The sequence below is a fragment of the Peromyscus eremicus genome, chromosome 17 (genome assembly GCF_949786415.1).
Source record: "Peromyscus eremicus chromosome 17, PerEre_H2_v1, whole genome shotgun sequence".
NCBI lineage: Eukaryota > Metazoa > Chordata > Mammalia > Rodentia > Cricetidae > Peromyscus > Peromyscus eremicus.
This window is the reverse complement of record NC_081433.1, coordinates 60099077-60171165: the sequence shown is the minus strand read 5'-3', so window position 1 is coordinate 60171165 and position 72089 is coordinate 60099077. Positions and strand designations below refer to the sequence as shown.

Sequence of the window (72089 nt, the reverse complement as noted above, 5' to 3'; positions counted from 1 at the left end):
TTTTTTTTTACTGAGGTTTCACACTGAAGGAGCTATGGAAAAGCTCTGTTGCAAATGTTTTTGTTTTACTCTGACTGGCTAAGGCAAACACAAGCCCTGAGGGAAGTTGGTAAAAGGAATGCCTGCTTCAATGCCTGCTAACGAGGCAGGAGCAGTTCTGATCCTGGGCCAGTGTCAAATGAAGGAGAGACACCTGTTGAAGCCAGCTCAGAACAGAAATCTCGCAGTGTCCCGTAATTGAAAACTCAAGCTTGGGCTGGAGAGATGGCTCAGAGGTTAAAAGCACTGACTGCTCTTCCAGAGGTCTTGAGTTCAATTTCCAGCAACCACATGATGGCTCACAACCATCTGTAATGAGATCTGGTGCCCTCTTCTGGAGTGCAGGCATACATGCTGTATACATAATAAATAAATCTTAAAAAAAAAAAAAAAAGAAAAAAAAAAAAAGAAAGAAAGAAAAAAAGAAAACTCAAGCTTGGTTCAAACCTCCCCAGAGAAAACTTTGAAGGTAAGCCGAGTAAAAGAGACCCAGAAATTGACTCCTGGACCCAAAAAAGAGCTATGGGAAATGAAGTCCATGAGCTAGGTCATAACAGCGAGCTGATGAAGAGAAATGCATTCTGGGAAATGTAGTTTTTCAGCTAAAGATGGCGATACTGTCCAAAAACTTTTCAGCTCAGAATGTTATTGCTAACAATAACAATATCAGGGTTAAAGTTTCTTCTCAAAGCAATGCTAGAAAGCTTAATCTTACCTCTTGAGAACTCAGATGAGACAAAAAGCTACCTATAAGAGCAAACAAGCCACTCTAAAATCCTTAAAACAAGGGAAAGCAGCTTATACACTGAACGTTGTTTTAGATATGAAGAAACTTATGGGAGATTTAAAAAGTTCTTTACCTCTTGAACAAACAGCCTGCAATGAGTGATTCCTTTGCAAATCTAATAAGGGAGATAAGGAAACAGGCATTCAAAAAGAAATGACTGCTTTATAGATGGAAAACAAATTTCATAAAATCTAGCTATCTTACAAAATAGAGTTGTTTCACCTGAAAGTTCCTTATAAAAAAAAAACCAACGCTAAATATCACAGCTGCAAACAATAACAACATCAGGCTAATGACGTGAAATGATGAAAATGCTTTCTCAGTAAGCTAATGAAGGATATGTTTCATGAAAGAACAATATGTTAACTCCTTTGAATAGTAGCAGTTTGGGTGAAAATATTGGGCTAATAAAAAATCAATCAAACATCATTGTTATAGAAATCATGGCAAATACAGCTTTAAAAATCAAGAAGGGGAAAATTGTATCAGAGTTTGGTGATGATTGTAAAGAGCAACTGCTGTGGGATGGTCTGTATGTCAAGTGTGTTGCTGATTGGTCAATAAATAAATCACTGATTGGCTGGTGGCCAGGCAGGAAGTATAGGTGGGACAAGGAGGAGAATAAAGCTGAGAAGTGGAAGGCTGAGTCAGAGAGACACTGCCAGCCGCCATGATGAGAAACAGCATGTGAAGATGCTGGTAAGCCATGAGCCATGTGGCAAGCTATAGATTAATGGAAATAGATTAATTTAAGCTGTAAGAACAGTTAGCAAGAAGCCAGCCACGGCCATACAGTTTGTAACCAATATAAGTCTCTGTGTTTACTTGGTTGGGTCTGAGTGGCTGTGGGACTGGCGGGTATCAGAGACTTGTCCTGACTGTGGGCCAGGCAGGAAAACTCAAGCTACAAGCAACTAAATTAATTTTCCTGATATTAAGGTTTCATCTTGCAGTCTGGGAATAGTAGGAGAATAAAGAGGCTTCCAGACTGCTGAGGAGTTTGAGACAATTGTAAGTAAGTCTCAGCAATGTCTTCAGACCTGTTGTAAGCTGCAGGTCTGGAACCTCACTCCAATTTAGACCACTATCATCTCCTGTTGGGAAATTGACTGTTATGGAATAACTAGCTAAGCAATTCAGAAACAGAATATTCCTTACAAGGTTTTTCTTTTCTCTTCCTTTTTGGGTTTGCTGTAAACTGACGTAACTCTTAATAGAGTAACAACAATAAAACATCTGAAATGCATAGCAACAAAAGTCACTAAGTCCCAGAGTTAAGAGAAAGCCATTAAACACTCTTGTTTCAAAAGAACTCCCAAAATTATCAAAGCTGTCTATAAGCTCTGAACTTTAGAAATGATTTGCATACTTCCTATCTAGTTAAGAGAATCTTTCTAATAGAGATAGTGATAATAATTATGAATAAGAAGTAGAAAAATATTCTGTCTTGCTAGAAAATGTTAAATCTCTAAGTGTTAAGAAATCTTTAGGTGTTTGCTAAGTTAGATATATGCTAATGGTAGCCCTATATAAGTTTGTAAAATAGATCTATAGAGTTCCTTTAAGAATATAAGCTTGCAAGAAGTATCTAAGGTAGTGTAAGATATGTAGTAATAAGTTTAAGAAGTAAAGATCTAAGGTAGTTCTATAATAAGCTTAAAGGAAGAATATAAGTAAGAAGTAAAGATGCTAGTTGTAAATGTAAGTTTAGATAAGAATATAGAATGAATATAAGAAGTAAATAAGAAATATATATGCTAAAGCAGTTCTATAGTTTCCTTAAGGAGTATAAATAAGGAGATGTTAGTATGTTCTATGTGAGTTTGTAAAACAGTGTAAATGTTGAATGTGAGTCTAAATGCTTTGCAAGATGTGAGTTTGTGAGTTTGTGAAAAAGTGTAAATGTTAATTGTGAGTCAATGCTTAATGTATATGGTGAAAAAACCTGAGACACAGAAGATAGTGTCATAGTAGACTGCAAAGCAGGCAGTCTGAGTGGTTTTCAAAAGCTCCAGAAGCTGCTAAGAAGCTAAGAATCGTGGATGCCAGAACGAGCACAAGGCATTCGCAACTGAGATCCGTGGAAAATCAACACAACACAGAAAAACCTGAGCGAACAGCAAAAAACGGTGCAGTTTAAAATATCACTGTAACTAAGAAGGTCTCTGACTTGAGAATGAAAGTTGCAGAGATGCTTGTTTGAACTAAAATTGTTACCTGCAAAAAATTTTGGTTGTAAAACGTCTCTTCATATTTGGAAGTGAAAGTCTGATACCAGAATTTACTACTTTTGAACTTTTTGAACTTTAAAAAATGAAAAAACTACAAAAAGATTTTTTTATGGATTTCTTCATATTTGGAAGGCTGGTACCAGAATTTATTATTTGAATTTTGGGACTTAATGAAATGAACAATAGTGATTTTATTGCTATGGGACAATTTTGAATTTACTTAGAGTAATGAACTGTTTTCTGAAATTATTTGTGTTAAAAATGGAACTGTTTAAATGAAGAAATTTATTGTTTCTATATAGACTCAAGATGCAGTTTTGTGTATGCATATATGCTTTATTAACTAGTGATTCATGGATTGTTTTGTGTTAAAAATGGAACTGTTTTATGTAACTGTTTATGTAAAAATGGAATTACTTATGGAACTGGTTTTATGTCACAAATGGAACTGTTTAAATGGAAAAATTTGAGTTTTCTAAGTAGGCTTGAGATTTTGTTTAAAAAAATTATAAAGAAAAGGAGTTATGAGTGAATTAAAGTTGAATGTATGTTTGCAAAAATTATGTTAATTTATTGATATTAATGCACCCTAGTTTTGTGAAGTTAAGGAAATATTTGTTTGACGTAAAACATCAGAAGTTTTTCCTATGTTCTGTTAGCAAGTTAATTCAAATGGTTCTGTTAAGAGTTTGCTTTGACTATGCAGGATCGCTTGGCTCAGCCTGGGAGGAGGGGACTGGACCTACCTGGACTGAGTCTACTAGGTTGATCTCAGTCTGCAGGGGAAGGCTTTGCCCTGGAGGAGGTGGGAATGGGGGGTGGGCTGGGGGGAAGATGAGGGGGGGCAGGAGGGGGGAGAACAAGGGAATCCGTGGCTGATATGTAGAACTGAATTGTATTGCAAAATAAAAATTAAATAAATTAAATAAAAAAAAGAGTTTGCTTTGAGATGTAAGATTGAGAGAATTATAACTATGTATAGCAATATTTATGTTAACCTGTTTATGGTAATGATGAAGCTAAGGGATTCTTTAAGCTTGCAATTGCATTAAGTTTTTGGTTTAGAAAGGGCTTGATGCAGCTAAGACTGCTGTAGTCACCTTGGACCTAATCCAAAAGAGAAATGCCATCTTTTCATCCTCCACTCCCACACTGGGAGGTTTAGCAGCTATGAAGATTGCTGTAAGCTATTAATAATGAGCTATTTTTTATATATTAAGAAAGTGGGGCCTGTGGGAGCCCGTTTTCAGGTTCCTCATGGCTTTACCCAGCAGGTCCTCATAGAGAGGATGATTATGATCACGGGCCTGAGTGCAGGTGTCTGAGATGATCTGCACTTGGCTGTGCTGGGGGGAGATCTTTTACTCCACCCCTTGGTGTTTCTATAAATACCCTGGGGCAGAGACAGTCAGGGCCCATTGGAATAGGTTCCAGGCCCTCTCAAGGGGCTAAATCTATTTCCTTCGAATCTAAATCCTTCTTTCTAACATTTTCTGCTGCTCACACTCAAGAAAACTCTGGAGAACTGTGGGGTTGGTGGGTAAACACCTTGTACCTGGTAGAATTTTGGGGTCACTGATGTATAGTATCATATCGTCTGCAAATAGTGAAAGTTTGACTTCTTCCTTTCTAATTTGTACCCCCTTGATCTCCTTTTGTTGTCTTATTGCTCTGGCTAGAACTTCAAGTACTATACTGAATAAATATGGGGAGAGTGGACAGCCTTGTCTTGTTCCTCATTTTAGTGGAATCACTTTGAGTTTCTCTCCATTTAATTTGATGTTGGCTCTTGGCTTGCTGTAAATTGTCTTTATTATGCTTAGGTATGTTCCCTGTATTCCTGGTCTCTCCAAGACCTTTATCATGTAGGGGTGTTGGATTTTGTCAAAGGTCTTTTCAGCATCTAATGAAATGATCATGTGGTTTGTTTCTTTCAGTTTGTTTCTATGGTGGATTACATTGACAGACTTATGTTGAACTAACCTTGCATCTCTGGGATGAAGCCTACTTGATCATGGTGGATAAGAACATCAGGGAATGGGATGGTTGAGCTGGAACAGGGAGGGAGGGGAAATCAATGAAAGAGATACCATGATAGCGACATCGTGGGGATAGGGAGAAACCCAGTGCTAGGGAAGTTGCCAGGAATCCCCAAGGATGACCCCAGCCTGGAAAAAGTGGAGAGGGTGCCTGACCTGAACTGGCTTGCCCCAGAGATCAGACCGGTGAATACCCCAACTGTCATCACAGAGCTTTTCTCCAATCACTGATGGAAACAGATGCAGAGATCCACAGCCAATCACTAGACAGAGCTCCAGGAGTCCAGTCAAAGAGAGAGAAGAGAGAGTCTATGAGCAAGTGCATCAGGATCATGATGGGGAAACATGCAGAGATGACCAAACCAAACTAGAGGGAACCCATGAAAGTTGGATCAAAAGCTGTGGAGCCTACATGGGACCAGACCTTTGCATGGCGAGACAGTTGTGTAGCTTGATCTGCTTGGGGGTCCCCTGGTGGTAGGATTAGAATCCAGCCCTAGTGCATGAGCTGACTTTTTGGAGGCCTCTACCTATGATGGGATACCTCTTGCAGCCTTGAGGTAGGAGGAAGGGCTTAGACTTGCCTCTGCTGGATGTGCCTCCCCATGGGAGGTCTTGCCTTCTTGTGGGAGTGGGGAGATTGGGAGGGGGAGGCTGGGTGGATGCGAGGAGGAAAGAGGGGGAACTTTGGTGTATAAAATGAATGAAAAAAATTTTCTCTTTTTAAATTTTATTTTATTTTTCTTTATTAAGAAATTTTCTACTCACTCCTCATGCTATCCACAAAACCCTTTCCTCCCTCCTCCCACCCCTAGCCCTCTTTCCCAAGCCACCCGGCATCCCCACATCCCCCAAATCGAGGTCTCCTGTGGGGAGTCAGCAGAGCCCAGCTTACTGAGCCTAGGCAGGTCCAAGCCCTTTCCCACTGCACCAAGGCTGTGCAAGGTGTCACACCACAGGCACCGGATTCCCAGAAGCCTGCCCATGCACCAGGGACAGATCCCGATCCCCGTGCCTGGGAGCTCCCAAACAGTTCGAGCCAAACAACCATCTTCCATATCCAGAGGGCCTAGTCCAGTCCCATGGGAGCTCCACAGCCACCAGTCCGCAGTTCATGGGCTTCCACTAGTGTGGCCGGTCATCTCTGCACATCCTCCCATCATGATCTCGATGTCCCTCACCTGCAGTATCTCTCCTCTCTCTCATCAATTGGATTTCCGGAACTCAGCTTGGTGCCTGGCCGTGGATCGCTGTATCTGCCTCCATCTGTCACTGGACAAAGGCTCTGATGACAGCTAGGTTATTTGCTAGGCTGATCACCAGAGTAGACCGGTCCAGGCACCCTCTGGACCATTGCCAGCAGTCCAAGGTGAGGTCATACATGTGGATTCCTGAGAGCGTCCCCAGCACCCTGCCTCTTCCTATTCCCATGATGTCCTCATCTATCATGGTATCTCCCTCCCTGCCCTCCCACTCTGTCCCTATTCTAGCTTGCCTACCCCTCATTCCCAGTTTACTCATGGAGATCTCATCTATTTCCACTTCCCAGGGTGATCCATCAGTCCCTCTTAGGGTCCTCTTTATTAGCTAGCTTCTCTGGAGCTGTATCACACAAATTCTTAAGCTGTCCCCAGGTAGAAGGATCAGCTGCCTGCTCCAGCCTTCTGTGTCTTTTCCCCCGAGAGTCATGTCATTTATCTTAGCAGCTGAACATCCAAAGACTCCTCTTGCTCATGCTGGATTTTTTTTCAAATTTGATGTGATTCACAACCTTTTATCTCCTGTGGAAACATAAGCATACACTTGACCCCATCTTAACACTTTCCCTGGACTCCATTTTTATGTTAAAACATCTTGATAATATACTGGCTGACCCAATTCAGCAGTTTTTTTCCACAATGCCATGTCTTTCATCAGCTGTTGTTCCTATTTCATTAGCATTAAAAAATTAAAGTTAGTAAAGTATTATGCAGTCTATCGCTGGGGATTCTCATATCCCCCTTTGTTTTATAAGCATCTTTTTTATCATGTGATTAGGTCTTTTGATAACTACTTGTCCTGTAGGATTATATGGAATTTTATAATATGTTTTATGCTGTAATGTGTAAAAAAAAATTGTTTCATTCTACTGGAAACATAAGCTGGGGTATTATCAGTTTTCATTTGTATCAGTGTGCCCATTACAGCCATTGTTTCTAATAAATGTATAATTATAGAATCAGCTCTTTCAGAACTTAAGGCAGATACCTGCTAAAATCCAGAGTATGTATCAATGGTATGGTGAATAAATCTTAACTTTCCAAATTTTTTTATGTGAAACACATCTATTAGTCAAATTTTATTTTTCTGTGTATCTTTAGGATTAGTTCCTATAGATAAAGGAACTTGATTATACAAAGAACAAGTAGGACAGTTTTGGGTTTTTTATTATTATTTTCTTAGCTTGTTGCCAGGTAATCGTGAAAGGTTTAAATTCCTATATACTGGGACACCCTAGTGTTTATTAAACTTGATATTCTGGCCACAGTCCAGCAGAGGCAGGGATTCCAGAAGGGGGCAGAGATGCATAAGCTCTCTCAATAGGCCTGGAGGGGCAAGAGTTCCCAGGAGTCTATGCCACAGGTCTGTGTCCATCAGAAATATGTGGTGATGTTTCTCCTTGGAACAGGGATTCTTGATCTTGGGTGCCTATTAGTTCACAGTTAGAACACATAATCTGCATTTCTGCAAATGAAACTGAATGTCAGGGAAGCTTTATAAACTACCCAAGAGATTTCAGTGTTCCTCCAAGGTGAGCACAGAGGTCTAAAGCAATGCTTGCCTAAGCAAAGTTCCAAAACCTCAGCACTGGCATCACCTGGAAAGTGTGAGGCAGGAAAATCCTCAGGCCACACCACAGACACCTGACTCTCGAGTCTGGACACACACACACACACACACACACACACACACACACACACACACACACGGAGAGACAGAAACAGAGAGACAGAGACAGACAGACAGAGACATAGAGAGGCAGAGACAGAGAAACAATGAGGTGCTGAAGAAATGCAAAGAGTGGTTTTATCTCAGACAGGACCAAGAAGAGTAATGATGAGTCCTAGGTTTTACAGCCACAAACTGCAATGTACCAAGTGGGACCAGGGCACTCCACCTGCTACCAGGATCTTTTAGCACACAATCATTTGCCAGGAAAGTAGCAAGACTCACCACAAACTCAGAACAACTAGCATCTCACCTAAACCACCACCTATCAGGGTCTCCCCAAATGCATGCTGGGAACCCATGCACTACTACCTCAATCCCTCAGTTGTGTGACTCAGGCCATAGGCTCTGGATTTCAAATGGAGGAAGCAGAATGGTCTGAGTCCCCATCTCACTCCTGCCCAGGCATCAGGCTTTACCTCTGAGAAGCACTGAGAGACATGCCATTGGAAACAGGGACAACCTGTAGGTGCAGCCTCTTAGATCCCAAGATCTTAGAGGGATGAAGCTGTGGGTGACATTATGGACAGTCATCATGGAGTTTGAAACAATGAATACCTACTGTCCAAGGTTCCTCCTTCAGTGACGAAGATCAGGTGATCTCACGGCTCATTTCACTGGTCATCAACTGCAGCTGTGTGCTCAGCTTCTCCACTTTCTTCTTTGCCTGCTTCTTGCCGAGGCTGACTAGGGTGGATGATGACTCCCCAGAAGTCCCTGTAGGACAATGAACACAGATGAACTTGCATAGTGACAAGGCATAGAGCATGGACAGAGCACCCTTAGTCCTAAAGAGATGTTTGAGAAACCATTCATAGCTGTGACCCAGTGACATCCGAAAGTATTTTATCCTGTTGTGTGATATTTTGTTTGTGTACTGACAAACAAAGCTTCCTTGGAGTCAGAGGGTGGAGTTAGCCACTATTAACCATAGAAGTCTGGAGGACTGTGCAGAGAGGTGACAGGAAGTGATAAAGCAGGGTGGAGACAGTATCTCAGACCTTTTTGGTCAGAGAAACCAGAGAGGTAGGAGGCAACTGTCGCTGCTCCCCTGCTTCTCTGAGCTTTCAGGCTTTTCCCCAATCTCTGACTCCTGTTTTTTATTGATAAGATTAATTAGATTCATGCTTCATCTGGTGTCCAACTTTTGGGGCATGAATCCACAAAAAAGCCACTTGGCAGTAGCTTTGCAGCCACTGGTACATGCCAGAGTTGCACATGGGAATTGCACCTGATGGAGACACTGGGCCACCAGCTGGCTTTTCCTTTACTTCCCCAAGCCCTCTGAACAAGTCTAGGATTTTTCAGTTGCAGCCTCTCTACAGCAAACTCCACAGGTGCTTGGGCTCCAAATGCTGCTAGCGTTAACCCCTCACCACTAGCCAGCTCTGCCTCTGGCAGCTCTGTGCTTTCACTTCCCACTGCTCACACATGATGCTTTAGCACATTCCCCCGTGCAGACAGCTGTCTCTTTGGCTCCTTTTCCCATGTGGGTTATGGGCTTTCCCTGGACCCCCTCCTCAGGCTGCTGATATGCAATCAATGGCAGCTGTCCTCAGCTAGGCTGTGACTGCCTGTGTTATCCACTCAGATAACACAGCAGCAGTCAGCCTCAAACTTCACCATCATCATCAGTAGATTTGGTGAGACAACTGGGAATTCTTAAAGGGTGGAATTAATTTCAAAAAAGAGAGGGGGAGTTTTTTCCCACATTAAAAAAAAATTGGAAACACTATTACAATAGAGGGAGTTAGGACTCTGTATGATTACTCAATGGATGGTTTAAAAATGGAACAATTAAATGAGGGGATAATCAACTTACCTGGGATTGACACATTAATTATCATTTTGATAATTCTTGTGTTATCCCTAAAGAAGTTGATTGATATGAATGCCATGATACAGGCCTTAGAAAATGTTACTAGAGAAAATCTTTCCATTTTGACTGATAAGTTACAAGCCTTAGAAAAAACGTACAAACACAGATAATACAAATATTAAGACAAAGACAGAGGAATTTTAAGGAGAACCAACCTCACCATTACATTATAAAATAAGGTAGGAACAGCCCAAGGTTATCAAATAACCAACCTTAATTTATCCAGTCACCTTACAGGAACAACTGCCAAATGACAGGCATCCCCAAGGCTGTGTAAGAGCTGATTGGAAAAGTTAGATTTGAGGAAATTTAAGGAAACAATAGTCAAATATGGCATGCACTCATTTTTTGTGAAGCAGATGTTAAATTCATGTTCAACTAGTAACAGAATTGTCCCACAAGACTGGAAAGACTTGGTTACAGCAGTATTGGAACCTAGTCAATTACAGTGGAGGACCTAGTGGAAAGATGAAGTGAGGACCATTGAACCATGAAGTTGAGCCAGAGGTATTGAAATTTCCCAAGACCAACTTCTTGGAGAAGGCAATTATGCTGATATACAAAAACAGTCTCTATATGATGACCACACCCTGGCCTTACGCTGTGTAGCAGGTTTGAATGTGTGGGACAGAATTGAAGAAGTCAGAAAAAGAACTGGATCATTAACTAAAGTTATACAGGGCCCAAAAGACACCTAAAATGATTTTTTTTACAGAGATTGACTTCAGCTGTAAATATAATGACACCAAATTCAGAAGCTATACAAATAATAATTGAATCTCTGGCTTTTGAAAACACCAATTCACAATGCAAAAGGATAATTCAGCCTTTAAAGGTAAGATCAGCACCCATAGAGGAATGGATCTGAGATACAGTCAATATTGAAACTTATAACCATTATGATGCTTGGATAGGAGAGGTGATTTCCAGAGGCTTGAAGAAAAATCAAAATGTCAGGTGTTTTAATTGTGGCAAACAAGGTCACCTAAAAAGGGATTGTAGACAGAGCATTCTTAGAAACAATGTTTTTTCTAGGCATAATCTAAACAGAAGGCCCATGCTTCTGGAGTAGGCAGAAGGTGCAGCAAAGGCATACATCACATATAGGAATACAGATCAACAGGGGATGGACAGGGTGACCCTTTGCCATCTGGAAATGACACGGGGGGGGGGACTCTTTTTTTTTCTTTTGATACAGGTGACTTTTTTTCATTTTTCTTTATTAAGAAATTTTCTACTCACACTACATACCACCTAAAAATCCCACCTCCTCCCTCCTCCCAAACCCCAGCCCTCTCTCCCAAGCCACCCCACATCCCCACATCCTCCAAATCAAGGTCTCCCATGGGGAGTCAGCAGAGCCCAGAACACTGAGCATAGGCAGGCCCAAGTCCCTTACCACTGCACTAGGGCTGAGCAAGGCATCATACCACAGGCACCGGATTCCAGAAGCCTACCCATAGACCAGGGACAGATCCTGATCCCCGTGCCTGGGTGCTCCCCAAACAGTTTGAGCCAAACAACCATCTTCCATATGCAGAGGGCCTAGTCCAGTCCCATTGGGGCTCCACAGCCACTAGTCTACAGTTCATGGGCTTCCACTAGTGTAGCTGGTCATCTCTGCACATCTTCCCATCATGATCTCAACATGCACCGCCTGCAAAATCCCTCCCCTCTCATCGATTTACAGAGCTCAGCCTGGTGCCTGACCATGGATCTCTGCATCTGCCTCCATCTGTCACTGGACAAAGGCTCTATCATGACAGGTTATTCACTAGACCTGTTACCAGAGTAGACAAGTCCAGGCACCCTCTGAACCATGGCCAGCAGTCCAAGGTGGGGTCATCCTTGTGGATTCCTGAGAGCCTCCCTGGCATCTTACCTCTTCCCATTCCCATGATGTGCTTGTCTATCCTGGTATCTCCCTCCCTGCCCTTCCACTCTGTCCCTGTTCCATCTCGACCTCCCATTTCCATATGTTCTCATCCCCCTACTACTCACCTTCAGCCACTCCCCACACCCAGTCCACTCATGTAGATTTCATCCACTTCTCCTTCGCTGGGTCAACCATGTGTCCCTCCTAGGGTCTTTCCCTGTTAGCTAGCCTCTCTGGAGCTGTGGGTTGCAGTCTGGCCTTCCCTTCTCTCACAACTAGCATGCACTCATGAGTGAGTACATACTATGTTTGTCCTTCTGAGTCTGGGTTACCTCACTGAGGATGATATTTTCTTGTTCCATTCATTTGCCTGCAAATTTTGTGACATCATTGATTTTTACTGCTGGGTAGTACTCCATTGTGTGTATGTGCCACATTTTCTTTATCCATTATTCAGTTGAGGGGCATCTAGGTTGTTTCCAGGCACTTGCTATTATGAATAATGCTGCTATGAACATAGTTGAGCATGTGTCCTTGTAGTAAGATTGAACATTCTTTAGGTATATGCCCAAGAGTGGTATAGCTGGGTCTTGAGGAAGACTTATTCCCAATTTTCTGAGGAAACTGCCATACTGATTTCCAGAGTAGCTGTACAAGTTTGCATTGCCACCAACAGTGGAGGAGTGTTTCCCTTGCTCCACATCCTCTCTTCATAAGCTGTCTTTAGTGTTTTTGATCTTAGCCATTCTGACATGTGTAAGATGGTATCTCAGAGTTGTTTTGATTTGCATTTCCCTGATGACTAAGGATGCTGAGCAATCCCTTAAAATGTCTTTCAGACAATTGAGATTCTTCTGTTGAAAATTCTCTGTTAAGCTCTGTAGCCCATGTTTTAATTAGGTTGTTCAGTATTTTGAACTCTCGCTTTTTTAGTTCTTTATATATTTTGGAGATCAGCCTTCTGTCAGATGTGGGGTTGGTGAAGAACTTTTCCCATTCTGTAGGCTGTCGTTTTGTCTTGTTGACCATGTCCTTTGCTCTACGAAAGCTTCTCAGTTTCAGGAGGTCCCATTTATTAATGGTTGCTCTCAGTGTCTGTGCTACTGGTTTTATATTTAGGAAGTGCTCTCCTGTGCTGATACGTTCAAGACTACTTCCTACTTTCTCTTCTATCAAGTTCATTGTAACTGGATTTATGTTGAGGTCTTTGATCCACTTGGACTTGAGTTTTGTGCATGGTGACAGATATGAATCTATTTGCATTCTTCTGAGTGTTGACATCCAGTTATGCCAGCACTATTAGTTGAAGATGCTTTTTTTTCCATTGTACAGTTTTGGCTTCTTTGTCAAAAATCAAATGTTCATAGGTGTGTGGTTTAATGTCAGGGTCTTCAGTTCGATTCCATTGGTCCACATGTTGGGTTTTGTGCCAGTACCAAGCTGTTTTTATTACTATAGTTCTATAGTAGAGCTTGAGGTCAGGGATCATGATGGTTGCTTTATTATACGGGGTTCTTTTAGCTATCCTTGGTTTTTTGTTTTTCCATATAAAGTTAAGTATTGTTCTTCCAAATCTGTGAAGAATTATGTTGGGATTTTGATGGGGATTGCATTGAATCTGTAGATTGCTTTTGGTAAGATTGCCATTTTTACTGTGATGGTTCTATCTGTCCATGAGCATGGGAGATCTTTCTATTTTTTGATATCTTCTTCGATTTCTTTCTTCAGATTCTAAAAGTTTTTATCATACAGGTCTTTCACTTGCTTAGTTAAAGTTACTCCAAGGTATTTTATATTATTTGTGGCTATTGTAAAGGGTGATGTTTCTCTAATTTCTTTCTCAGCCCATTTATCATTTGTATATAGGAGGGCTACTGACTTTTTTGAGTTAATCTTGTATCCTGCCACCTTACTGAAGCAGTTTATCACCTGTAGGAGTTTCCGGGTAGAATTTTTGGGGTCACTTATTTATACTATCATATCATCTGCAAATAGTGAAAGTTTGACTTATTCCTTTCCAATTTGTATCCCCTTGTGTAGCATGAATCTTAAAAGTTCTTATTAATAAAGAACAAACTTGAGCCAGGTATTGGGGTGAACACTGGAAGATCAGAGAGACAGAACAAGCCACAGCTAACCTCACCTGGCCAACTTCTCAGCTGATCTTGTTTCCTCAGACTGGAAGCCTCTGTGTCCTCATACCTGAATGGCTCTCAGCTGAACTGTGCTGCTCAAAACCTAAAAGCTTAACCAGCCAAATGCATCTAGTTTCTGGTCCTCATGCCTTATATTCCTTTCTGCTTTCCACCACCACTCCCTGGGAATAAAGGTGTGAGTCACCATGCTTGGCTCTATCCTTGAACAAATGGATTTCTGCCTCTGGAATGCTAGGAATAAAGGCGTGTGCTACTACTGCCTATCCTAAGTATCTAGTGGCTTTTCTGTTCTCTGACCCCAGATAAGTTTATTAGGGTACACAATATTTTGGGGAACACAATACCACCACACCCTTGATCTCCTTTTGTTGTCTTATTGCTCTAGCTAGAACTTGAAGTACTATGTTGAATAAGTATGGGGAGAGTGGACAGCCTTGTCTTGTTCCTGATTTTAGTGGAGTCCCTTTGAGTTTCTCTCCATTTACTTTGATGTTGGTTGTCGGCTTGCTGTAAATTGCCTTTATTATGTTTAGGTATATTCCTTGTATTCCTGATCTCTGTAGAACCTTTATCATAAAGAGGTGTTGGATTTTGTCAAAGGCTTTTTAAACATCCAATGAGATGATCATGTGGTTTTTTTCTTTCAGTTTGTTTATATGGTGTATTACATTGACAGATTTTCATATGTTGAACCATTCTTGCATCCCTGGGATGAAGCCTACTTGGTCATGATGGATAATTCTTTTGATGTGTTCCTGGATTCGGTTAGCCAGTATTTTATTGAGTATTTTTGCATCAATGTTCATGAGGGAGATTGGTCTGTAATTCTCTTTCTTTGTTGGATCTTTTTGTGGTTTGGGTATGAGGGTAACTGTAGCCTCATAAAAGGAATTTGGTAATGTGCCTTCTGTTTCTATTGTGTGGAACAATTAGAAGAGTATTTGTATTAGCTCTTCTTTGAAAATCTGGTAGAATTCTGCCCTGAAACCATCTGGTCCTGGGCTTTTTTTGTTGGGAGACTTTTAATGACCATTTCTATTTCCTTAGGGATTATTGGTCTATTTAAATACTTTATCTGGTCTTGATTTAACTTTGGTATGGGGTACCTATTCAGAAAACCATCCATCTCTTTTAGATTGACCAATTTTGTGGAGTACAGGTTTTTGAAGTATGACCTGATGATTCTCTGGATTTCCTCAGTGTTAGTTGTTACGTCTCCCTTTTTGTTTCTGATTTTGTTAGTTTGGATGTTCTCTCTCTCTCTCTCTCTCTCTCTCTCTCTCTCTCTCTCTCTCTCTCCCCTGCTTTTTGGTTAATTTGGATAAGGGCTTGTCTATCTTGTTGATTTTCTCAAAGAACCAACTCTTTGTTTCATTGATTCTTTGTATTGTTCTCTTTGTTTCTACTTTATTGATTTCAGCCCTCAATTTGATTATTTCCTGGCATCTGTTTCTCCTGGGTGAGTTTGCTTCTTCTTGTTCTACAGCTTTCAAGTGTGTTGTTAAGTCACTAGTGTGATATTTCTCCAACATATTTATGTGGGCATTTAGAGCTATGAATTTTCCTCTTAGCACTGCTTTCATAGTGTTCCATAACTTTGGGTATGGTGTACATTCATATTTATTGCATTCTACGAAATCTTTAATTTCTTTCTTTATTTCTTCCTTGACCCATTGGTGATTCAATTGGGCATTATTCAGTTTCCATGAGATTGTAGACTTTCTGTAATTTTTGTTGTTGTTGAAATCTAACTTTAAGCCATGGTGGTCTGATAAGATACAGGAAGTTATTTCATTTTTTTTTTGTATCTGTTGAGATTTGTTTTGTGAACAAGCATGTGGTCAATTTTGGAGAAGGTTCCATGGGGTGCTGAAAAGAAGGTATATTCTTTTGTGTTAGGGTGAAATATTCTGTAGATATCTATTAAGTCTATTTGAGTCATAATGTCTGTTAGTTCCCTTATTTCTCTGTTAAGTTTCTGTCTGGCAGACCTGTCCATTGGTGAGAGGGGGGTGTTGAAGTCTCCCACTACTAGTGTATGGGGTTTGATGTGTGATTTAAGCTTTAGTGATATTTCTTTTACCAATGTAGGTGCCCTTGTATTTGGGGCATAAATATTCAGAATTGAGACTTCATCTTGTCAGATTTTCCCTGTGATAAATATGTAATGTCCTTCCTGATCTCTTTCAATTGATTTTAGTTTGAAGTCTATTTTATTAGATATTAGGATAGCCATACCAGCTTGTTCCTTAAATCTTAAATTTGATTGGAAAGTCTTTTCCCAACCTTTTATTCTGCAGTAGTATCTGTCTTTGAAGTTGAGGTGTGTTTCTTGTACGCAGCAAATGGATGGATCTTGTTTTCATATCCATTCTGGAAAGCTGAGAATTTTAACAGATCTAAGAACCATTAATAAGGTGATTCAGCCAATGGGCTCTCTACACCCTGGAATTCCCCTGCCTTCTCTATTACCTAAAGGATGATCTATTATTGTTATTGATTTAAAAGATTGTTTCTTCACTATACCTTTACAAGAAAAGAATAGAGAAAAATTTACCTTCACAGTGCCTACTTATAATAATTCTCAACCTGTTAAGCTATATCAGTGGAAGGTTCTCCTACATGGGATGTTATACAGCTCCATCTTATGCTATAATATTTTGTATGACAGCCATTGAAAATGATTTGTGTACAGTTTCTTTGATCTATAATTTACTATTATATGGTTGATATCTTATTAACCGACTCAAATGTAGAGAAATCTTTTGAAGAAATCTTTAGAGAACTTTAGAGAAATCGTTTGAAGAAGTAAAGAAAATTTTGCCTTGTTAGGGACTACAAATTGCTCCTGAAATAATACAAAGGGGAGATTCCATTAATTACCTAGAGTATAAAATAGGTTTACAAAAAATTCAGTAGAAATCAATTACAGATTCTAAATGACTTTCAAAATTTGCTGGGAGACATTAACTGGCAGTGATCCATATTTGGATTAACAATTCATGAACTGAATAATTTGTTTCAAACCTTACAAGGTGACAAGGACTTAAATAGTCCAAGAAAATTATCAGCTGAATCTGAGAGAGAATTGGCTTTGGTAGAAAATAAATTACAGGATGCACATGTGGATCATTTGGATCCAGAGCTTGATTGCATTCTGGTCATTGTACCTTCTATGTATTCCCCTACAGGATTTTTAATGCAGAGAGAAGATAATATTTTAGAATGGATATTACTACCCCATAAAGAGAGTAAAAATTAAAGACCTATGTAGAAATGTTTTCTGAGTTGATTCTAAAAGGAAAATTGAGACTTTGTCAATTAGCCAGAATAAACCCAGCAGAAACTGTAGTGTCTTTTACTAATGTTGAAATTTCCTTTTTAAGGTCAGAAAAATGAACATCAGTAAAGAGCTTGAGGTAATTTATAGGAGATATTAACAACAAATATTCCAAGAGCAAGAGAATTCAGTATATAAAGAGAAATAATTGGATCCTTTCTCACATTGTATGGGGAACACCAATATCTGAAACACCTACATTGTATACTGATGCAAACAAATCAGGAAAGGCAAGTTATAAATTAGAAAATTTTAATAAAGTGGATCAAAGCCCTTATGATTCTGTTCAAACATCAGAATTATATGCTATTCTCATGGTATTATTAGATTTTCCAGAGCTTTTTAATATAGTTACTGACTCTCAATGTGCAGAAAGAGTTGTTTTACATATTGAAACTGCTGAATTTATTCTGGATGACACAGAATTGACTTTGTTATTTATACTCAGTTACAATAAATAATCAGAAATAGAAATCATCTCTTATATATAATACATATTTGATCCCATATGAATCTACAAGGACCTCTAGCACAAAGTAATGATGAAATTGATTAACTATTGGTAGGAAATGTTCTTGATACCTCAGAATTTCATAGAAACACCATGTCAATAGCAACGGTTTGAAAAAAGATTTTTCCATCACTTGGCAGCAAGTCAAGGAAATTATAAGGAAATGTCCTACTTGTTATTTGTATAAGGAAACTCCACTACCTGCAAGAAGTAACCAAAGGGTACTCAAAGAAATAACATTTGGCAATGGACATTTTTTCTTTTGCAGAGTTTAGAAAATTAAAATATGTACACCACACCATAAATACATATTCATAATTTCCATGGGCAACTGCCTTGAGTTCTGAAAAGGCTGATTCTGTGATTACACATGTATTAGAAGTCATGGCCATCATGGGAATACCTGTACAAATTAAGGCTGACAACGCTCCAGCCTATGTCTCTAGTAAAATGAAGTAGTTTTTTTGCATAGTATAACACATATTAAAGGCATGCCACACACTCCTACAGGGCAAGCAGTTATAGAAAGATCTAATTTAACTCTAAAAGATATGTTTAACAAACAGAAAGTAGTAATAAATATCCCCAGAGATATATTGTATATTTACTTATTAACTTTAAATTTTCTAAATGCTAATGTGATAAGAATGACAGCTGTAGAGAGACATTGGATAATAGAATATACTACTAATTTAAATCAGCTTGTATTCTTTAAAGATGGGTTGACCTCAGAATGGAAACCAGGATATGTGTTATGTTGGGAAGAGGTTTTGCTTTTGTTTCCACAGTAGAAGAAAAGCTATGGATACCATCAAAATTGATAAAGATTAGATTTGAACAAGAGAGACTTCTTGATTAGAAGAGGTGATAGTTCACCAAACATTGTGACCATTCGATCTAAACTAACTTATAAGACTAACAAATACTTTTCATTTGATCAGCTATAACATGCCAAAAGGGTAACTCCCCAAAGTTAGGGTTGGGGCAGGGTTTTATTTTTGTCTTTCCAGGAGAATGAAGGCATCCAACTAAGGAATCTGAAGACCACTGGACACATGAGACATCTGAAGAAAAAGGATCGCTCATGTAGAGAAAATGTCCCAAGAAAAGGAGTTAATTGGCCTATTGGCATATTACATTTCCAACGGGATAAAATTTTATAAATCTTCTCAATTGTTTCTTTCTGCTGTTCTCTACAGACATATAATGCAAATGGTCTTTTTGTAGTTCTGGGTCAATTAAAAGTTAAATGTGGCCTTAGAGTTGGAGTGTGACTCTCTCCTTCTCTGAACCCAACCATGCTTGTTAAAAGGAAAATCCAAAATCTCGGTCTTATATCAGAAGAGCCACCAATATGGGACAGAAGAGAAACCAAAATTGAGAGACTATTCTATGGCTACTAATCTCATAATCTTTTGGTTTTATTTTGGCTCTTTAAAACTTTTCTTAAAGTTTGAATATTATCTCAAAAATTATAAGATTAATATATATATATATATATATATATATATATATATATATATATTAAACTTTTTGTCATGATATTAATGGTCACTAATTCTAGAAAAAGGCTTCACCTAGCTTCCTGTACATGATGATTTCAAGTTTGAGTCTCTATCAGGTAACTAGGAATTAAGGTTTTCTGCTCTGGATGTACTTAATAAATTATGGTCCTTTTACCTCTTCAAGATCTGCTGCATATGACATTTAAAATGTTTAAGTTTTCTGCAGTAAACCATGCCTAACAGTGACTTTTGAAGTCTCCAAAAGGAGAATGGGGCCCCACAACGATGATTCCACCAGGACTGTGGTAACACCGCTAGCTGACAAATGTCACCCAAATTTTGGCTTTAGACTACAAACTGCCCAGGACAATTTCTAAGTGGCTAGCTGAGATAGTCCAGCCTCACAAACTACACTAGCCAGGACTTGAGATAAGCCTTGCTCTTTCCCATTACACAGATACTGGGCAACAAATGATACAACCAGCTCTCCTGGGACTTGACAATTATCCCATTTTTTCAGGGTCCCCTAAAGATGCCATTGCCCCAGACAGCAGGAAGTGATTTTAAGAACACAACACCCACAGTCCCAACAGTGGTGTGGATGCTGTTTGGTCGTTCAGTGGGGTTGTGGATATTTACCATCATTTAGGGGGTTGGTTACAAGTTGTTATTGGTAATGGTCAAGAAACAAGCTGAACAAAGGGGATTCGATTCAGGGATCTTATTCTAAAAAGAAAAAGGGAGAATATAAAAATAGAATAAAATGGTAGATTATTGAATCTACTTTTATACCAAAAAAACCAACTACTAGTCTTAAATATTTTACATTGATATGGATTTTTGTATATTGATACAAATTTGAGGTTATTTTTGATATGCTGTATATATGTTTCTAATCTTGTTTAAGATATTTTTGTATATTGATGCAAATTTAAGGTTATTTTGGTTAGAACACACTGTACATATGTTTCTACATTTCTACTCCTGTTCAATGTATTTTACCAATACAGTTCATTTAACAATGTAACATAAATTTCTAGACCTTGAAAGTTATTCTTACAAAGTATTTAGGATAATAAAGAAATGTATGTTAGACACCTATCACAGTCAAATTTGTAGTCAGGTTAGATATTTTTCAAGGTCAAACAGAGATATATTTTAGATAGACAGGTGGTCTTCAAATACTTCAGAGATCTACAGAATATGGCCTTTAAGATGTTTTAATAACATAAGGTTCTTTTTTATGACAATGAGACATGTCTGCTCCTGGCAGCACCAATATTTTCAGAGAAGATAATGGGCATTGAAAAATCTCCATATGGAGTTTACTTTCAAAGTGCCCTTGCCTTGATTACTGACAGTTGCTGCCCAAATTGGACAAGCAGGACAGATAAGAAGATGACTGCCAAGTCTTGCAAGATGTGGTGGGACAGTCCTTCAAATGCTGCTTCACAGAAAAGTCTTTCAGATGTTCTCGGCCTATAGGCCAAATATGGAGGCCCCAACATTACAGAGGAACCTTGGGTGATTGTTCAGGCAGCCAGCTGTTTCTCTAATTTCTTAATTTTGGAAGTGGTTTGCTCTGCACTTCCTGTCTACTCAGGTAATATTATATCCTTCTCAGGTCTCTGATGGAATTGAAGACTAGATTATTACAGTTATAGTTTTCTTAGTTAACAAATTCAGAAAAGAAACTCACAAAAAAGATGTAAAGTATATAAGGTTGAGAGACATAAAAAGTCAATTTTGGGTTGGAAATGCAAGTTAGGATAGAAAGTGAATTGGGTACAACACTATGGACTCACCAAGATAGGATAGATAATGGAGTATTTTCTCTAATTTTGTCAAGTGCTAATGGACTAGATATTGTTAATGTAATTATTGTCTGCATATATTTGTATATAGTTATTGCACTTATTGTATACAATTTTTCTATATTATTTAAAACCTTTGCCTTTCATTTAAACAAAAAGGGGAAATGTGTGATGTTTTGTTTGTGTTCTGACAATAATGCTTACTTGGAGTCAGAGGGTGGAGCTAACCACTAGTCAACCATATAGGTCTGGAGGTCTGTACAGAGAGGTGACAGGAAGTGATAAGACTGGGCAGAGACAAAATCTCAGCCCTTTTTGGTCAGAGAAACTGGAGAGGTAGGAGGCAACTGTGGCTGCTCCCCTGCTTCTCTGAACTTTCATGCTTTTCCCCGATATCTGACTTTGATTGATAAAATTAGACTTCCACTTAATTAGCCCATGTTGAGATGATTTCGCCATGGATCTCAGCTCTCCCATCTCCCTAAAGAAAGGCAGGTGTCCCAGCCAGCTGGTTTGTTGTGCCTCCCTTAGGACATGCTTCAGGTGACAAGGAGACAGCCTCCTCAGCCTTATTCACAGCTGCACAGAGTTCCACTCAGCTGTAGAGCTTACAAGCCCATGGTTTTAGAAGCCAGAGAAAAATTGGCTTAGTCCACAAGCCCTCAGGTAGTGTGGATATGTCCAGATCTCCTGCCAGGTCACTCCAGACACATGGTATTAGATGGAGAAACCATGCAGCAGCAGAACATGGTCACCAGACTCATCATGCCAAACTCACTGGCATCTTAGGACTGACTTCTGGGAGCTTGCAGGAATAAGCCAATCTCTGTCCTGGTCCACTGCCTTTAACAATACTTTGGATGCAATAGAGAACAGCCTACCACCCACATTTGCTGACTCAGAACATTCAGGGCCACTGCCCAGGAGTGGTAGTCAGAGTAACTCTGCTGTACAGCCTGAGGACATGAGGTCTTGACCCAAAGCGTATTCCTCTCCCTATTACTAATGGCAGATAGCCACTGTATCTAGAGGAATCCACTGGGGGCAAAGTGCAGTGATGCCCTGACTCCTGCTGGCTTCATTTTGTCCCCCTCAAACCTCCACCCTGCAGTAAAAGTGTAAGCCAAAAGCTCCAAGCACAACAGCTTCGGCTTTAACAACTCCTGCCTTCTGGGACAAACAAACTAATGTCCTGTAATCCTTGACATTCAGGAACCACAACAATCAGGGAAGTCCAGAAGTTTCCTAGAGACTCCAGCTATTGAGCTCATAAGTGGAAGAACCAGCTTAAGCACACCTCCTCTAGGAAGCTCCCCGTACCCTGCCAAGCACTCAATGAACCCCAGGACCATTTACTTCTCAGTGTTTTACACTGAGACTGATGGTCAGCTTCCTTCTGCCTTACTCTGGTCTCTCTATGCTCTACGTTCTGTCTCCCAAGTAGCCTGCTTAGTCTTTTCAACCTGTCTTCTATGGGTGAACTGTAAAGGGACTGAACGAATGCCCCAAGAGCAGTTGGTGTTGTCACATCAAAGTGACATCACAGAGGATATCAGGGCTCTCTAGGATACAATAGAATGTCCAGGGAAGGAACTGCTCCTGTCATGGGGAGCTACCATTGCCTCCCTGCTCATCAGCTCTCCTCGAAACTCACCAGAAGTCATGCTTCCCTTTCCAGGAGTTACTCCTGGGACACAAGAGAAGCCTTTCAGCACATCCCCCTTCCAAAGCTAGAGATAAATTTCTGCTTGATTGGAAATCTCTTAGTACTTCCCATGTAGGGAACTGAGTGTTTACTTTCCAAATACTGTTCATAAATATCCCATTTCTTCCTAAAAAATCTTCCCAGTCATCATGATGAGATAGAAAATACTACTGAGAAATTACATCCTATGAATGTGGAGGAGGAACTATCAGCTGCCTCACATACAGACACTTGGAAACACACCCAGGAAGAGCCTGCATGGCTGATTACAATGTGGGATTTGGATTAAGGGGTACGTGCAGAGAAAAAATGTTCCTAGCTCTGGAAAGCTTTCCCCCCAAAGATAGCAGCTATGGACATAGCTTAGCTGGCAGAGTGATTGCCTAGCGTGTAGGGAACCCAGGGTTCATCTCTAGCTCTGTCCCCACTGTAGGGAACCCAGGGTTCATCTCTAGCTCTGTCCCCACTGTAGGAAACCCAGGGTTCATCTCTAGCTCTGTCCCCACTGGCCTTGGCAGCCCCACTTGTAATCTTAGTGCTTGGGAAATAGAAGCAATATGATGCTAAGCCTGAGGTCAACTTTGGCTGCAAAGCTAGTTTCAGGACAGCTTAAAATACAGGAGACTCATTTTGCTGGATAATGAGAAGTTTCTATTTTATTTCCTTTTAAGGCATTTAAACTCAAATAGACAATGCCTAGCTAGGGGCTAGCCTTCTATTTTAGACTTTGCATTCCCAGGTGATTTTTCCAGTGATACATTGATGCTGCTTTTCATGGTACTACATCTTGTTTCCAAAAGTAAAATAACAACAAACACTGTAAATCCCCCCAAAAGAACAAATAAATAACAGTAATGTGCTTACATGAGTACATCAGTGGAGCATTCAACATAACTGAGAAGTGAGGAACCAGGACTGTGACCTGCCTGGCCTTTGTGAGCATAGACCTGGCTCACAGTCAGGTGTGGGCACATTCTGGGAGCCGGAGCAGGGACAGAGTGAGGTGGAATGAGCACAGAAGCAGGGTGGGCAGCAGGACAGTGCACCCCCATGTCGAGTAACAAGCAGACTCCCAGTTCCCCATTCCAGGTGCTCCTGTGGATGCCATGGGTTTTATTTGACCATGGGCACTGATGAGGTCATGTAGGCATCTGTCCATGTTACACAAACTTCTTCCATTCAGCACCAGACAAGACAAGAAACCAAGGTCAGGAATGGTGCTCTCATGCCATGAACTAAGTGAGAAGGGGGACTTAGAATTCATTTGTGATGAAAAAAGATCAGGGGCCTCCTGGGTGAATTTGTGTCCGTGTCGGCCTTGTGCTTGAAGAGCCCAGTCCCGATGTTCATTGGGATTCCCAAGATGATGCACTCAGACACGGAAAGAAACAACCAGAACCAAGGTCAGTCGCTGCACTCTCACAGTGGAGGGAACATGACTGAATCCGGACTGAAGACTCGGGATCTGAGGCCCAGCTATAGCACATGTTACCTGGTTGAACTAGGCTCATCACTTTCCTTCCCATGAGTGCTAAGAGGATGGCCAAGGATCACTGCCTCTGGAAGGACATTGCCTGCCTCAGCCAGCAGGTCACTGGTGGCCAATTTACCTCAGTAAGTCCTCTCATAAGAATAAAAAGCAGGAGATAGACTCAGTCTTTGAGAAACTGAGTAGGCAGCAAAAACCCTGCATATGATTAGGAGATAGTGAATTTGCCACCTGCCTTCTGTAGCTTAGTGTCTAGAAAGAAAGATAACACCTGCTTTGGAAGTACAGGGCCAAGGGTACCAGTGCCTTTATCAGAACACTTGGGCAGGCTTCCACCAACTTCTAGGAAGGATGGGTGAATAGTTCCTCTCCTTTCTCCTGTTCAGCTCTTAGAAGCTCTAAGTATTGGGTCTGTGCTACAAGTTAGATTCTACAGGAAGCAATAAAGAAGCCAATGCATTCTAAGTTGGTGCCAAAGACAGCAGCACCAGAGAGTCAAAGAGCCAAACTAACCTTGATGTATTGTGAGAACTAGTATTTGGGCCACAGTGCTCTGGACATAGAACATTTGGAACATTTCCAAGTAGTGTGGGGGACAGAGGCTATGCCAAGGCTGCAAAGGGATCAGTGGCAGAGAAGCATCAGGAAGTGGGTGCTGCAAACCTTTAGTAAGAACCCAGTCTCCTGTGTCAGGGCTGGGTGCTAGGTCCCAGTCCTGGTTTATGACAGCTATACTCTGGCTTATCACTGGGATCCTCCCATCCTTAATCTCCCCACTCTAATCATGTCCATTTTTTCATTTCACCTTAATTTGATGCTGTTGTTTGATGTTTTTAAGACAGGGTCACACTAAGTAGCCTTGACTTGCCTAGAACTCATTATGTAGAACCAGCTGGCCTTGAACTCTCTGCCTCCTGAGTTCTGGAATTAAAGGCATGCACAACCAGGCCTTCCTCTCACTGTGTTTCTCTTTCCCTCTTCAGTCTGTATCCCACAATTTGGGGAGGACTTGACTATTGAATTGCATGCTCAGTGTCTTACTAGGAGGAAGGACAGCAGGCCACCCTACTGCTACCTGGTGCCTCTTCCACTGTGCACATCTTGCCAACACTGGACAACATGTAGGGTGTTAGTCAATATGGCCAAGTATAGCTTCAAGGGCTAAAAGGTCCCATTGGCTTAGGCTCCATCTTTTTCTTCTTGGAACTCAAACTTACTACACCGAACATCGCTCACAATGGGGGAGGGCAGGGCAGGGTGCCTTTGTTGGGCTCTAGAGACAAAAGATCCACTGCTTCTGTAAGCAATAGGCCTTTGACACTGCAAACCTACCTCATAAGGAGTCTTTCTGCACAAAAAGGCAGCATCAAAGAAATGGTGAACTATCTTCTCAAAGGAGGACAGCATCAACACACACTCCATATTTGGCCAGGCCAAACCTGGTAATAATCAAGACTTCACCCTGTGTCCGGGGAGATGATCAGAAGGGTCTCAAGCCAGTCCCAGAAGTTCCAAAGAAAGCAGCAGATATCCCAACACCAGAAACAACAAAATCAGCCAAGCAGATATTCATGGTGCCACTAAAGGCAGATGGCTATCGGTACAGCCTCATAGCCAACGATGCAGTGGGCCTAAAAATACGTGGAGTCTTTCAATTGTACCCCAGATGCTGTGCCACAAAGAATTAAGAATCTGAGTTTTCAAAGGGGGAGAACTTCTCCTTTACTATGCTCAAGAAGATAATACTAGAAACAATTTATGTACTTCCAGTCAAGAAAATGTGGCACTAACCTTCACAAGAGGAGTTATGTCAACATCTTGGCATATTGGGGGAGGGAGGGATCCATGAAGCCCCACATCTCATTGAAGATTTATAGCCAATTAGCTGTTGGGACAGGGACAGATACTTTCTTCAACTGTGTGCACAATGTAAAGGTGCCCATGTTCCTGCAAATAACCCTCAACACTTGCCCTTGTAAGCACCCCTAATGAGATTCATTGTTTCTTTAAATAAAAAAGGAAGAGAATGAGCCAGTTTAGGAAGTGGATAAGAGAGTAACAGAAGGTGATTATGAAAAACGTGTGCCATATACATACATGAAAAGATCGTAATGAAATCCATGTTATACATAATTAGTTAAAAGGCAAAGGTCAAAAGTAAATGGCACCCAAGGTTGACTTCTGGCCTCCACATACATGCAAGGGCACCTACAAAAATATGCACCCACATGTACTCATGACAAACCAATAGAAATAGAACTTGTATGGGAGATACAGTGAAATGGAACATGCAAACAAAACAAACACACAAACAAACAAGCAAGCAGACCAAGGAACACAAACTTACAGATGACCTCTCTCTCGGGCAATGCCACTGTCACACACGACCTAGTTGGTTTTCAGTGCTGATAGTGAGCCCGGGCCTGAGATATTTACCTCAGCTTTGTTGTACCACTGAGTAACACCTTTGATTTCTAAAAGTCCCCACTGAAGCACAGGCTTATCAGGAAAGGGTCATGAAAAAATAAATCAACTTCTTTACGGGGAGTAATAAAGAACTCACAGCAGATGCAGATTCCTCCTGCACCCCAATCTGAGACCGAGGTAATTCTCTCCCCTCCCCTCCCTGTGTATGTGAGTGTGAGTGAGTGAGTGAGTGAGTGTGTGTGTGTGTGTGTGTGTGTGTGTGTGTGTGTGTGTGATGCATATCAAACAAAGAGGCCCATGCTTTCTAGACAAGCCCTCTGGCACTGAATTACATCCCTCGCCATACTCCCATACTCTCTGGTAACAGCTACAAGAGCAGCATACAGACTGGGTTGGGGAACTGACTCCCCAACTCACCATGGGGCATCCTGATTTTTGTAATGGCCAATACTGGTGTAGTATAAAATTCAGGACATGGACAAAAGCCTTGTTCCAGCTTTTCTTCTCCAACAACTGGCTGTGTTGGAATTCTCACACTGGGAATTTATCAGAACCCCATCACCACAATTGGTGTTTGGTGGTGACACCTTACTTCCTGTCCAGGTCAGTCCTCATAGGAGTGTGCTTTACATGCCATAGAAGTTCCTGGCCTTGTGTGCCAGATAGTGAACTTCAAGCCTCCCTCATAGCTTGTAGGTCTTCAGGTCAGAGAGCAGCATCACATGCCTCCTGTCCATGTTCATGCTCTGGTTGATCATCCTGTATTTGATCTCATTGATGATAGTTATCTGGGCAGCCTCAATACCCTAAGTTTTCTCCACCAGGAGAGCTGAGGTGATTGGAGAAAGTGTCTCCCAGAAGCGAACCCACTCCCACTTCCTCCCTGTAAGACAAACAGAAAGGATATTCTGCTCTATTTCCCAAAACAAATTGCTGTGTAATTGGAGGAAGAGTGAGCAAATGCCAGAGTCAGGAAACTTCTGGGTATCGGCTGAAGGTCCAGACATGATGGCACGTCATAGGTGTTATGTAAAGAAATCTAGGTTCCTTTCACAACATGGGTGGCCATGGCTACCTGCAGGTTGTCACCTTCTATTAGAAGCTGGTACTTCTCCTTCGTGCTCAGCTCATCCAAATGTATGACAGCTCTGGACACTTCTGGGATGCCTTGTACCATCATGTGCATTCAACACAGAAGGCTGCAGATTCTGCAGCCCCTTGCTTCCAACTGAGAACATCAGAAATCCCAAGCCTATAAGAGTTGGGTGGTAATCTCCTTATGCAATTCTCAGCCATCATCACTACAATTTGTGCAACCCAGGAGTACTTATGTACTGTTTGGTGTCAGGGAAAAGATGGTTCAGGAAATTGTACTCCAGTCTATAATCAATTTGAAGAGAGGCCTAGGTGAACCTGAGGAGACCTGGTGTCCTCCAGAGGACCCTGCAGCAGTAGCAATCACAAGAGGCAAGGCAAGGCTTTATTTTTCCCGGGAACCTCAGGATAGAGGCAGTAGGAGTGAATTCAGGTCCAGTTATCAGTTCCTCTCCTGTATGGACTGAGCAAGAAAGTTACCTGAGCAATAGAAAGAGAGCAGCGGCTGCTACCAGATCCTCACCCCAGATAAACTACAGAAGGAAGCGGTGCCCTGAGGGCCACACAGGACAGCCACCAGTCACGCACCTGTGCCCTTGGTAGGTTATAGTCTGATGCCCTTCAGGTAGAGAATGGGCAGCAGGTGAGGCTGCTTCTCATCCAGCATGAGGATCGGGTCCTAGAAGTGGCCCTGCTCCTTGGCCAGGAGCAGCTGGAGCAGTAGCTCTGCCTTGCCACCCCCTGCCTCCTCCTCCTCCAGCTCCCACAGCTCCTGAGGTCTTAGCACTCCTCAGGCCTGCAGCACTGTGAGCAGAGCCTCTGCTGTGTCATGGCCGGGGCCAGGCTCTGCTGACCCTGGGTGAGCAGCTCCTGGCTTTATGGCTCCATGGTGGCCCACACTCCTGCCCTGCCCTACCAAATGACAATGGGGATCCCCATGGGAGGTGGGCTGTGAGCAGAGCTGGGCCTCAGCCAGGAGCCAGGAGGCCAGGGTGGTATCCATGGGACGGGACTGCATGCCTGTGGCCCCAGTGTTAAGGCAGTACTTAGCAGCCTGTTCCTGGGCTCCAGACCAAGTTAGCTGATGCTGAGGCCTTACTTGAAGAAGAGGAGGAGACACAGGAGAAGGGAGAAGCTGGAGTAGGGACCATGAACTCCAAGGTCTCTCCACAGCTGAGCTTGACCTCCCCTGATTCACTTCCAGGTAGTTCCCCCACCTCAAACTTCTATGCCTGTCTGGGTGGTAAAGCCCCTGGAGCCAAACTGCTAGAGCCCAACCATTCCCTGAGCTCAACCTTGGAGGCCTGCCCCTAAGTGGCCCACCCCACAGGCCTCTCTCATTCCTGGCCCATCTTCAGATCCAAGGAACCATGGAGGAATAGTGCTTGCTGACTTGCTTGCCAGGCTCATATTCACCTGGTATCCTCATGTATCTCACGACCACTTGCCCAGGGAATGGTACCACCCACAATGGCTAGTCTTTCCTAGCCAAATATCAATCAAACATATCTATATCACAGATATGCCCACAGACCAACCTTATACAAAGACAATTACTCCCCTGAGCCTTTCTTTCGGTTGATTCTAGGCTGTATCAAGTTGGCAGTTAATGCTAACTAATACACAAAGTTTTAGGGGAATGGAGGGCGATTGCTCTCATGGGACTATAGTTTTGCATGGACTCCCTGGCTTTCTCCCATCTCCCCTACACCCTGGGATTACTTCCTCTACATATTTACTCTCTATCAGTCTCAGAAGTCAGATATATTCCAGGGGAGCTTCACAGGAATAAAGTACTCATGGAAGACACATTCCTCAATGTACTCTGAGATGGCCTCTGGTAAAAGACCAGCATCAACCATCCTTATCCCACTCTACCCTTGCACAAACATGCTTTCCACCAGAGCCATGTGGCCTCTGCTGCAGGCTCCATCCACTCAGGCTCTTCGGAAGCTTCCTCCCAACTGTACTTGGCTGGAGCATCAAAAGACATTCCTTACCCCTTCTCTACCCCCAGGAGGGTCTCCTCAATACTACATTTCATCAGATGGACCTAATGTGCCTTGTTATCCTAAATAAGAGGTGACAAACCTACTCCAATGCTGATAAGTGATGCTGGGATAGGATCCTGAACCCACAAATTCCCTGCATGAGTGCCTGGCAGCCTAAGAGATTTAGCATGTCTATCTCATGTATCTGTCCCTACAGGTCTCCAGACACTTCTCTTTTTTGTTGTGGAGGACCCAGTCCTAATTAATACAACACACAGGGCAGGAAGGACAAACACCAAGTACTGGGGATGGAAAGATGGCTTATTCGTTAAGAGAGTTTGTTGCTCTCCCAGAGTACCCAGAGAACAGATAACAGTCCTGGGTAACTCCAGTTCCAGGTGGAATCTGATGCCCTCTTCTGGTCACTGAGAGATACTAAGCAGGAAAAATACCCATAATACAAATAAAAGAAATCAATCTTAAAGAAACAAACAAACCTCAATGATACAGCATGGATAGTTTTTCCATCATAAAATGGGTATTCACAGAGTAGTTAATGTCATCCACATCCAGGACACCATCCCCAGTGTAGTCCTGAGATCCCTGGCTGGGAACTCTGTGTAGGCCAAGCTGCCTGGAACTTGCAGAGATCCATCTCTGCCTGTGAGTTCTTGGGTTACAGGAGCGTGACAGCAAACCAGACTCAAGAAGGGTCGAAAGACAGAAGAGTGGGAAATTGCTTTTATATTCATAAAAATACAGTCATTTTACTCAATGGAGCTTATAATGACAGTCATTATATATAGTGTACAGAATCAGCAAAATATCAATTCAATGACAAGAACGAAAGAAAGAACAAATAAATAAGAAAACCTCAAACTAAAACAAAGAAAACCAAAAACCAAAGCAAATGAAACACAAGCTAAAACCCTCACCAAAAAAATTAAGCTAAGCAATATTCTCTTGCTTTAAATTTAGCAGCAAAGATCTATCTATACCCTGGAGCTGGCGTGGGACATAGGGTAGAAAGGCAGTCATAGGCTGTAATAGCCTATCATGACAAGCGTAGTCATGTTTCTTTGGTGCTTTGTAAGTCAAGCCCTCCCAAGGCCAAGGATGAGCTATGTTACATGTAGCTGAAGTTTTCCTGTGTCCTGCCTGGTCCACAGCCACTCAGACTCAAGCAAACAAGCAGAGGCTTATACTAATTAAAACTGTTTGGTCAGTATAGGGGGGCCCCAGGCAGTGGGATCGGGACCTGTCCCTAGTGCATGAGCCAGCTTTTTGGAACCTAGTGCCTATGGTGAGACACTTTGTGCAGCCTTAGTGCAGGGAGGAGGGGCTTGGACCTGCCACAACTGAATGTACCAGGCTCTGCTGACTCCTCATGGGAGGAAACCTTGCCTTGGAGGAGGTGGGAATGGGGGTTGGGGTGGGGGGTAAGGCTGGGGGAGCGAGAGGAGGGAGGACAGAGTAATCTGTGGTTGGTATGCAAAATGAATAGAAAAATCTCTTAATAAAAAATGTATTTAAAAAAAACTGCTTGGCCATTGGTGAGGCCTACCACTGACTAGCTCTTACATTTAAACTCAGCCCATTTCTCTTAATCTATATGTCACCACATGTTCCATGACTTTACCTGTGTGCCATTACATGCTGCTTCTTGGATGGTGGGTGGGCTGGCATCTCTCTTAGCCTTCTTCCTGTCACTCCCTTTGAATTTGCCACCTGCCTCTAAGCTGCCTTGTCATAGGCCAAACTGCTTTACTTATCAACCAATCAGAGCAACACATATTCACAGCATACAGAAAGACATTCTCCCATCACTTCCCCTTTTCTGTCCAAACAAAAGGAAGGTTTTAACTTTAACCTAGTAAAATTACATATATCAAGCAAGAATTACAATTATAGTATCTAGTCTATTTGTATTTTGTAAAATTAAAGAAAATATTTTATCTATCCTATATTTGTGAGTCCAAAATTTCATATCTACCTTGTCTCTTATCATAACCAATGAAAACCATATTATAACTATCTAGGTTTCAAATACATCAAAAATCTCAGAAGGATATAATAGTACCTAAGAAAACAGGAAGAACATTGTAAGAAACTTCCAAAACTCTGGAAAAGACAGAGACAGCTGCCTGCCTGGACAGTCATCAAAGTTCCTCTGCAGTGTTGGGGCATCCATTCTTCAGCCCATAGGCCTAGTCTCTCATTCACTTTTCCCTGTGTCCTGTAGAATATCTGGCAGTCTCTTCTGAGAAGCAGGAACCTGAAAGACCATCTCGCCTTGCAAAGTTCAGTGGTCACCTTCCTATGGGTCCTGCATGTCCAGTCGATACAACATTTTGTCAAGCAGTCCAGGCAAGAACACTTTCTTGACCAAATGGCTACTTTTGCCAAGAAGAAGATAAACTCCACATGGAATGTCTTCAATACCCATCCTCTTCTCTGAAGTAAATTGGTCCTGCAAGGAGCAAACATGTCTCACTGTCCAGAAAGTCTAAATTTTTTTATTAAGAATTTTTTTCATTCATTTTACATACCAATCAAAGACCCCTCTCTTCCCTCCTCCCCCAGCACCCCCCTCCCAACATACCCCTCTCACTCTTACCCACACAAAGGCAAGGCATCCCATGAGGAGGCACGTCAAGTAGAGGCAAGTCCAAGTATGGTGATATTTTATTTGTACTGAAATGTGATTTTATTTGTATGTTAATAAATAAAGTTGCCTGGGGGTCAGAGCTAATAGCAAGCCGTAGCAGAAACCAGGCAGAGGTGGCGCACACCTTTAATCCAAATCACATGAACATTCTGTGTGTTCAAGGATAGAGCCAGCATGGAGACACACACCTTTAATCTCAATACCAACCATAGAAGACCTGGAGGTCTGTATAGACAGGCAGTGATGAGGAGGTCATGTGGTTGTGTTTACAACCAATGAGAAAGCAGAACAGAAAGTCAATAAAAAGACAGATACATAGGAAGTAGGTCTCTTGCTGAGGGGAAGACAGCAGTGGCAAGAAGGGTAAGAAGGCAGTTTTAAGTCTCAGCTCTCAGCTACTGCTCTGACCTCTTGGGCTTTTAACTCTGCCTTTGGCTCTCTGTGTTTCTTATTTAATAAGACTGTTCATCTACATCCAAGCCTTTCCACTTGCCTCAAGACTGCAAGAGGTGTCCCATCATAGGTAGTGGGCTCCACAAAGCCCACTGGTGCACCAGATGGATTCTAATCCTACCACCAGGGGGCCCCCAAGCAGATCAAGCTACACAACTGTCTCGCCAGGCAAAGGGCCTAGTCTAATCCCATGTAGGCTCCACAGCCATTGATCCAACTTTCATGAATTCCCTCTAGTTTGGTTTGGTCGTCCCTGCATGTTTCCCCATCATGATCCTGATGCACTTGCTTATAGAATCCCTCTTCTCTCTCTTTGATTGGACTCCTAGACTCTGTCAAGTGATTAGTTGTGGATCTCTGCATCTGCTTCCATCAGTCATTGGAGAAAAGTTATGTGATGACCATGAGGGTATTCACTGGTCTGATCTCTGAGGTAAGCCAGTTCAGTTCAGGCACCCTCTCCACTTTTGCTAGTAGCCCAGGCTGGGGTCATCCTTGGGGATTCCTGGCAACTTCCCTAGCACCAGGTTTCTCTCTATCCCCATGATGTCTCTCTCTCTCTCATGGTATCTCTTTCATTGCATTCCCCCTACCTCCCTTTTTCAGCCTAACCATCCCATTCCCTTATGTTCTCATTCCCTATCCCCTATCGTCCATTGCCCACCCCTCATCCTCAGTTTACTCGTGGATACCTATTACTCCTTCCCAAAGTGGTCCATGTGTCCCTCTTTGGGTCTTCTCCGTTAGTTAGCTTCTCTGGAGTTCTGGGTTGTTGCCTGATTACCCTTTGCTTTACATCTAGTATCCATTTATGAGTGAGTACATATTTGTCCTTCTGAATCTGGGTTACCTCACTCAGGATGATATGTATTCCATTGTGTATATGTACCATGTTTTCTTAATCCATTCTTCAGTTGAGGGGCATCTAGGTTGTTTCCAGGTTCTGACTATTACGAATAATGCTGCTATAAACATAGTTGAGCATGTGTCCTTGTGGTATGATTGAGTATTCCTTGGGTATATGCCCAAGAGTGGTATAGCTGGGTCTTGAGGTAGATTGATTCCCCATGTTCTGAGAAACTGCCATACTGATCTCTATAATGGTTGTACAAGTTTGCATTCCCACCACCAGTGGAGGAGTGTTCCCCCTGCTCCATATCCTCTCCAACATAAACTGTCTGCAGTGCTTTTGCTCTTAGCCACTCTGATGGTAACTCAGAGTCAGTTTGATTTGTATCTCCATGATGCTTGAGGATGCTGAGAAATTCCTTAAATGCCTTTTGGCCATTTGAAATTCTTACTTTGACAATTCTCTGTTTAGCTCTATAACCCATTTTTTAATTGGATTGTTTGTTATTTTAATGTCTAGTTTCTTTAGTTCTTTATATATTTTGGAGATCAACCCTCTGTCAGATGTGGGGTTGGTGAAAATCTTTTCCAATTTTATAGGCTGTCATTTTGTCTTATTTATTGTGTCCTTTGTCTTACAGAAGCGTCTCAGGTTTAGGAGGTCCCATTTACTAATTGTTGTTCTCCGTGTCTGTGCTACTGGTAGTGTATTTAGGAAGTGATCTCCTGTGCCAACGTGTTTAAGATTATTTACTACTTTCTCTTCTATCAGGTTCAGTATAACTGGTTTTACATTGAGGTCTTTGATCCACTTGGACTTGAGTTTTGTGCATGGCGATAGATATGGGTCTATTTGCAATCTTCTACATGTTGATATCCAGTTATGCCAGCACCATTTGTTGAAGATGTTTTCTTTTTTCCATTGTACAGATTGTAGGCTTTCTGTAATTTTTGTTGTTATTGAAGTCTAACTTTAAGCCATGGTGGTCTGATAAAATAGAGGAAGTTATTCCAATTGTTTTGTATCTGTTAAGATTCACTTTGTGACCGAGTATGTGGTCGATTTTAGAGAAGGTTCCATAGGGTAGAAGAAGGTATATTCATTTTTGTTAGGGTGGAATATTCTGCAGATATCTATAACTCCATTGAGTCACAATGTCTGTTAGTTCCCTTGTTCCTCTGTTAAGTTTTAGTCTGGCAGACCTGTCCACTGGTGAGACTGAGATGTTGAAGTTTCCCACTACTATTGTGTGGAGTTTGATGTGTAATTTAAGCTTTAATAATGTTTCTTTTTACAAATGTGGGTGCCCTTGTATTTTGGGTACAAATGTTCAGAACTGAGACTTCTTCTTGTTCGATTTTTCCTGTGATAATTATGTAATGTCTTTCTTGATCTCTTTTGAGTAATTTTAGTTTGAAGTCTATTTTGTTAGATATTAGGATAGCTACACCAGCTTGCTTCTAAAGTCCATTGATTGGAAAAGTCTTTTCCCAGCCTTTTACTCTGAGGTAGTGTCTGTCTTTGAAGTTGTGTGCTTTTTGTATGCAGCAGCAGGATGGATCCTGTTTTCATATCCATTATGTCAGCCTGTGTCTTTTTATAGGCAAGTTGAATCCATTGATATTAGAAGATATTAATAACCAGTGATTGTTAATTCTTGTTGTTTTTGGTGGTAGTGTTGTGTGTTTCCCTTCTTTGGTATTTGTTTGTGTGCAATTGTCTATTGTCTGTGTTTCGTGGGTGTATCTAACTTCCTTGGGTTGGATTTTTCCTTCTAGGGCTTTCTGTAGGGCTGCATTTGTGGATACGTATTGTTTAAATCTGGTTTTATCATGAAATATTTTGTTACTCCATCTATGGTAATTGAGAGTTTTGCTAGGTATAATAGTCTAGGTTGGCATCCATGGTCTCTTAGTGTCTGCATAATGTCTGTCCAGGACCTTCTGGCTTTCAGAGTCTCCATTGAGAAGTCAGGTGTTATTCTGACATGTCTGCCTTTATATGTTTCTTGACCTTTTCCTTGCAGTTCTTAATAATTTTTTTTTTATTCTGTATGTTTGGTGGTTTGATTATTATGTGGTAAGGGGATGTTTTTTGAGGATCCAGTTTATTTGATGTTCTCTAAGCTTCTTGCATCTTCATAGGCATTTCTTTCATTATGTTGAAAAAGTTTTCTTCTGTGATTTTGTTGAATATATTCTATATGCCATTTAGCTGGTATTCTTTTTGTTCTTCTATCCCTATTTTTCTAAGGTTTGGTCTTTTTATGGTGTCCCAGATTTCCTGGACATGTTGTGTTATGACTTTGTTGGCTTTAATGCTTTCTTTGTCTGATGAATCTGTTTCCTCTACTGTATTTTCAATGCCAGAGATTCTCTCTTCCATCTCTTGTATTCTGTTGTTTATGCTTATAATCATCTGTAGTTCCTATTCATTTACTCAGATTTTCCATTTCCAGCATTCCCTCAGTTTGTGTCTTCTTAATGCCTCTGTTTCAGTTTTCAAGTCTTGAACTGTTTCCTTCACCTGTTTAATTACTTTTTCTTAGTTTTCTTGGCTTTCTTTTAAGGAATTTATTGATGTCTTCTAATTTTTTGGGATTTTTTCCCCCTCGATTTCTTTAAGGAAATTTATTCATTTCCTCTTTAAAGTCCTCTACCATCTTCTTTTTTATAAATATTTTTATTTTATAATTAATTTAATTTTACATATCAGCCATTGATTCTCCCATCCCTCAGACGTCCCCCCAAATCCACCCCCCATTCCCACCTCCTCCAAGGCAAAATCTCCACTAGGGAGTCAGCCCAGCCTGGTAGACTATGTTGAGGCAGGTCCAGTCCCCTCCTCCCTGCACCAAGGCTGAGCAAAGGTTCCCAGCATAGGCCCTAGGTTCCAAAAAGCCAGCTCATGCACCAAGAACAGGTCCTAGTCCCACTGCCTGGGGGCCTCACAAACAGTTCAAGCTCATCAACTCTCTCACTTATCCAGAGGGCCTAGTCCAGTTCCATGGGGGCTCCTCAGCTATTGGTTCACAGTTCATGTGTTTCCACTAGTTTGGTTATTTGTCCCTGTGCTTTTTCCAATCATGGTCTCAATATCTCTTGCTCATATAATCCCTCCTCTCTCTTGCCGATTGGACTCCTGGAGCTCCACCTGGGGCTTGGCCATGGATCTCTGCATCTGCTTCCATCAGTCACTGGATGAGAGTTCTATCATGACAGTTAGGGTGTTCGGCCATTCTATCACCAGACTAGGTCAGATCAGGCTTTCTCTCAACCACTGCCATTAGTCTACAGTGGAGGTATCTTTGTGGATTTCTGGGGACCTCTCTAGCACTCTGCTTCTTCCTATTCCCATGGGGTCTTCATTTATCATGTTATCTCTTTCCTTGTTCTCCCACTCTGTTCATGATCCAGGTGGGAACTCATGCTCCCCTAAGCTCTCTTTCCCCTGACCCTTGCCATCTAGTACCCCCCTCATCCCCAGTCTTCTCATGTAGATCTCATCCATTTCTCTGTCATTGGGTGATTCCTGTGTCTTTCTTAGGGTCCTCTTTACTAGGTAGCCTCCTTGGAGTTGGGAGTTGCAGTCTGGTTATCCTTTGCTTTATATCTAGTATCCACTTATGAGTGAGTACATACCATCTTTGTCTTTCTGAGTCTGGGTTCCCTCACTCAGGATGATTTTTTTCTGTGCTGAGTAGTACTCCATTGTGCATATGTAACACATTTTATTTATCCATTCTTCAGTTGAGGGGCATCTAGGTTGTTTCCAGGTTCTGGCTATTACAAATAATGCTGCTATGAACATATTTGAGCATGTGTCTTTGTGGTATGATTAAGAATTCCTTGAGAATATGCCCAAGAGTGGAATAGCTGGGTCTTGAGGGATGTTGATTCCCAATTTTCTAAGAAAGCGCCATATTGATTTCCAAAGTGGCTGTACAAGTTTGCATTCCCACCAACAGTGGAGTTTTCCCGTTCCTCCACATCCTCTCCAACATAAGCTGTCTTTTTTTATATTAGCCATTCTGATGGGTGTAAGATGGTATCTCAGAGTAATTTTGATTTGCATTTCCCTGATGACTAAGGATGTTGAGCAATTCCTTACATTCCTTTCAGCTGTTTGAGCTTTTTCTGTGGAGAATTCTGTCTTCAGTTGGGTTCCATTGGTTCACATGTCAGTTTTTATGCCAGTACCAAGCTGTTTATAGTACTGTAAATGGAGAGAAACTCAAAGAGATTCTACTAAAATCAGAAACAAGACAAGGCTGTCTGCTCTCCCCATACTTATTCAGGGTAATTGTAGCCTCATAGAAGGAGTTTGGTAATGTTCCTTCTATTTTTATTGTGTGGAACAATTTAAAAATATTGGTATTATCTCTTCTTTGAAGATCTGGCAGAATTCTGCATTGAAACCATCTGGTCCTGGGCTTTTTTTGGTAGGGAGACTTTTAATGACTGTTTCTATTTTCTTAGGGGTTATTGGTCTATTTAAATAGTTTATCTGGTCCTGATTTAGCTTAAGTATGTGATACCTATCCAGAAAATTATCCATTTCTTTTAGATTTTCCAGTTTTGTGGAGTACAGGTTTTTGAAGTATGACCTGATGGTTCTCTGGATTTCCTCAATGTTAGTTTTTATGTCTCCCTTTTCATTTCTGATTTTGCTAATTTGTATGCTCTCTGTCTGCCTTTTGGTCAGTTTGGATAAGGGCTTGTCTATCTTGTTGTTATTCTCAAAGAACCAACTCTTTGTTTCATTGATTCTTTGTATTGTTCTCCTTGTTTCTATTTTATTGATTTCAGCTCTCAATTTGATACTTTCCTGGCATCTATTCCTCCTGGGTGACTCTGCTTCTTCTAATTCTAGAGCTTTCAGGTGTGCTGTTCAGTCACTAGTGTGAGATTTCTCCAACTTCTTTCTGTGGGCAGTTAGTGCTATGAATTTTCCTCTTACCACTGCTTTCATAGTGTCCCATTAGTTTGGGTACATAGTACATTCATTTTTATTGAACTCTAGGAAGTCTTTAATTTCTTTCTTTATTTCTTCCTTGTTGAGCATTATTCACTTTCCATGACATTTTAGGCTTTCTGTAATTTTTGTTGTTGTTGAAATCTAACTTTAAATCATGGTGGTCTGATAGAACACAGGAGGTTATTCCAACTCTTTTTTTTCTCACATAGTTGAGATTTGCTTTGTGACCTAGCAAGTGGTCGATTTTAGAGAAGGTTCCGTGGGTGCTGAGAAGAAGGTATATTCTTGTTAGGGTGGAATGTTCTCCAGATATTGATTAAGTCCATTTGAGTCATGACATCAGTTAAGTCTCTTATTTCTCTTTTGAGTTTTGAGCTGGCAGGTCTGTGCAGTGGTGAGAGTGGGATGTTGAAGTCTCCCACTATTAATGTGTGGGGTCTAATGTATGATTTAAGCTTTAGTAATGTTTCTTTTACATATGTGGGTGCCCTTGTATTTGGGGCATAAATGTTTAGAATTGAAACTTCATCTTGGTGGATATTTCCTGTGATAAGTATGTAATGTCATTCTCCATCTCTTTTGATTGATTTTAGGTTTAAGTCTATTTTGCTGGATATTAGGAGAGCTACACCAGCTTACTTCTTAAGATCGTTTGATTGGAAAGACTTTTCCCAGCCTTTTATTCTGAGGTAGTGTCTGTCTTTGAAATTGAGGTGTGTTTCTTGTATGCAGCAGAAAGATGGGTCCTGCTTTCATATCCATTCTGTTAGTCTGTGTCTTTTGTTTTGTTTTGTTTTTTGTTTTTCAATACAAGGTTTCTCTGTGTAGTTTTATGCCTTTCCTGGAACTCACTTTGTAGACCATGCTGACCTCGAACTCACAGAGATCTGCCTGCCTCTGCCTCCCAAGTGCTGGGATTAAAGGCATGTACCACCACCGTCTGGCTAGTCTGTGTCTTTTTATAGGGGAATTAAATCTATTGATATTAAGGGATATTAATGAGCAGTGATTATTAATTCCTGTTATCTTTTGGTGGTAGTGTGGGTGTATTTCTCTTCTTTGGGGTTTATTGCTGTGGGGTTATCTATTGCCTATGTTTTGTGGGTGTATCTGACTTCCTTAGATTGGAATTTTCCTTCTAGTGCTTTCTGTAGGGCTGGGTTTGTGGATAAGTATTGTTTAAATATGGTTTTGTCTTAGAATGTCTTGTTCACTCCGTCTATCATGACTGAAAATTTTGCTCGGTATATTAGTCTAGGCTGGCATCCATGGTCTCTTAGTGTTTGTATTACATCTGTCTAGGTCCTTCTGGCTTTCAAAGTCTCCATTGAGAAATCAGGTGTTATTCTGATGGGTTTGCCTTTATAAGTCACTTGGCCTTTTTCCTTTGCTGCTCTTAATATTCTTTCCTTATTTTGTATGTTTAGTGGTTCAATTTTTATGTGTTGAGGGGACTTTTTGGGGGGGTCTAGTCTGTTTGGTGTTCTATAGGCTTCTTGTATCTTCATAGATATTTCCTTCTTTAAGTTGGGCAAGTTTTCTTCTACGATCTTGTTGAATATATTTTCTGTGCCTTTGAGTTGGTATCCTTCGCCTTCCTCTATCCCTATTATTCTTAGGTTTGGCCTCTTCATGTTGTCCCAGATTTCTTTGACATTTTGTGTTATGACTTTTTTGGCTTTGGTGTTTTCTTTGACTGATGAATCCATTTCCTCTATTGTAACCTCTACACCAGAGATTCTCTCTTCTATCTCCTGTATTCTGTTGGTTATGCTTACATCTGTGTTTTCTGTTCGTTTACTCAGATTTTCTATTTCCAGCATTCCCTCTGTTTGTGTTTCTTCATTGTTTCTATTCCCCTTTTCAGGTCTTGAACTGTTTTCCTCAACTGTTTCATTGCTTTTTTAATGGTTTTCTTGGCTTTCTTTAAGGGATTTATTGATTTCTTGCAATTCTTGTTTGTCTTTTCCTCAATTTCTTTAAGAGAATTTTTCATTTTTTCTTGAAAGGCCTCTAGCATCTTCATGAAGGTATTTTTAAGTTCATTTCTTCTGCTTCTTCTACCTTGTGATGTTCAGGTCTTGCTGTTGGAGGAGGGCTAGGTTCTGGTGATGCCATATTGCTCTTTATGTTGTTGTACATTTGCCTTGATGTCTGCCTATCTCCTCCTCTAATAGGTGCAAGAGGTGCCTGTATCTGAGTGAGCTGCTATTGATCCACTCTGTGCTTGATGTGTCTGTGTCTCAGGGGTCCAATCTTAGCTCTTGGTCTAATTGGAGCTGGCAGATTCTGTATCTCAGGGAGCTGCTCTTGGCCCAATCTAAGCTAGCTGATTCTGTGACTCACAGAGCCACTCTGGTCTTATTAGGTCTCTTGGTCCAGTCAGAGCTGATAGATTCTGTGTCTCAGGAAGCCTCTCTTGGTCCAATGAGGATGGCACATTCCCTGTGTCAGGAAGTTATTCTTGGTCCAATGAGAGATGGCAGTTTGGTTTCCCTGTCTCAGGAAGTTACTGAGGTCACAAGCAGATGGGTATTGGGGCAGGGCACGGAACTTGTAGATTGCAGAGTCCAATGGGAGGTTTTGGTGAGGGGGGCCTTCCTGTAGGAGTTTCCCCTGCCTGCTGGCAACTGGGGCAGTGTTGGGTGAGAGTTCCTGGAGACTGGGTCATGAAGCTACTTTTAATGTCACTTTCTTCTGCTTCTTCTATATTGTGATGATCAGGTCTTGCTGTTGGAGAAGGGCTAGATTCTGGTGACACCATATTGCTCTTTATGTTGTTGTATGTATTTTGCATTGAAGTCTGCCCATCTGTTCCTCTAACAGGTGCAATAGGTGTCTGTGTCTGAGCAAGCTGCTACTGGTCCACTCAGTGCTTGTTGTGTCTGTGTCTCGGGGGGTCCCTCTGGGTCCAATCTTAGCTCTTGGTCTAATTGGAGCTGGCAGATTCTGTATCTCAGGTAGCTGCTCTTGGCTCAGTCCAAGCTAGCTGATTCTCTGATTTAGAAAGTCACTCTTGGCTTTATCAGGGCTCTTGGTCCAGTCAGAGCTGGTGGGTTCTATTTCTTAGGAAGCCTCTCTTGGTCCAGTGAGAGCTGGCAGATTCTGTGTCTAAGGAAGCCACTCTTGGTCCAATGAGAACTGGCAGACTGTGGTCACAGGCAGATGGGTATTGTAGACTGTAGGGTCCCATGTGGTGTTTCTGTGGAGGAGCCTGGCCATGGGAGTTTTCCCTGCTGACATGCCAGACTATTTCAAACCTACAGGAGAAAGGGATCTGGGACACAGGACTGGTGGGGACCTGCTTTGTCAGCTATTCAGCTTGGGACATTCCCTGAATTCCCAAGGAAGAAGACTCAGAGTGCATCTGGCTTGGATTTTTTTCTCTTCCATTAAAACTGCTAGAAGTTGAACTGGGAAATACATACTGTGCAAGACTAGAAAAAAACAGCACCTTTCTCCAGTAGTCCAGAAATAAAAACAAACAAGCAAACAAACAAATGGAAAAAAGCACAGCAATGTCTAAATCACAGTTCAGGAGATATATGCATGTCCTTAATTAGATACCAGGTGACTGTGGGCAAGCTGATAACTGTGTGGAGGCCTTCTAAAGGAGACAATACAACACTGTAGTAAAGGCTCTGATTAGTCCTACAGCACAGAAACATACCTGGGTTCAATTTGTTAACCTTTATACCTGCTCATAACCAGAGAAACCTTCTCACAGGAAACCCACACACACTGCAGACAGCCTGTAATCAACAGGAGTGTGCTGCATGCAAGTCTGCCCAAGAGTAGGACCATATCTCTAAAGTGATGTTCTTAAGAAAATAAAGCAGGAGGATGCATCATCCTCCACAACTGATCCATCCCCTGCTAGGTTTGGGGCTATAATAGGAAGATTTGTGGGCAGACCTAAGGGACAAGATATGCAGAACATACTAGAGATCTCAGAAGGGGAACACAATTCCTCAGATACACTGAATATCAAACATATTGTCTCCGGGACAGAAGTATTTGTTGACTGAGGTGGAAAAGCACACAGAAGTGTTCCTTCCCTGGCATTTCTGAGAGTCATGCTTATCAAGAAAAACTGAAAAGGACAGAGATCCAGCTACAGGGGATCCTCTTGTCTCCACCCTCTCCTCTCAGCCTGGGCTCCTACCTCATCTCAGAAACATCAAAATGATACTGCAGCTTTACTGCCAAGTCCTTTGGCTGCAGGACCTTCTGCTTCAGTGAGTAATAAAGTTTTTCCCAGGAAACTAGAAAATTTCTACAACCAAAAGCCAAAATAAACCTTTTGTCTCTGTAAGGGGATTGTATAAGGGATTTTGTTCCAGCTACAGAAGGCTGGCTAACTAATGGCCAAATGATTGCATGTATTACTTCATGGTGAACAATATTCCATGGAAGGGCTCAACCACATTGTACTTTTTCACTCATTGATGATGAACATCTGGATAGTTTCTGCTTCAAGACTGCTCTGAGAAATGATGCTCCCACACTGGGGTCCCCTAATTTCTCTGTGGACACATAATTATTATTTTAGAATCACTGAGTCACCTGGAAACTGCAGTTCAAATTCCAAAAAAAAAAAACTGTAGCATGAATCTTAAAAGTTCTGATTAATAAAATCAAACCTGAAGCCAGTTATTGGGGTGAACACTGGATGATCAGAGAGACAGAACAAGCCACAGCTATCTCACCTTGCCAATTCCTCAGCTGGTTCTGTTTCCTCAGACTGGAAGCTTCTGTGTCCTCATCCCAATGGCTCTCAGCTGAACTGCTGCTAGAAGCCTGAATGCTTAACCAGCCAAACAATTAACCAGGCAAATGCTCAACCAGCCAAATGCTTAACCAGCCAAATGCCTCTAGTTTCTGGTCTCCACGCCTTATATATCTTTCTGTTTTTGCCATCACTCCCTGGGATTAAAGGCTGGCTTTCTGGGATTAAAGGCGTGAGTCACCATGCTTGGCTGTATCCTTGAACAGATGGATTTCTGCCTCTGGAATGCTAGGATTAAAGGTGTGTGCTACCACTGCCTAACTTCTATGTTTAATATTGTGGCTGCTCTGTCTCTGACCCCAGATAAGTTTATTAGCATGCACAATATTTAGGAGAATACAATACCACAAAAAACTGTATAAAGTTTCTCAGAGGGCTATACCATTTTGCACCACCAGCTATGTGTGAGGGTCTTCATCTCCTGACACTCCATGAGGCCAATTTTAACTCATTATGAAGAAATTTGAAATAAAAGTAGTTTCTGAGTGCTGCAGACACAACATGGAGTGAGTGCTTTAGACTATGATGGGCCCAAGTAGGCAGCTCTTAGACAGCCCTATTCTCAAACCACAGCTTGGCTAGGGGACTTCTGCTGGACTGAAATAAAATCACAACCATGCTGAAATCCAGAATCTCTAAGAATACAATTCAGGCCAAGCTCTAAGGCCAAGATTAACTGAGCCAAGTTTCAGCAAAAGTGGAAAGAAGATGGTAGAATGTAACAAAGCAGGGTGCAGGAAAGACATAGCAAGTTACCTGACCACACAGTGGGCAGTCCCCATTCAGCCAAAGTCAAGAAGGGACACATACCCACAGCCAGCCTTTCTTGACTCGTGCCCCTTGATTTACCTCAGCAGCTGCCTCCACCTCACCTTCAAGTATGCATTCCTTCAGTTTCCTCCAAAGGGTTTCTTAGCAGATAAATATTTTGCCTCTACAAACACCTGAAAATCTTTGAGTTTACAGTAGGTTTTGTGTCCTTTTATTCTAGGGAGCTGGGTGTACATGAGATGTTTGATGGATATAAAGTGGTACTAACCAGAGGGTGCATAGAGCTTTCTCATTAAAGATGGTCTCCATCTCATACCCAGTGAAGCCTGCCCCTAGGACCCATCACTGGGCCCCAGCCATTCCCCGGGAACAACCACCCAACTCAGACCCAATTGCCGGCCAGCAGGCAGGGCTCCTACGGGAAGGCTCTCCCTTCACCAAGACCTGTCAGTGGACCCTGCAATCTACACACCCTGCCCCCATTCCCATTGGCCCAAGATCCCAGCCACTTCCTGAGGCTTGGAAACCAACCCCAAGCTCTCATCAGGCCTAGAGAGAGAGCTCTCATTGGACAAAGAGCTGTCATTGGACCAAGTGTAACCTCAGCAGACAGGGAATCTGCCAGCCCTCATTAGACCAAGAGTGGCTTTCTGAGGAGTAAAATCTCCCACCTCTCATTGGAAGAAGAGAGGCTTCCTGAAACACAGAATCAGTCAGCTCTGACTGGACGAAGAGCCCTGATAAGACCGAGAACGAATCTGTGAGTCACAGAATTAGCTTGCATGGCTTGACCCAAGAGCAACTCCTTGAGATGCAGAATCTGCCTGCACCAATTAGACCAACAGCTAAGATTAGACCGAGAAGGGCCCCCAAGACACAGTCACAACAAGCACAGAGTGGACAAACAGCAACTCAATCAGACACAGGCACCTCTTATACATATTAGATGAGGAGATGAACAAATGTCAAGGCAGAAGTACATACAACAACATAAAGGGCAATATGGCATCACCAGAACCTAGCCCTCCTCCAACAGCAAGACCTGAACATCACAATGTAGAAGAAGCAGAAGAAAGCGACGTTAAGAATACTATCAGGAAGATGCTAGAGGCCATCCAAGTAAAAATGAAAAATGAAATTGAGGAAAAGACAAATAAAAAATTGTAAGAAATCGATAAATCCCTTAAAGAAAATCATGAAAAAAGCAATGAAACAGGTAGGGAAATATTTCAAGACCCAAAAAATAACCCTTAAGGAAATAGAAACAGTCATTAAAAGTCTCCCAACCAAAAAAAGCCCAGGACCAGATGGTTTCAATGCAGACTTCTACCAGATCTTCAAAGAAGAGATAATACCAATACTTTTTTAAATTGTTCCACACAATAGAAACAGAAAGACCGATTCCCAAGCCAAACAAAAATGCACCAAAGAAAGAGAACTACAGACCAATCTCCCTCATGAACATTGGTGCAAATATACTCAATAAAATATTGGCAAACAGACTCCAAGAACACATCAGAACAATTATCCACCATGATCAAGTAGGCTTCATCCCAGGGATGCAAGGGTGGTTCAACATATGAAAGCCTGTCAATGTAATACACCATATAAACAAACTGAAAGAAAAAAAACATATGATCATCTCACTAGAGGCTGAAAAGGCATTTGACAAACTTCATACACCCCTTCATGATAAAGGTCTTGGAGAGATCAGGAATACAGGGAACATACCTAAACATAATAAAGGCAATTTACAGCAAGCCAACAGCCAACATCAAATTAAATGGAGAGAAACTCAAAGAGATTCCACTAAAATCAGGAACAAGACAAGGCTGTCCACTCTCCCCATACTTATTCAATATAGTACTTGAAGGACTAGCTAGAGCAATAAGACAACAAAAGGAAATCAAAGGGATAAAAATTGGAAAGGAAGAAATCAAACTTTCACTATTTGCAAATGACATGATAGTGTACATAAGTGACCCCAAAAACTCAACCAAGGAACTCATACAGCTTACAAACACCTTCAGCAATGTAGCAGGATACAACATCAACTCAAAAAATCATTAGCCCTCCTATATACAAATGACAAACGGGCTGAGAAAGAAATCAGAGATACATCACCCTTTATAATAGCCATAAATGATATAGAATACCTTGGGGTTACTCTAACTAAGCAAGTGAAGGACTTGTATGACAAGAACTTTAAGTCCCTGAAGAAAGAAATTGAAGAACATGTCAGAAAATGGAAAGATCTCCCATGCCCATGGATAGGCAGGATTAACATAGTAAAAATGGCAATCTTACCAAAAGCAATCTACAGATTCAATGCAGTCCCCATCAAACTCCCAACACAATTCTTCACAGACCTGGAAAGAACAATACTCAACTTCATATGGAAAAACAAAAACCCAGGATAGCCAAAAGAATCCTGTACAATAAAACAACCTCTGGAGGCATCACGATCCCTGACTTCAAGCTCTACTTTAGAGCTATAGTAATAAAAACAGCTTGATCCTGGCATGAAAACTAACATGTAGACCAATGGAACCGAACTAAGACCCTGACATTAACCCAAACACCTATGAACAGATGATTTTCGACAAAGAAGCCAAAATTATACAATGGAAAAAAGAAAGCATCTTCAACAATGGTGCTGGAATAACTGGATATCAACATGTAGAAGGCTGCAAATAGATCCATATCTATCACCGTGCACAAGACTTAAGTCCAAGTGGATCAAGGACCTCAACATAAATCCAGCTACTCTGAACCTGCTAGAAGAGAAGGTAGGAAGTAGTCTTGAATGCATTGGCATAGGAGACCACTTCCTAAATAGAACACCAGTAGCACAGACACTGAGAGAAACAATCAATCAATGGGACCTCTTGAAACTGAGAAGCTTTTGTAGAGCAAAGGATACGGTCAACAAGGCAAAGCGACAGCCTACAGAATGGGAAAAGATCTTCACCAACCCCACATCTGACAGAGGACTGATATCCAGAATATATAAGGAACTCAAGAAATTAGACATCAAAATGCCCAACAGTCCAATTAAGAAATGGGCTATAGAACTAAACAGAGAATTCTCAACAGAGGAAACTCAAATGGCTGAAAGACATTTAAGGAATTGCTCAACATCCCTAATCATCAGGGAAATGCAAATCAAAACAACTCTGAGATACCACCTTACGCCTGTCAGAATGGCTAAGATCAAAAACACTGAAGACACCTTATGCTGGAGTGGATGTGGAGCTAGGGGAACTCTCTTCCATTGTTGGTGGAAATGCAAGCTTGTACAACCACTTTGGAAATCAATATGGAGCTTTCTTAGAAAATTGGGAATCCATCTCCCCCAAGATCCAGCTATACCACTCTTGGGCATATACCCAAGGAATGCTCAACCACACCACAAGAGCACTTGTTCAGCTATGTTCATATCAGCATTGTTTGTAATAGCCAGAACATGGAAACAACCTAGATGCCCTTCAACTGAAGAATGAATAAACAAAATGTGGTACATATACACAATGAAATACTACTCAGCAGAGAAAAACAATGGCATCATGAGCTTTGCAGACAAATGGATGGATCTAGAAAAAATCATCCTGAGTGAGGTAACCCAGACTCAGAAAGACAAACATGGTATGTACTCACTCATATCAGGATACTAGATGTAGAACAAGGATGACTGGACTGCTACTCACATCACCAGGGAGGCTACCTGGAAAACAGGACCCTAAGCAAGACACGGGGATCGCCCAATGACAGAGAAATGGAATGAGACCTACATGAACAGCCTGGACATGAGTGGGGGTAGAGAAGGGCAAGGGTCGAGGGAAAGAGAGCTTGGGGGAGCAGGAGATCCCAGCTGGATCAACAACAGAGAGGGAGAACAAGGAATAGGAGACCATGGTAAATGAAGACCACATGAGAATAGGAAGAAGCAAAGTGCTAGAGAGGCCCACAGAAATCCACAAAGATACCCCCACAACAGACTGCTGGCAATGGTCGAGAGACAGCCCGAACTGAACTACTCTGGTGATGGGATGGCCAAATACCCTAATTGTCGAGCTAGAAACCTCATCCAACTACTGAGGGATCTGGATGCAGAGATCCATGACTAGGCCCCAGGTGGATCTCTGGGAGTCCAATTAGCGAGAATGAGGAGGGTTTATATGAGCAAGAATTGTTGAGACCAAGGTTGGATAAAGCACAGGGACAAATAGCCAAATGAACGGAAACACATGAAATATGAACCAATGGTTGAGGGGTCACCAACTGAATCAGGCCCTCTGAGTGGGTGAGACAGTTGATTGGCCTGATCTGTTTGGGAGGCATCCAGGCAGTGGGACCGGGTCCTGTGCTCATTGCATGAGTCGGCTGTTTGAAACCTGGGGCCTATGCAGGGTTGCTTGGCTAGGCCTGGGAGGAGGGGACTGAACCTACCAGGTTGATCTCAGTCTGCAGGGAAGGCTTTGCCCTGGAGAAGATAGGAATGGGGGGCGGGGTGGGGGGAAGGTGAGGGGGGCGGGAGGGGGGAGAACAAGGGAATCCGTGGCTGATATGTAGAACTGAATTGTATTGCAAAATAAAAATTAAAAAAAAAAAAAACTTACCCAGGCTCTACTGCCCTGGCCTGCATTTATTTCCCCTCCAGGAACTTTTCCACTCAGAGACTCACTGATCCTGCAGGTAAATGATAAAATCTGCACAGCTGAGCTTGACAACACAAGATCAAGCCCCCAAGGAGGGCTCCTAACAAAGCCTCAAGATAGCTCCAACTGACCCATCATAGTCTCTTCACTGAACCTACACTGGTTCCTCCACAGAAGACCTTGATTGCGAAAGAAAAAGGAAGCAACTCATGGTCATTCCCTAGGAACTTTTCACCAGATTATGGTACATAGAATATAAAATAAGCCAAGGTCAGTCAGGAGGGTGCTAGTGAAATCACCTGCAGTGGTCTTCTGAAATGGAGCACTCTACACAACTATGAGTAGGGAATCTGTCCTACTTATCTTATCAGATAAGCACGTGATAGAGTCAGCAACAAAATGTCAGCACAGAGATGCACTATGGGATTCCATGTTATGAAGCCAGTGAGAAATCAGACATTTCCTGGGAAGTTACCTCTGTGCAGTGAAAGGAAAGAAGTCTACTTTTAATTTTTACAATAGCTGTATTGTTTGATTTTTGTTAATTATTAAAAAACACATTGATTCTAAAATAATTAAAACGAATAAAAATGAAGAGAAATCTACCACATCCTTCCACTTTCTGAGCAACTAAATTTGTAGCAATCAGATGAGACTGAACAAAACAGGAAGGGAGTCTCCATGTGGGAGGGACAGGAAATCCAAAGAGCTCAGGCTAGCCAGCCTAGCCAGGGCAGGAAGTTTCAGGTTCAGTGAGAGACCTGGGCTCAAAGGAATAAAGGAAAGAGAAAGAGAGGAAGACACAATACATTATCTGGTCTTCTAACACACCCACCAATGTGCACATCTGCACAGACATGCATATACAATACCCAGACACACACACACACACACACACACACACACACACACACAAACTGCAAAAATCATAAGTGAGCAGAAAGCAATGAGGAGGAAATCATGCTGGACAAATAATTTTATTTAGACTATGCATAGCAGCAGTTTCAAGCAAGATCTACAACTCTGCTGTTCTTCCCATAAGAACTCAAAATGCCTAGGAGAGCATGCTCTCCTTGGCCAGACTATATTTAGTTCTTTGGAGAAATTTTCTCTTGAACACTTCTACTCCTGCCTGAAGCCTGTCATAAAGCCCTTCCTATAACTGTGGTCATCCAGTCAGCTCCAGCCTGTAAGGTTCTGGCTGGGAGAAATTGTTAGCACCACTCACAGAAAACATGGCTGAATAGTTGCTATTCAGGCTTCAGTCAAAGTGGACCAAAAGCTCAGCAAGGTGAAGAGACAACCTTGAGATGCAGGGAGGGAGCACAAGAGGAAAAGGCCACCCAAAAAGATGACAGTGAGAGCCACTCATTTGGCATTTACAAGGGGCTCTCCTCTGTTGAGAGCTGCTGGCAGCAAAAGTCCATGGAGCATACAGCAGTGACAACTAGAGTTCAGAAGGTCAACCTATCCGAACTAAGGGTTCTGTTAGAGGAAAGCATCACACAAGGCGTTATGGAATTACTGCCTTTTGAATGAACTGGCTGTCTCTTGTTGTAAACTTCTTGTGCAATAACAGCTATGATCCTCCCCATTTACCATGCATCTCCATGTTATGTGTACATGTAATCTCACGACTGCATCTCAATCTTGGGCACAACTCTCCTTATACATTTGGGGAAATCAGACAACTGTCCCCAGCTGTGTTTATTTTTTCATTAACATACATCTGGCCAGGGCCATTCTCCAGACAAAAGTATTTCAGCAAAGATACCTTTTTCCAAGGACAAATGCAGAGAAATAAACATTAGCTCATCTCACCCACAGACAGAGAAAAGAAGCACTAACAATCAAATTCTCAACTCCTTATCTTCACCCCGGGTTATTTACACAAGACCCTAACTAAAGAGATTTAATGCTCACATTCCTGGGTGATGTTTTAGCCACTTGCTAGTTACTTAGTTAAGGTAGTTACTTCCCACTGACCCAAGAGATTGCCCTCAAGGCCAGGCAGGTGATAGGTGCCAAGCTTCTTTCTTGTGCAAATTAAGTTTTCATTCCTCCTCAGCCAGGTGCTATTCCTAGATTCTCTAATTGATCTTAGCCTTTAGTTGACCCTAACAGAGAACTCCCCTTTAGTCTCTCCCCTTTGGGGTTGTTAATCTAGCTGACAACTATTGCTTTATGTGTGGATCCTTATCACCTCTCTCTGTGACTCTGAAAACTTCAAGCCTCTCATTGCTTTGCCAAAGAATTACTGTTTGAGTATATATACTGGTTCCCTCACAGCACTGGGGGAATTTGATGAGGACGGAGATGGAAAGAACTAGATAGACATGAGAGAACAGCAGAAGGGACTGAGAGCAGGAGGGACTGAGAGGAGCTAAGTGTGAGAACAGAAAAGAAACTGTGTAGATAGAATTGACTTAGAAGAATAAGGTGAATGGACTAAAGAACTCAGTGTGCTTAGATTCATTTGATATCCCTCAGATTAGAATCCTCAGCTGGTTGTTAGACTCTTCCATGGACCCTGGGAGAAAACGATAAAGGCTGGACCTTTTACTGATTTTGGTACTCCTCCTTGCAAGCTGCTTCCCACCTGTGATTTTACATGAACCCTGCAAAGTAAGTGAACCCCAGGCCCCTGACCTCAACCCCTCAAAGCTGTGTTACTCCCTGAATGGCTCCCCACATCGCACCAATCCTGCTATAATAACATGCAGGTGTGGGAGATGGGATTGATCTGCCTGTCTCAATGGACTGCAGCTTCTAGCAGAGCAAGAGGATTTGCTTGCCAATCAAGTTTCTTCCAAGAGACTAACTCCCCCAGAGAGTCTTGTGAATGATCACAGAAATGAACACTTGGATGGCATGTAGGTGCGTGGATGGATAAGTGGGTAGATGGTTACATGGGTGTGTGTTTGTTAGAAAAGAGGCAGCCTGCCCAAGTGGTCTCAGCCTACCTGTTGCTTCTTGGCTCAGAGTTCACAGATCCTCCTCACCTCCTCACAGGACTCTTGCAACAAAATTTGCTCCCCCTGCAGCTTTCTGTTCTCATGTCTCAATGTTCACTTCTTTTCTTCAGCTGAGTCCACTCACTCAGGAACTGACTGTGCAGGATGCTGAACCACCACCAAAAAATGGTGAGCCCCAGCCAGCTTCCATCTGCCATGCCCATCTCCAAGTATCAACATCCTTGCAAGGTCCAAGGTAGCTAGACAGCCCCAGACTGGAGCCCACAATAGCCATGCCAACATGACTTATAGGCTGGCCCAATCCAGAAAAGAGTAAAATTCCAGAAAGACTCAAAGTACTTCTGAAAACTCTGACACCAAAAGAGATCCATGTACCTCCAAGTGGACCCCACCTGTGGCTTTCTATCCATGGTACTGGGGAAACACCAGCAGGTAGAGGACAAACATGCTCTAGGGAAGCAAGAAAACCAAACTGGAATAGAATCCATCTATGGGCCCCATGGAAATCTGCTCTGTAAACCCCTGCCAGAGCCCCAGAGGCCCAGGGCTGCCTGAGAACCCTTCATGGTGCAAAGGGTTTTTTTTTTCTATCTAGAATTCCTCAGGATGGCAGGAAAATGCTGGGAGGGCCTCACAGTCTCTTCACTCTTAGGAAAACTGAGTCCAGGAGGCCCAAGTCCAAGAGCTATGAGGCAGGTTGCTGGCTAAGAAGCACACGGGCTAGAACCAGAGCCCCCACTTTGGTTCAAAGACAAAGGAGGGCAGAAGCAGTCCTTCCCAAGTGCTGGGGTCCCAGCTAAGTCAGGCACTCACCTGTAGGAGTTGATCTCAGTCAGCTCCTTACACTTGTCCAAGGCCTCATTAGTCTCCTTGGACAACTTGTGCAGGTCCAATATCACCTGCTTATGCTCCGTCTTCAACTTCCCTAACTCATTCATCCTGTGGTAGGGCGTGGCCCCAGGAGCAAAGAACCCCATGAATACAGGACTCAAGGATCACATGAATTCAGGCTATGTCTTGGAACATATCAGTCCAGTGGATGCCATATCCTGGCTCCTAATCCCAGGGACCTCCTGGTGCTTATTGGACTCACTATGCTGGCCCCAGGCCAGCAGAGGCAAGGTGTCTAAAGGGAGGGAGCCAGGGCTGCGTGAGCACCTTCAACTGGCCTGGAGGAATAGACTAGCTCTCTAAGAAGTTCCCATAAGCCTTTGACACAGACCTGATCCCATCTGAAATCTGTGATGTTTCTCCTGTCTTTAGGACACGGATTCTTTGTCTTTGTCTTTGCTACACAGATGCCAAGAGCACATAATCAGTGTTTCCAGGGAGGAGACCCAACAGCAGGATGGCTTTATAAACTCCCCAGAAGACTCCAATATGTCTCCAAGGTCAGCACAAGGACCAAGAGCACTTCTGCTCAAATTGGGGCTCCCTGCCCTCAGCACTGGAATCAACTGGAACCTGTGAGGCAGGCAAATCCTCATGCCCCGCCACAGACCCTTGGTTCCCAAGATCTGGAGCATCACACACACACACACACACACACACACACACACACACACACACACACACACACACAACATACTATTAGGGTGCCCACAAAATGTATGGAGGTGGCATTGTTTCAGAGTATAAGAAATAAGACCAGAGAGGAGCAGTGATGAACTCTAGGCCTTCAAGTCACACACTTGAGATGTGCCAAGTAGGACCAGGCCCTTCCCATGGCTGCCAGGAACAACCAGCACCCAAGCACCTGCTGGTCAAGTATAAAAGACTCAGTATAAACTCCCAGACATAGCATCTCCCACAAGCCAACACTTGTTGAGGCCTTTTGAGATGCATGTTGAGAGCTCACACACTACTGCCCCTTCCCCCAGACTGTGATTCAGGCTACAGACTCTGATTTTCGTTTGGAGGAAGCAGAACAGCCTATGTCCCTATCTCACTCTTGTACAGGCTTCATTTCTGCCTCTCAGATGCACTTAGGAAAATCTGTTTGGGCATGAGGATACCCTGGAGGTGCAGCATCCTGTGACCTGTGTAATTCTGGGGAAGACATATGGGGTCAAGATAGTCACCAGAGAAATGGGCCTAATGACTACATGTTGTTCAAATCACTGTTGCTATAATGGGCCAGGATTACACACAGTTCATTCCTCTCTTTGGTCATCCTCTGAAGCTGAAGGATCAGTTTCTCCACCTTGTTTATCTGCTGCTCCTGCTTGGTGAGGGAGGGTGGGATTGGTGAATCCTCAGTAGTTGCTGTGTGTAAACAAACACAAATTAACTAGTGTAGTAGAATGGCATAGAGTCCCAAGATGTCTGAGGAAGAGAGAATGCACAGAACCCAGTGAAGCCTCCAAAGATTAGGGTAGCTGTCCTCAAGCCGGGGCCCATAAGTGATGTTCCTGTCCCAACCACTATGGCCAGACATGTACCTCAGCCCCTACTGCAGTCCCACTGGCCATAAAGGCTTAAACGAGCCTAGTCATGTTAGTTTAGGGGACAATGTCAGCTCATATCTGAAATTATGCAGGTAAGTCCTGGACTCCACAGTGCCTACCACCACCCACCCCTCATCTCCTGTAATAAGACTAAAAGCAACTGAATTTGAGCTCCCCTGGCTGCATGGCCAGGGGAAATTTCCTCCCTGTTATTGGCATCAGATCCTCCTGGAACCTAAAGGAATCTGCTGAAGATTAAGTGCAGCAGCACCCTACCCTGACATACCATTTCTCACTCTGTGACTCCTGCTGGTCTTTGCCACTCAGAATGAAATTAAGGAGCTCCCAGCACAGCAGCTGCAGCCTTGACAATTTCTGGTTCTCTGACAAACTAACCATCAGAACTCCTCAGCTCTGAGTCTGCTCTTTAGGAACCCAGAAAGCAGGAGAGGCCTATTGCTTCCCAGAAACTCTGACCTCCTGAACCCCACTAATGGAAAGCCCAGCTCAAGTCCCTATCCTCCAGGATGCTATCTATCCATTGCTCAGAACTCATTGTGCCTCACACAGGCCCATTTATTTCTTGGTGTTTTATACTGAAACTGAAGGCCAGCTTCCTTCTGCTGTTCTCTAGTCTTTCTATGTTCTCTATTATCTCTCTGAAGCAGTCTGATCAGTCTTGTCAACCTGTCTATGGGTAACACTATATGCACTGAACAAATGCCCCAAGTATATTTGGTGTCCCCACAACCATGGTGACATCACAGAGGATGCCAAGGATTCTCCAGGATACAATAGAGTGTCCAAAGAAGGGTCGATTAAGGTCACTGCCAATAGCCCTCACTTACCTGCTAACTAACTCTTCCCCATTTCACCAGAAGCCAATCTACCATTTCTAAGAGCCTTCCATGACATCCAAGAGAAGCCTTTCAGCATCTCCTCCTACCAAAACCAGATTGTATTCAGAAGATTTCCTGTGTCCTGCCTGGCCCGTGGTTGGGACAAATCTCTCACCCACAGTCCCGTGGCCTTTTATAAAATAATCACACAGAGGCTTAATATTATTTACAACTGCTCGGCCATAAGCTCAGGCTTATTGCTGACTAGCTCTTGTACTTAAATTAACCCATAATTCTTATCTATGTTTAGCCATATGGCTTGGTACCTTTTCTCAGTTCTGCCTTGTTATCTTTTCTCCCAGGTGTCTGGCTGGTGACTCCTGACTCAGCCTTCCTCTTCCCAGCATTCCTTTAGTCTGCTTGTCCCTCCTATACTTCCTGCCTGGCTACTGGCCAATCAGCATTTTATTAAACTAGTGTACAAAAGCATTATCTCACAGCACTAGATCATCTCTTTACTTCATTAGAATCTTTTCACTATTTTATCCTGTGTGGAGGTGAAGAGTCACTTTCCAAACATGGCCCAGAAATGGCTCCTCCCCTCCTTAAAATCTTAATCAGATGAGAAATAAACAATGCTAAGAAATTAGCTCAGGATGATGGGGGTGGAGATCAGTTCCCTGAAGTGAACAAACATTAAGAAATACCCATATGGTAGTTACAATGTGTGGGAATGGTAGGGGATTGTGGGTGTCCTGTCAGACCAAAGATCAGTCACATAGATAATGACAAAAATTTTCCCAAAACTTATGCAGAATTCATCCCGGTCATCATGGTGTTAGCAAAGGTGTGACCAACTAGTAGCAGGTCAGGCTGGAGATGCCTAAGTACTGGGGCTCCTTAGGTGAGCTCTCACACACAAGAACAAATAGTCACAGGAAAAGTGATGACCCAAACCTGCACTCAAGTTTGAGGAAAGACGACTGGTTGGGAATAGGCCAAGAACTCAGAAACCTTAAGGGTCATTGGCAGGTGGCAGCACTCGGTGGCTCCTGCCTTGCTCGTATGTGTCATGTAAAGTGTGAGAACCTCTGGCTTTGGCCAGGTGACTTTTAACTCCCTGTTATTGGTGGTACACAATCTAAAGAGACAGTCGGGGTGAAGTGCAGTGCTGGTACTGAAGCCTCGTTAGTCCCTCCGTGCCTCCTTCCCACTCAGAGTGAATCCAAGGGTCTCAGTACAGCAGCTGCAGCCTTGACCATCCCTGGCTCTCTGGCAAACTAACCATCAGAAAGCCTTGACTCTGGGGCTGCTCTTGAGGAACCCAGAGAAGCAGAATAGGCCCATTGCTTCCAAGTAGCTCCAAGCTCCTGAGCCTCACTTCCAAAAAGCCCAGATGAACCCCCCTCCTTCAGGAAGCTCCCCATCCCCTGCACAGGACTCACGGAGCTTCCCCAGGACCATTTATTTCTTAAGTGATGCACTGACACTGAAGGCCAGCTTTTTCTGCCTCTCTCTGGTCTCCCTATGCTCTCCATTCCATCTCCAAAGCAGCCTGCTCAGTCTTACCAACATGGCTGTGGATGTGACCTGTAGACACTGAACAAATGTCCCAAGGGCAGTTGGTGGTCCCACAACACTGGTGACATCACAGAGAATGGCAGAGATCCCCAAGATACAATAGAATGTCCAGGGAGGAGTTTGATGACATTATATGCTACAGCCATTACCTCCCTGCTAAGTATCTCACCCCCAAATGACCTGAAGCTAAGGTGCCATTTCCAGGAGCTTCTCTGGGGTCATGGAGGAAGCCCTTCAGTACTTCAGCCTTCCAAACCCAGATATCTAGCTCTCTGCTTCATTAGAAACTTTATCTGTATCAAGGCTCACTTGCAAAACACTGTACAGGGATGGCTCTTTTCCTCCTTAAGATGCATATGGTGAAAAATAATGGATGCTGAAAAATTAGGTCAGGACGATGTGGAGTAGGAGGGATGAGTCCTCTGAAATGAACAGCATCTGGGGAAGAGCCTCAGACTTTCAGAGATTGGTGGTACAAAACAAAGAGAAGTCACATAGGTAGTGATAAAAATCCCCCCCACACCCCGAGAGTCAGCAGAGCTCACTCAAGCTGTGTTAGTGAAACTCTTGACTGGTCTGTCTGGAGCCACCTGAGCCCAGGTGAGCCCTCAGATACTAGAAAGAGTATGATGGTGCAAATCTTGAATCAATAGATTGACAAGAGTCGTGGCAAGACAGAGGTCAGTGTGAGCTACGTGGAGGCACTACGAGTGGGAAATACATACACACACACACACACACACACACACACACACACAAACAGGCACACAATCAAGGGTTGTAAAAGTGAAGAGTTGGAAACTGATTTTTTATTCATTAAAAGTCATTTTGCTCAACAGAGACTTAAAAAGGGCAGTCAGTGTATACAGTTTATGGCCTTAGCCAACAATTAAAACAACAACAAGAATAAAATAATTAACAAAAAACCCATAATAATTCAAACCAAAGCGAGGAATACCAAAACCTCTAAGGAAACAAAACCCAAGCCCAAACCAGACCCCCCCCAAAAAAGAAAAACTTAAGCTAAAAATATTCTCTTGCTCTAGACCCAACAAATCAATGGAGAGCATCTGGCTATCCAAAGACACAAAAGTGACTCAAACATCCTCTATAAATCCTTTCTCAGGTCGGGTCATGCCAGTCCAGGCTGTGAAACTGAAGAATCCTCAGACATTTTCTTTAGGGAATAACCAACGACTAACACAAGGTGTGAGGGAGTGCTGCAGTCTCCACAGTGCATTATCTTCAGCAACACTTTCTTTTTATATATAGTATTTTTATTTTATAATTAACTTAATTTCACATATCAGTCACAGATTCCCCCTTCCTCACTCCTCCCACATCCCCAGGACTCCCCCAGTCCACCCCTCCCCGTTCCCACCTTCTCCAAGGCAAGGTCTCCCCTGGGGAGTCAGCCCAGCCTGATACATTCAGTTGAGGCAGGTCCAAGCCTCTCCTCCCTACACCAAGGCTGAGCAAAGTGTCCAAGCATAGGCCTCAGGCTCCCAAAAACCAGCCCATGCACTAAGGACATGTCTCGGCTCCACTGCCTGGGGGCCTCACAAACAGTTCAAGCTAATCAATTGTCTCACTTATCCAGAGGGCCTGGTCCAGTTCCATGGGAGTTACTGTGCCATTGGTTCACAGTTCATGTGTTTCCACTAGTTTGGCTTTTTGTCCCTGTGCTTTTTCCAATCATGGTCTTAATATCTCTTGCTCATATAATCCCTCCTCTCTCTCGCTGATTGACTCCTGGAGCTCCACCTGGGGCTTGGCCGTGGATTTCTGCATCAACTTCTATCAGACACTGGATAAGAGTTCTATCATTACAGCCAGAGTGTTTGGCCTTCCGATCACCAGAGCAGGTCAGCTGAGACACTCTCTTGACCATTGCAGTATGTCGTGGCATCTCACCTGCAGTGCACACCTTTCTGGCGTCTCACCTGCAGTGCACACCCATCCGGCATCTCACCTGCAGTGCACACCCATCCGGCATCATTTCACCTGCAGTGCACACCCATCCAGCATCATTTCACCTGCAGTGCACACAGATCCAGCATCATTTCACCTGCAGTGCACACCCATCCATCATCATTTCACCTGCAGTGCACACCCATCCAGCATCATTTCACCTGCAGTGCACTCCCATCCATCATCATTTCACCTGCAGTGCACACCCATCCAGCATCATTTCACCTGCAGTGCACACCCATCCAGCATCATTTCACCTGCAGTGCACACACATCCAGCATCATTTCACCTGCAGTGAACACCCATCCAGCATCTCACCTGCAGTGCACACCCATCCAGCATCATTTCACCTGCAGTGCACTCCCATCCATCATCATTTCACCTGCAGTGCACACCCATTCAGCATCATTTCACCTGCAGTGAACACCCATCCAGCATCATTTCACCTGCAGTGCACACCCATCCATCATCATTTCACCTGCAGTGCACACCCATCCAGCATCATTTCACCTGCAGTGCACACCCATCCAGCATCATCTCACCTGCAGTGCACACCAATCTGGCATCTCACCTGCAGTGCACACCCATCTGGCATCTCACCTGCAGTGCACACCCATCCGGCGTCTCACCTGCAGTACACACCCATCCAGCATCTCACCTGCAATGCCCTGTACAGACTCTTCGGCTGTCGGTTTTGGCTCTTTTTCAGTATTGCTTCACTGTGAAATATGGAAACCCTTCTTACATTCATATAAAAACTCATTTACAAAATATTCTAAATTCTCATTATGACTTCCTAATATATCTTAGGTTAGAAGTTTCCAGAAGAATTAAATTTGTGTTTCAAGAGTTGATTATGATTGGTGACTGCTTTCCTTATAATGTTTTCTTATGTTGAAGATATGGGGAGAGTTTAGCTTGATTAAAATAGCAACAACCTCACATCCACATCCACATGCTTTGTTCTGGCAGAAGCAGTAATTGGTGGTTTTCTATTTACATGTTCACTTAGTTCGTATTCCAATTTCATTGTTCCTCATGCTCCCAGAGCAACACAATCTTGTCTCTGTCATGACAGTTTGCTGGCATTTTTTGAGACTGATATTCTCTCCCAAGAGGTTGGTTTGGTAGATCATGAAATTAATTCCTGCCTCTAAGCATCCCTCTCAAGCACTCCCGGAAGCCACCACATTTTTTATATTTTCAAGCCACCTTCTGAGTAATTCATTCATGAATAAATGCTGAAACCATCACCTGAATGTGTAGTGGGTAGCCATTCCAGCTTTGGTCTGGAAGTTCCAACCCCCATTGAGGCTTCGGTATCTATCACGCCTCCGAGGCAGGGCCGAGAGAGGGCCCTGAAGACCCGAGATCCGGATGTGCCGCCTTCTCTTGGTTCCCGGATCCTGGACAGTGGAGGTAGACCGAGCAGAGTTCTCCAGAGAACACCGCCGGGCTGCGCTGCGTCTTTCCCAGACCCTGCGACCTACCTATCCCTTCATTTGTAAGTTACGCCACTAAATAAACCTCCCTTTTAACTACGTGGAGTGGCCTTAATAATTTCACCAATATGGATGGTTTTGTACTTAACACATTTCTGTGTAATTCACAATCTGTGCCAAAACTCACAAGAGGACAATACTTTCCCTCAGCTCTGAGTCTTCCTGATGAGAGCTAAGAGCTCCAGATCCCAGAAGTTGTCCTCAGTAAACTCCAAGAGCTTTCCTTTCCTCTCTCCCACGCTGTGTTGCACCACTGCTGAGGATCTGCTACACCGTGGACCTGCTCTTCAGAACCTTGTTCAGCAGTGTGGTAGGATATGAAGTCACGGCAGAAATATCAGTGGCATTTCTGTACACTATCTAGCTTTAAAATGTCATTCTAAATATCATCCCCAAAGAAATATAATATTAGTGGACAATCAAAAGGCAAAAGTGTCATGCCCTTCTTATATACTTGCTGTGCTTGAAGGATTTTACAAATTGAAGACACAGCCAAGAGTTGAGGAACACAAATCTTTAAGCACTAGAAAAGACTAGGAACAGCAGAGCAAGTTTTTGTTTTCTTTGTCTTTCTAAGAATCCAAGCAAATCAAATAAAAAGGGGGTCCTGACACTTTTAACTGTAGGGGATGGGAATGACAAGAAAGATTGACTGATGAGCAAAGCCTACAAAATGCTAAAACATGCCAAGGAAAGAAAGCAAATGATCTGAATAATGGGTCAGCATCCATCAGGACCTCTCACAGGGTCCAGCCACAGGGCCTCAGGAAATGTGATCACCAGGCCTTCTGAGCTGGTGAGCACAGCAGGGCTGTGAAGGATCTGAACCATCATCCAGCTCCCCTCAGTGTTTGGTCTTTGGAGGCCAGACAGGTAGGTCTGCTTCGGAGCTGCAACTGATAAGTCTTTGCAGGTAAGCTGTGCAAGGCAGGCTAAGTTCTGGAGTTTGAGCCAGGCACGGGCAGTTGCAAGTGCATCGTTGTTGCTAGGAGACACAGAGGTATTCGCGAGGAGGTGCATGTCGTTGCTAGGAGACAAAGAGAGATTCTGCTCAACCGAACCACGGACTTGCCCTGGCAAGACGCTCCTGCGACGTGGTGGCGATCCTTGTCTGTGTTTCTAAGTTTTAGAGTGGGGTTTGGGAGGGAGTGGGTGGCAAAAGGGGAGCGTGGAGAGGGCAGAACGGGCCTGGGCGGCCCTGGGCCTGTACCATGCAGAAAGACACAGATCATGGTGCCCAGACACCGACACCGAGTGCCTCAGAGCAGGCACACTGGACTGACTGCTTGTGGACCTTCTGCCAAGGCTGTGGGTCCCATGAACAAAGCGAAGACGAATATCCTCCACACGTCATCCAGTTGGCACCTTTGGAAAAGGTCCAAAGGGCGCCCAAAAAGTCTACGGTAAAGCACTTCACCACCTCCCGTGGACACAACGTGGATGAACATGACAGGAAGAGAAGGTCCCATGAACAAAGCAAAGACGAATATCCTCCATATGTCATCCAGTTGGAACCTTTGGAAAAGGTCCAAAGGGCGCCCAAAAAGTCTACGGTAAAGCGCTTCACCACCTCCCGTGGACACAACGTGAATGAACATGACAGGAGGAGAAGGTAACGGCCTGGGGGAGTTGGCTGGGGGCAGATGGGTAGGAGGGGCAGGGACTGTTAGGGACAGTCAGGGCCAATCAGGGAGAAGCACCACCTTCCAGGGCTCCTTTCTAGGGGAGGGGAGAGGACAGGCTTTGGTTCTGCTTCACTGAGGTTTGCTGGGTTTTCTGCAGGCCTTAGACCCCTAAGCACCCGGGACCACACACTTTGGAAGGATCTAGCTGTTAGGCCTTCTCTAAGGGAAGCAAAACAATAAATTTCTGTTGGTTCCTGAATCCTTTTACATTGCCCCTTTTACAGCAGTTTATTAGACATTTTAAAGAGATTTAGCTAATAAGATGATATTTTGACAGGTGTAAGGTGGTATCTCAGAGTCGTTTTGATTTGAATTTCCCTGATGATTAGGGATGTTTATGGTGGCATTTTATTTGTACTGAAATGTGATTTTAATTGTATGTTAATAAATAAAGTTGTCTGGGGGTCAGAGCTAATAGAGCCATAGCAAAACCTGGGCAGTGGTGGCCCACGCCTTTAATCTCAATACCATAGAAGACCTGGAGGGCTGTACAACAGACAGTGATGAGGCAGTCATGTGGTTGGTTTTACAACCAATGAGAAGGCAGAACAGAAAGTCTATATAAAGGCAAACAGACAGGAAGTAGCTCTTTTTCGGAGAAGTCTCTTGGCTGAAGAGGCTAGCTGCAGCAGGCTGGTAAGGCTCTTAGCTCTGATCTCTTGGCTTTCTTCTTTGCATTGGTTCTATGTTTCTTATTTAATAAGACGGTTGGTTACATCTACAGATGTTGAGCAATTCCTTAAATGTCTTTCAGCCATTTGAGATTCCTCTGTTGAGAATTCACTGTTTAGTTCTATAGCCCATTTCTTAATTGGACTGTTGAGCATTTTGATGTCTAATTTCTTGAGTTCTTTATATATTCTGGATATCAGGCCTCTGTCAGATGTGGGGTTGGTGAAGACCTTTTCCCATTCTGTAGGCTGTCGCTTTGCCTTGTTGACTGTATCCTTTGCTCTACAAAAGCTTCTCAGTTTCAAGAGGTCCCATTGATTGATTGTTTCTCTCAGTGTCTGTACTACTGGGGTTATATTTAGGAAGTGATCTTCTATGCCAATGCATTCAAGACTACTTCCTACTTTCTCTTCTATCAGGTTCAGAGTAGCTGGATTTATCTTGAGGTCTTTGATCCACTTGGACTTAAGTTTTGTGCACATGACAGATATGGATCTATTTGCAGCCTTCTACAAGTGCTAGAGAGGTCCACAGAAATCCACAAAGATACCTCCACAATATACTACTGGCAATGGTCGAGAGACAGCCCAAACTGACCTACTCTGGTGATAGGATGGCCAAACACCCTAATTGTCATGCTAGAAACCTCATTCACTGACTGAGGGAACCAGATGCAGAGACCCATGGCCAGGCCCCATTGGAGCTCCAGGAGTCCAATTGGCAAAAAAGAGGGGGGTTTGTATGAGCAAGAATTGTTGAGACCAAGGTTGGACAAAGCACAGGGACAAATAGCCAAATGAATGGAAACACATGAACTATGAACCAATAGCTTAGGAGCCCCCAACTGAATCAGGCCCTCTGGATAAGTGAGACAGTTGATTAGCTTGAACTGTATGGGAGGCATCCAGGCAGTGGGACCAGGACCTGTCCTCAGTGCATGTGCTGGCTGTTTGGAACCTGGGGCTTATACAGGGACACTTGGCTCAGCCTGGGAGGAGGGGACTGGACCTGCCTGGACTGAATCTACCAGGTTGAACTCAATCCTCAGGGGAGTCTTTGCCCTGGAGGAGATGGGAATGGAGGGTGGGCTGGGGGGAAGGCAGGGGGGGGCACAGGAGTGGGGAGAACAAGGGAATCCGTGGCTGATATGTAAAATTAAATTAAATTACAAAATAAAATTTAAAATAAATAAATAAGTAAATTATCTCTCCTAAAAACAAACAAAAAAAGATGACATTTTTTTAAAGTATGCATTTAGAGACTGTTTAGATTTATGTGAATGAGTGTTTTGACTGTATGCAATTTCTTTGCACCACGTGTGTCAGAAGAGAGTGTTGGGTCCCCTGGAGTTATGAATGGCTGTGAAGTGCTATGTGGGTGATAAGAATTGAACCCAAGTCCTCTATAAGAAAAACTAGGGTTCCTTACCATCAAGCCATCTCTCCAGCCCTTAATATATATGTTTTTAATACTAAATTATACACATTGCAGAAAATTGTATCATGAGATAAATTCTCCCATATGACATCAATGTTAAGGCTTAGAAAAGCAACCAAAGGAAATTTCGCATCAGAGTGACCCATGTTTGCTGAGGGATCTTATGAGGAAAGTTTGAACAGGGAAGGTGACTCTACTCACCTCTCCTTCCTTGGTGTGCAGGGTGTGTGTGTGTGTGTGTGTGTGTGTGTGTGTGTGTGTGTGTACAGATGTGAAGGCTAGAAGGCTGACATTGTCTTTCTCTATTGCCTTTCACCTCATTAAAATTGTGTGTGTTTGTGCTCCTGAATTTGGTCTGCCAGGTTTTTTTGGTTTTGTTTTGTTTTTATTTTATTTTTCTTTATTAAGAAAATTTCTACCCACTCCTCATGCTATCCACAGACCCCCCTCCTCCCTCCTCCCTCCTCCCACCCCCAGCCCTCTTTCCCAAGCCACCCCACATTCCCACATCCCCCAAATCAAGCTCTCCCATGGGGAGTCAGCAGAGACCTGCTCACTGAGCCTAGGCAGGTCCAAGCCCCTTCCCACTGCACTAAGGCTGTGCAAGGTGTCACACCACAGGAACCGGATTCCCAGAAGCCTGCCCATGCACCAGGGACAGATCCTGATCCCCCTGCCTAGGTGCCCCCCAAACAGTTTGAGCCAAACAACCATCTTCCATATCCAGAGGGCCTAGTCCAGTCCCATGGGGGCTCCATAGCCATTAGTCTACAGTTCATGGGCTTCCACTAGTGTGGCCAGTCATCTCTGCACGTCCTCCCATCATGATCTTGATGTCCACCACCTGCCGAATCCCTTCTCTCTCTCATTGATTGGATTCCCGGAGGAGCTCAGTCTGGTGCCTGGCCATGGATCTCTGAATCTGCCTCCATCAGTCACTGGACAAAGGCTCTATGATCCTCTTTGGGACCTGAACCCCCACTGAAGAAGATCTCTGGCATTAAATATCATGAGTTATAAGTGGCATTCCAATGTCAGAGATGCTAAAATGTGAATAAAATGTAAGGTAGGCACAGTGACGTTAGCCTGCAACCCTATCTACAGGGAAGATAAGTTAGAGGGATTACAAAATTCAAGGCTAGCCTAGGCAATATAATTTTTAAAAAACTATAAGCTTATTTGAATATAATTTTGCAGTAGGTAAAATTCTGCTATTGCTCTTCATTGAAATGCTGTGTTTGACAGTAGTAGGAAAAGCAATCATCATTATTGAACCAACACTGAGCTGTCAGGTGCTGGAAACACTGGTACATGCTTTGTGTAGACTGAAGCATCACCACAGCACTGTGTAACATTAACATAGATACTGTTTAATCCTCCTCATAGGGATGAGAAAATTGAGTTATGGAACTCAAAGAAAGCCCAAGAAGTAACCAGTAGGAAACAGATTAGAGAAGGAATCAAATCCAAGCTGAGTTAAACCTACTGGGCATTCTCTTATTGTTCAGAAAGGCTTCTCTGAGCAGGGATGTAGCTCCTGATACAGCATTTGCTTGAATGGGAGAGCCATGCACTATAGCTCCAGTACTGCAAATGAACACTTGAGTAGAGAAATAAACAAATAAGGAAATTCCAGTTGCTGCTTTTACTTCAGAAGGAAACGAATTACATATGCTCCGGTATTTACAGTTGAATGTACTTTGACATAGTATCCCATGATTTCCTAAAATATCCTTTTAATTTATAGGACTTCCTGCACTATGCATGTATTTATAACCATCCAGATATGGTAATGTTGTTAAAAGAAAATAACTGCAACATTAATGCCCAGGCATGCATATCTCTGTGAGATCAAGGCTTACATGGTCCACATACTAGGTTTCAGGTCAGTTGGGCTACATAGTTAGATCCTGTATTGGACAGAGACTCAAAAGTAAAGCATTTAGAGCACTTGCTAAATGCCTTTCATACTAATAGTACAATAATGATTACTTTTAACATATGTCACAGCAAAGGAACATCTGCCAAAGAGCCAGAACAGAGAAACAAAGAGCATGTGAGACTCAACAGAGGTAAGATTTTAATTACTCTATCTGTTCCTAACTACCCTAAATAAAACAAATAAGAGTAAAAATTTTAACACCCCCCAAAGGAGTTAAGGAAATCAAATATAAATGCAGTTATTTTGTTTTAAAATTTGTTTCCTAACAGTCTGGAAAAATCAGAATCAATTAAACTATTTCTAAGCACTTTCGACTATGAAAATATACTGTCAAAATGTTGCTTATTTGATTTTGACACTGATACATGTACTGTCTTTGTATAAAGGAGAAAACTTCTTAACCTGACAGGGGACCTGTATAAGCATACTGTAATAAATTTGATTGTTAGAAAAACTGATTTTTCTTTTTTTCAAATTAAAACTGCTTGGCCATTAGTTCAGGCTAATTACATTTAAACAACTCAGTTTTGCTAACCTATACGTTGCCATGCGTTCCATAACTTTACCTGTGTGCTATTATTACATGCTGCTCCCTGGACAGCGGACTGGCGTCTCCTGACTCAGCCTTTCTCCCCCAGAATTCTCCTTTTCTGCTTATCCTGCCTATACTTTCTGCCTGGCTACTGGCCAATCAGCATTTTATTTATCAACCAATCAGAGCAACACATTCACAGCATACAGAACATCCCACAGCACTGTCTAGCCTCGATGTTTAATCTAGTGGCTGAATTGTCCTTTGATCCCCAGATAAGTTTATTAGAGTATACAATATATTGGGGCACACAATATAACACCACATTCTTTGGTTTTGGCTTGGATAATCCAACAAAAATGTTCAACAGTTGTTTTCATATGACCTACAATTGTTCTAGAAATAAAACTCCTTTTCTGGTCCCGGTTCATCTACTTGTAGAACAAATAAAACCCTTCCCACATCTATTTGAAGAGGGTAGATGTAGGTGTGAGACAGGCTTTTCTTTCTATGCTGATTTCTGTCAACATGTACCAGTATAGGCACTTTCACCCTATGACAACCATGAAACACTAGTATATTTTCTTAAAAGTAAGTTTCTCCTCATTCTCTCATTTTCTTTTTTTTTCAATCTTTTTTAAAATACTTTTTTAAAGAAATTTTCTACTCACCCTACATAACACCCACAGATCCCACCTCCTCCCTCCTCCCACCCCCTAGCCCTCCCTCCCAAGCCATGCCACATCCCCACAACCCCCAAATCAAGCTCTCCCATGGGGAGTCAGCAGAGCCCAGCACACCGAGCTGAGGCAAGTCCAAGCCCCTCCCTACCACACCAAGGCTGTTCAAGGTGCCACACTGAAGGCACTGGGCTTCCAAAAGCCTGCCCATGCACCAGGGATGGATCCCAATCCCCCTGCCCAGGCGTCCCCCAAACAGATCCAGCTAAACAGCTGTCTCCCATATCCAGTGGGCCTAGTTCAGTACCATGGGGGCTCCACAGCCATTATTCCACAGTTCATGGGTCTCCACCAGTGTGGCTGGTCATCTCCGCACATCTTTCCATCATGGTCTTGACCTCCCCTGTGTGCAGAATCCATCCTCTCTCCATTCAGTTGGATTCCTGGAGCTCAGCCTGGTGCCCCACCATGGATCCAAGCGTCCACCTCCATCAGTCACTGGATAAAGGCTCTATGATGACAGTTAGGGTATTCACTAGACCGGTCACCAGAGTAGATCAGTCCAAGCATCCCCTCAATCACGGTCAGCAGTCCATGGTGGGGTCATCCCTGTGGATTCCTGAGAGCCTCCCCGGCACCCTGTCTCTTCCCACTCCTATGGTGTCTTCATCTATCACGGTATCTCCTTCCCTGCTCTCCCACTCTGTCCCTGCTCCAGCTCGACCCTCCCATTTCCTTATGTTCTCACCCCCCATTTCTTGCCCTTCACCACCCTCCCACCCCCAGCCCACTTATGCAGATCCCATCCACTTCTGCTTCACTGGGCTATCCATACATGCCTCCCAGGATCCCTCCCTGTCGGCTAGTCTCTACGAAGTCGTGGGCTGCAGTCTGGCCATCCCTTGCCCTACATCTAGTAACCACTTATGAGTGAGTACATACTATGTTTGTCCTTCTGAGTCTGGGTTACCTCACTTAGGATGATATTTTCTAGTTCCATCCATTTGCCTGCAAATTTCATGATATCATTGTTTTTTACTGCTGAGTAGTACTCCATTGTGTATATGTGCCACATTTTCATTATCCACTCTTCAGTTGAGGGGCATCTAGGTTGTTTCCACCTTCTTGCTATTACAAATAATGCTGATATGAATGTAGTTGAGCATGTGTCCTTGGGGTAAGATTGAGCATTCCTTGGATATAAGCCCAAGAGTAGTATAGCTGGGTCTTAAGGAAGACTTATTCCCAATTTTCTGAGAAACCGCCATACTGATTTCCAGAGCGGCTGTACAAGTTTGCATTCCCACCAGCAGTGGAGGAGAGTTCCCCTTGCTCCACATCCTCTCCATCATCTTTTTTTTTCTCTGTTTCTTTTTTCTTTCTCTGTTTCTTTTTTTGGTTTTTGGTTTTTGACATTCTGGGGTTTGAAGGTAGGACACTGTGACCAATCTAGGCATGCACCCTTCATATTAACTCTACCCTTATAACTTTTTTCCCTTGAGTTTTTGTTAAGTGCATAGGGTATGATAAAAACATGGTTTGCACACTGAAAAGCACAATTTCCAGAGAAATTTGGACATGAAGGGAGAGTTAAGCCAATGACATCATTCTGTATGTCAAAGAATTAGCTGCATCTCCACTGAGTCTAGAGAGACTCTCTGACAGTGGAAGGAACACTGCAGAGTTTGTATTTCAACAACTGTCATCACAGTGTCTTTTATACCTAACTTGCCACTGTCAGCCACACTAGGTAGTAAATCCAAATGCCTTCTTCCCTTCAGAGGTAAGACAAAAAGTGTCAGTATTATGGTAATACAGGTAAATTTCTAGTATCACGTTACTGTGAATTTTGTTGTTCTCTGCACTTATAGTGATGAGGGCTGACTGAGGGCTCCCACATGATAGGCATAGGCTTTACCACTGAGCCACAGTCCCAGCTGTTTTGTGACTCAGTCAGTTTGAGGTACTGAGTCTGGTAAGGATGCTGCTCTCTCTGTCTGAGATTGTTTAGTTAGGATCATCACAGATGTGCATGAGAGTTTAGTTTTAGGCATTAATGCTTGATAGATTGCTCTCTCTCTCTGAGTTTAAATATACCGTGAATGGAAGTAATAGCTCTCTGTGAATTAATTTCCTACAATTGAATATGTACTCAATAATAGTCTCCAGATCAGTCTAAATGAAACTGATATTAACAAAGAGTCTAATTCCTTTTATATGTTTTTCTAGAGTTATAATAAGCAATTTTGTCTTTATTTTTAGAAGTGCACCACAGTACTGATCCAAAGTCTTTCTTCAGGTAAGATTTAAGAGATTTAACAGTACATTAACATTAGGGAAATTCAAAGATAAGAGACTGATTCGTGTAGGGTGTTGTTCTGAGTTAGGTACTCTATACTTAACGCCTGCTGTGTCTTATGGTCCCCATGGTGTTATGGAATATAATTTTAGACTGAGAACTTGTTCATTTTTGTTCATGTAGACACTAGTTTTACACTCAACTATCATTTCCCAAGTACTAATTCTCTGCTTTGGAAAAGGAAATTTTTGTGTTACTCACACTTATTAATCTCAAACCGACTCTCCTTACTTATTCAAAAACATTCTGAAGTCAGCATTGAACCTAGACTTTCACCAGGAGTTATCCTTTGAGACATTTATCTTTTCTGAGAGCATACATGATTTGGGATCATTCTGAATTATCAGACAGTATCACAGGCAACCAACATTTTGAGTTCCTTCTTTGATACCAGATTTACATGCAAAGTCTCTTTGCATCCTGTCTTAGATGGTGGAAGACTCACTCCATCCTTTTCCCAAAATAGCTCCATCCATCAATTATTTCATCAGTGATCTGTTTTCCCCATAATGAGTCCTCTGAATACCAAGTGGATTATCTGAATTGAAGAGAGCCGAACCATAACACGACGACTAGTTATCTCTGTATAAAGAGTTTTTTCCTTCCATGTTATTTGGACATAAACAGAGTTGAAGGCACATTTGTGTCCATGATCTGCTAGTCTAGACATTTGCTTAGGTAGAGAATTTTTTTTTTTACTCTTTCACAACTGAGACTTTATTGGTTGAGTACAGAGACATTTCAATTCTTAAAACATGGACCCAAACTCTAAGAGTCAGACATTGTGTTCTCGTACCCAAAAGAGCCATGTGTTGTTTCTCTTTGAACTTATTCCAGTGGTGTTCCATCCTAAGTTTGGCAAGTTTTCCCAAAGACCTCACATAACAATTCTTAGTTCCACTGACTCACAATTTTATGCCACATACAGTACATATTCAAAATTTCAATCTTTCACAGCACATTATCACAATTTTTAGGAAAATGGACTGCCATGACCAGAGACAGTTCTGACAGGACAAGGACCAAGGAGTTGTTTTTTAGGATACAGTTCTACTAGAAACACGAGACCAGAAACAACTGAAAATATTCCAGATAGAAATGCACGACCAAGACTCCAAATTACCATTTAGTATGCTTTGTGTTATAGGATATAAAATTAGCCCCCTCTAAGGTCACAGCCTCTCCTGATTCAGTATCCTGCTATTTTCTGGTTGTACCAAAAAATAAATAACCAGCAAGTGAATTAACCTCTTTTTTTCTTCCTTTTTTTTAAAATAATTTTTTTAATTTTATAATTTAATTTTACATGTCAGGCACGGATTCCCTTGTCCTCCCCCTCCTGTACCGCCGCACATTCCTCCCAGCCCATGCCCCATTCCCATCTCCTCCAGGGCAAAGACTCCCCTGGGAATTCAGCTCAACCTGGTAGATTCAGTCCAGGCAGGTCCAGTCCCTTCCTACCAGGCTGAGCAAAGTGTCCCTGCATAAGCCCCAGGTTCCAAACAGCCAGATCATGCACTAAGGACAGGTCCCAGTCCCACTGCATGGATGCTTCCCAAACAGTTCAAGCTAATCAACTGTCTCATTTATCCAGAGGGCCTGATCCAGTTGGGGGCTCCTCAGCTATTGGTTCATAGTTCATGTGTTTCCATTCATTTGGCTATTTGTCAGTGTGCTTTTTCCAATCTTAGTCTCAACAATTCTTGCTCATACAAACCCTCCTCTTTTTCACCAATTGGACTCCTGGAGCTCCACCTGGGGCCTGGCCATGGATCTCTGCATTCGGTTCCCTCAGTCATTGGATGGGGTTTCTAGCACGACAATTAGGGTGTTTGGTCATCCTATCACTAGAGTAGGTCAGTTCGGGCTGTCTCTTGACCATTGCCAGTAGTCTATTGTGGAGGTATGTTTGTGGATTTCTGTGGGCCTCTATAGCACTTTACCTCTTCCTACTCCCATGGGGTCTTCATTTACCATGGTCTCCTATTCCTTGTTCTCCCTCTCTGTTGTTGATCCAGCTGGGATCTCCCGCTCCCCTAAGCTCCCTTTCCCTCAAACCTTGCCCTTCATTACTCCCACTCATGCCCAGGTTGTTCATGTAGATCTCATCCATTTCTCTGTCATTGGGTGATCCCTGTGTCTTTCTTGGGGTCCTGTTTTCCAGGTAGCCTCCCTGGTGATGTGAGTAGCAGTCTAGTCATCTTTGTTTTACATCTAGTATCCTCCTATGAGTGAGTACATACCATGTTTGTCTTTCTGAGTCTGGGTTACCTCACTCAAGATGATTCTTTCTAGATCCATCCATTTGCCTGCAACCCTCATGATGTCATTGTTTTTCTCTGCTGAGTAGTATTCCATTGTGTATATGTACCACATTTTATTTATTCATTCTTCAGTTGAAGGGCATCTAGGTTGTTTCCAGGTTCTGG

The 72089-nt window shown here is 42.7% G+C and overlaps 1 long non-coding RNA gene across 1 annotated transcript; it reads right to left on the bottom strand.

Annotated features, from left to right (window-relative positions):
- Positions 1-30595: 30595 nt before the first annotated feature.
- Positions 30596-56947, bottom strand: LOC131894629 (uncharacterized). Its single transcript, XR_009374976.1, has 3 exons — positions 56869-56947; positions 52827-54278; positions 30596-32342 (listed from the first exon to the last, which is right to left on the bottom strand). It is a non-coding gene; the product is annotated as an uncharacterized LOC131894629 (long non-coding RNA).
- Between the last annotated feature and the right edge of the window lie 15142 nt (positions 56948-72089).